The 69,928-nt window shown below is 54.4% G+C and overlaps 2 protein-coding genes across 2 annotated transcripts; both read left to right on the forward strand.

Moving 5' to 3' along the window:
* Positions 1 to 1,747: 1,747 nt before the first annotated feature.
* CTSD (cathepsin D) lies at positions 1,748 to 12,222 on the forward strand. The gene is made up of 9 exons (XM_067037854.1): positions 1,748 to 1,977; positions 4,098 to 4,257; positions 6,210 to 6,333; positions 6,821 to 6,939; positions 8,380 to 8,606; positions 10,366 to 10,488; positions 10,866 to 11,010; positions 11,110 to 11,208; positions 11,280 to 12,222. Exons 1-9 carry the CDS (start codon positions 1,907 to 1,909, stop codon positions 11,445 to 11,447), a joined length of 1,236 nt encoding a protein of 411 aa, XP_066893955.1. The 5' UTR covers positions 1,748 to 1,906; the 3' UTR covers positions 11,448 to 12,222.
* Positions 12,223 to 16,360: 4,138 nt separating this feature from the next.
* IFITM10 (interferon induced transmembrane protein 10) lies at positions 16,361 to 27,976 on the forward strand. The gene is made up of 3 exons (XM_067037855.1): positions 16,361 to 16,523; positions 17,029 to 17,481; positions 27,363 to 27,976. The coding sequence occupies exons 1-3, from the start codon at positions 16,452 to 16,454 to the stop codon at positions 27,510 to 27,512; spliced, it is 675 nt and encodes a 224-aa protein (XP_066893956.1). The 5' UTR covers positions 16,361 to 16,451; the 3' UTR covers positions 27,513 to 27,976.
* The last annotated feature ends 41,952 nt before the right edge of the window (positions 27,977 to 69,928 follow it).

A 69,928-nucleotide genomic window follows, 5' to 3' on the forward strand; every position in this document is an offset into this window, starting at 1 on the left:
GTAATAAATGGACAGATGGCCTCTGCAGGGGGGTGAGGGCCTCTCCACCCTTTGGGCCAGCAGAGGGTCCCTTCTCAGCAGCCCCCTGCCGCCTTCAGGGAAAATCCAAGGATGTCAGCTTGGCTCCCACCAGCTCGGGCCAGACACAACTGGCTGCCGTGTCAAGCTTCTGGTCCCTCTGACCATCCACACTGCCTCCTGCCCAGACCCCCCCTAGGGGCCTCAGAAATGCCTCTGAGGAAGAAGCAGGTAGGACACTCTGAACATGTGTTTTCTCAGATGTCTGCCTCTGAGCACCACAGGTACACACCATCATGTCCCCACCGGACATCAGGACCAGCATGGTGACCCAGGGGACACCAGCTGGGACCCCTTCCACTGTATGCCAGACTCCAGCCCACCCAGGGCCTGGCTGACCTCTCCAAGATACTGGCCTGCCGGGAGGGAGGGGATAACGCCTGGTGCAAGGGTCCCACTTCTGGGCCTGCACGGAGGACAGCCTTGGACCCGAGGGTGTGGGGCCAGATTCCAAGGGCAAGGATGTGTGCCTCCTTTGCTCCCGGCTTTAGCCCTTGTATCTAGAACCACAGCAGGGAACCTAGTATTTATGTGACGGCTGGGTTTGGAGGTAGGGCGAGGCAGGGGTCACTCACCTGTAGCCAACAGACTGACCAGCTTGGAGGCGGTGATGGTGGCCAAGGTCAGGGTTCTGATTTATTTAGTGGTTACAGAACAGACGGGAATTCTAACCCTGCCTCTGTGAGCCACAGAACCTCAGTTTGCCCCCCTTTAAGTGGGGGAGCTGGGAGGACCACTCACAACAAAGTGCCCTGGGCGAGTCCCCTGGTGAGGGTTCCTCACTGTTCACATACTGCACAAGTATCACCTCCTCAGAGAGGCCTGCCCCCCACAGCGATCACTTCCTAGCACATTCTCCTGCTTAATTTCCTTCGTGATATGACCTTCTCTGAAATGACCTGTCCAAATTCCTTTCCTCTATAACGCCCCCCTCCTCTGGCTGGGACTGAGGGTGGAGGGATGGATCTGGCCCTCTCCTTGGGTAGCAGGCTGGGCAGGAAGGAATGGATGCTGACCGGGTCACTGTGGCTTCGGTCAGGGCTGAGCCCTGGCCAGAACAAGGGACACTCTCCTACCCCTGAGGCTCATAAAAAACTGATCAGGAGTGCCTGGAGCTGAGACCTCCTTCCCTTCCCGCCCCCCCGCCCCCCCCCCCCGCAGCATCCTTTGAGATTTGGGGCCTGGTGGGGACGGTGCTGGTGCCAGGTTACACAGGAAGGAGCGCCCAGGGTGACCCGGGCAGGGCCTGGGCAGGTGCTGCTCTGGGGAGGGGTACTGCGGGGTGGGAGGGTTGTGGACACCTGGAGAGGGAGGAAGAGGGTGGCTGGAGCCTCCAGAGGGGGTACCTGGGAGATTCCCAGGGTGAAGGAAGAGTGGGAGAGACAGGGGCGCCCCGGGAGGAGCAGGTGGAGGGGGAGGATGGAGCAGGGAGCCCTGGACAACCGCGCGCCTGGGGCGGGGAAGGAGACGCGGCTCCCGGGACCTCGCCCGGCTAAGGTGTCCGGTGGGGGTGTCCCAGGCCCCGTCCCCTTCTTCCCCGGCCGGGTCCTAGTAATTCTCGGGGGGGTCAGGGCGGGGCCCGAGGGGGACGGGCGGCGAGCGGACCCCAGCCCGCCGTGCGCAGGCCCGAGCCGGAGAGTCCGCACCAGGCCCGGGGTCGCCCCGCCCCGGCCCCGCCCCGGCCCCGCCCCCGCGCCGCCGTCCGCGGCCCACGTGATCAGCCGGGGTGCAAACAAGCAGGTCAGCTGATCCGGCCCGCCTGCGCCGTCATCCCGGCTATAAGCGCGCGACCTCCCGGGCTGTCCGCTCTGACCTGGTCGCCGCCGCCATGCAGACCCCCTGCTTGCTGCTGCTGCTCGCTCTCGGCCTGCTGGCCGCGCCCGCCGCCGCGCTCGTCAGGTGAGCCCCGCAGCTCGCGCGCCCCGGTGACTCCCGGGCACCCCCTGAGCGCCCCGCGGATCCTGCAGGGTCCACCCTCGGGCTGGGCGGGGGGAGCGCTGCAGGTGCGGGTCTCGCCCAGGGCCCCCGCCAGCCCCGCGACCTTTCCTCTCTACCACCGTGGGGTCGGCCTTGGGGGACCGGAGGAAGCAGGAGGGAGGGCGGCTGTGACGGGGAGCCGACCCAGCGTCCGCAGGACAGGTAGGGTGGGAGCCTGGACTCAGGGCCCGCTCTCGTATGGAAGTCGGGAAACCGAGGGGTAGGCCTAGGAGCCCGCCGAGCCTGGGCAAGTCATTTTCCTGACTGGGGTCTCCTCTACTAGATGTGAACTGGTTGTGGTCTCACCTGGTTTGTCCCATGAGATCTTACCACAGGTCCTGGGCCGGCTGGGAGACCCTCTGGACACCAGAAGACCCACGTCCAGGAGTCCAGAGGGAGTCGGCCTAAGGAGTGGGTCTGGGAGAACGGCCCAGCTGGCACCAGGCTGTGGGCGGCTCCCCCCACCCTGGAGCTGGGGCTCTGTCGCAGCAACACCAGCTGCCCCCAGTAAGGACCATGCCCTCCTCAGGCCTGGGGTACTCCTCTGGGCCCAGTGACTCCACGGACTGTCAGGCCTGGTCCAGGGCTGTGCCATGCTGTGTCAGCTAGGCGGAGGGTCCCCCCACTCTCCCGGCTTTGCAAGGCAGCCTGCTCGCCCAGCAGGGGAGGGGTGCGGTGGGCCCACCCCTTCCTGCCCCTGCCCCCACCTTTGCCCCCCCGGGCCTTTGTGCTCTGCCTGGGCAGGCATGCTTCCACTTCTGTTGTGGACCTTTGCCTGTGGGCAGGTGGGTGAGGTCTCAGGGCTGCAGGAGCTGACTGGGGCCAGAGCCGACCGAGCCTTGCCGAAGGGCTGGCTTGTGTGGGCTCTTGAGTGGGCGCCTCTCTGTGCGCTGTGGCCTGGGGGCGACTAGTCCCAGCTGGAGCAGTTGTGGCCGAGCTCCTGCAGGCCTGAGCCTGCCTTGGTCTCACCCCCAGGCCCTCCCCCGGGGGTGGACGGCAGTGGGGAAGGAAGCCTGGGGCCTCTTGGGGCAGGGCAGCTGAACCCGTGCCCTTCCCATGTCCCAATCCTATGGGACCGCTGGCACCTGTTTCCTTAGTTGCTGGAGGGCGTGTCCCTCCCTCCCGTGACCCCCGCTCCCCCACCCCGCCCCTCCCCGCCGGCAAGAACCTCAGGCTGTTCCAGCCTGTCCATTCTTAGGCGAGAGGCCGAAGCCCCATCTTCCTGGAGCACACTCTTGACCTGCTAGGAAGAGCCAGCTATGACCTTGAACTCGAAGATCCCCAGGGCTGGGAACACATTTCATCCAGTAGCTCTGTTTGGTCTGGTGGCTCTCCTCTCCCACCTCCTGGGGCGGGTTCATACCCCTGGGGAGCTGGGGAGCTGGGGATGGAGAAGGGCCCCTCACCTCCCTACTGTCAGAACCCCCTGCTCCCTCCTGCTGGGTGGGCCACCCAGGCTGGCATGTGTGCTGGGGAGGGTGCTCCAGGCGGGGCACTGGGTCTTGCGTGGAGGAAGGCAGGCCTAGAAGCCCCCGCCTCCAGGGTCCAGGTGCCATCCTTGCCCTCTTCGGCCTGTGTGGGGAGAGAGCCGCTGGGCTCAGTGTGGCCTGGGGTGAGGACTGCAAGGCAGCGGGGTCATGTGAGCGGGACTGGGGGGTGGGCAAGGAGGGCTTCTCAGAGGGGGTGGCCTGGAAGTCCCATCTGACAGGCAGGAGGTAGCCACCCCATAAGTCAGATGGGTAAACTGGGACCATCTCAACGTGGGGTCTGCGTGGAGAGTGGCAGGTTTGGCCAGAGGGCCAGGCAAATGGGACTCCACGGAGGGCTTTGGGCAGACGTGACAGGTGACCACCGACATCCTCATAGCCCGCACTTGTCAGAAGAGACCAGAGCGGGCCCAGAGTAGGGACAGTGGGGTGCAGGTGTTCGGGGGGGTGGTTGGAGCAGGTGTGTTGGGCCTCCAGCTTGGATGTGGGTGTGGGAGCCTCCAGGTGGGGTGGCAGCCAGCCGGCCCTGACGAGCCCGGACCCCTGTCTTGACAGGATTCCACTGCACAAGTTCACATCCATCCGCCGGACCATGTCGGAAATGGGGGGCCCCATGGAAGACCTGATTGCCAAGGGCCCCATTTCAAAATACTCCCAGGGGGTGCACACTGTGACCCAGGGGCCCATTCCTGAGATTCTCAAGAACTACATGGACGTAAGTTTTTGGTGGGGGCCGGGGGGGTCGGCCTGGGGCTGGGGGAGTGGCTTGACTGCGAACACAGCTGTCGACAGGGGCTGCCCCTTAAGGCGAGTTCTGTGAGCCAGTGTGGGTTTTGGTGAAATACTCATGTTCGCAGCACCCAGTGGTTTGGGGGCTTCAGCTGCGTGGTATGGAGGAGGGGCTTCTGCTCAGCCATGCCCTTCGCCGCGGGTGCTGCCCACAACCCCCTCCAGACTGAGGGCTCTGACCTCCCGCGTCCTCCCCAGCTCCCCTGACCATCCTGGTCCTCGTCCCGCAGGGGCTGAGAGGGTCGACTGGAGTGGCCCTGATGTCTCCCCCACGTGCCGCCACCCGTCAGCTCAGAGCTGGGCCGGCGGCGTCTTCATCCTGGTGGTCAGCCTGGGGGAGCTGCGTCAGCCTCTACAGATGAGGGCGCTGGGCACGGCACGGAGAAGCCCAGGATCGGGCTCAGGCCTGCCCGAGAGTCTGTGGCTGGGGGCCTGGGGGTCCCTGAGCTTGGATGGCCTGTGCACCCAGGCGGCACTAACTGGCCTGGGGCTTCTGTGCTCTTTCTTGCCTATTCTGCTGGAAGGCCTGGGGCAACCTGTGGCCCAGTCCCTGGGCCCTACCTTCCTCTTCGGTCAGCGACCAGCCCTTAAATGCCCACTGCTTGTTGAGGGGGAAACAGGCTCAGAGGTGGAACATTCTGGAAGCTACACAGCAAACCGGGGCCAGGTCCTGGGCCCCAGCCTGGTACCTCTGGGGCTGCCCAGGGGACATCTCTTTGCACCCCCCGCCCCCGAGGTCTTGGGGAGCCAGCTCCTCGCTGCTCTGGTCCACTGAGGGTTGGGACAGGTGGCCTTGCCTTCTGTCCTGCCTGGCCGGAGCCCCAGCCGGACCAGGAAGCTGTGGCCTCACAGGCATGTGATCAGGCTTGTCAGAGGGGCCATCTGCCTGGGGCCGGGCGGACCAGTTCCTAGTTCTTGTCCCTCAGCACACACACATCCACACACATACATACATACACACAATGGAGATTTGCTGAGTCATTCTCCGACCCCCTGCCCCCCCCTCCCCCAAGTCTGGACACTTCTGTCGGGTCATGAGTCAGCGGCTGCCAAAGTGGCCGGCAAGAGATGACTGGAGCGGTCGGAGCCAGAATCCTGCAGCAACTGGTGGCCCAGCCTCCCTCCCTGGGGAAGGGAGTGCCCGGGAGGCAAGGCCCAGATGACTCCAGACAAAAACGCCCACGTTCTCCGACCGGCCAGAGGGCCAAATACGGGGTTTCCCTTGGAGGCTCCGAGGGTCATGTGCCCCCTTCATGCTCACCTGAGCCCTTGGTCAGCACCTGGGCCTCCCGGAGGGTGGGGGCAGCCTCTGCTGCCCTGCATACAGATGGGAACACTGAGGCCCAGAGCAGTGAGGGCAGCGTGGCTGGCAGTGACTCAGCCTGCGCCCTTGGCCTCTGCTGTGGACCCTCTCCCCTCGGCACCGAGATCCCTCTGTCTGGGGACCCTCCAGGCTTGGCCCCGTGGGGCAAGGGCCCATGGAACCTGAGGCACCAGAGTCGGGCCCTGACGTGACCCTCATGCTGGGAGGAGGTCTTCCCCCCTGGGGCCCTGGACCCGTGAATCTCTGAGGGTCTTCAGGCAGACATTTCAACCCTCTTGCGACACTGACTCCACTGCTGGTTTTGGGTCTTTCACGTGGGGCGGTCATCCCCCAGCTCACATGGTCAGGCCGGGGCCGGGTGGTCCTCAGGGGCCCTGGAACCCAAAGTGCCCATGGGGACCAGGACCGAGGGCACGGGCGGGGCAGGTAGGGGTGGGCAGCTGAGGCAGCAGGTCTGACCCTGGGCCGCTTCCCTGGCCCAGGCCTCCTCTGGGCCCCGTGGGGAGGTGGGGGGCCCCTTGCCCTAGCCCTGACAGACCCTGCCTCCCACCCAGGCCCAGTACTACGGGGAGGTAGGCATCGGGACGCCCCCGCAGTGCTTCACGGTGGTCTTCGACACCGGCTCTTCCAACCTGTGGGTCCCGTCTGTCCACTGCAAGCTGCTGGACATCGCCTGCTGTAAGTCAGCCTGGGCCACGCCTCTCCCTGGTGGCCAGAGGGAGACTGAGGGCCGGGCCCAGCCCCTGCCTGCCCTGGACACGGGAGGGGAGGGGCCCTGGGGAGGGGCATGCAGCCCTCCATCCCCCTCCCGCATGCGCTCTCCCCGCGGGCGCTAGGGGTCAGCTGTCCCGCCTCGGCCCACCTTCTCTAGTCCTGGGGCCTAGTGGTGGGTAGGCGCAGACCTCTGGTGGCCCTGTCCTGGCACCTCTTGGGCAACTCGCAGCTCCCACCTCTTGGCCACGCCAGACGGGCTTCCCTCCCCGGGGTCTCCACCCTTGCTCGCATCTGGGCTGGGACCGTGGGAGCCAAGGATGGAGCGAGTTGTGGGCCAGACCACCCACCCCGGGAGGGTGGCTTGGTGAACGGGCTGCAGCGGGCGGTGGGGGTGCCCAGCGGATCTGGTCGTGGCCCAGCGGGCAGCCTGACGGGCTCCCGGCCGGTGCAGGGACCCACCACAAGTACAACAGTGACAAGTCTAGCACGTACGTGAAGAACGGCACATCCTTCGACATCCACTACGGCTCAGGCAGCCTCTCCGGGTATCTGAGCCAGGACACTGTGTCGGTGAGTCCGTCTCTGGGCCGCTCCCCGTGGAGGGGGTTCGCCCTCCCAACCCCAGGGCAGGGGTCTGTGCCAGCTCCCCAGAGGGGCTCTTTAGTTCAGGAGGCGAGCAGTGGTCACCTGAGCGAGGGGCCTGGGGGTTCAGCTTGAGCAAAGGCCCAAGGTGGGCAGCTCAGTGTGCTTGGTGGTGAGGAAGTGGCAGTGGGACGGGGACGGGGTGGACGTGGTCCCGCATGCGGGCTGGGTGACAGCTGGGAGATTGGAAGGGGAAGTGGGCAGAGAGCCACTGAGGCACAGGTGTAAGAGCGCCGGGCACGGCTCTGGGACCAGGACCTCGTGGGTGATTAGTGGTGAGGCCCCAGGCCACGGAGCCGGGTGGAAGAGCCAGTGGGAAGATGGGGTCCCGTGCTGACGTGTTGGCTTTGAGATGCCGTTGGGTGATGGGGTCGGGCATGGCCGAGGTCCCTACAGCTGGAGCTGCTGGCAGAGGGGCACCTGCAGAGGATGCTGGGTGGGAGCGGGCAGCAGCCCGGTGGGGGCTGGGGGGTAGGGGGCTCCTGCAGGACGTGCCCGCCTCCCCTGGGGAGGGCTGAGGGGCCCTTGTGGGCTCTGCCCGTGCCCCTGCGCCTCTCACGAGCTCTGGGGTGGAGCTGCTGGGGCCGGGCCGCAGGAGGGGCCCGGGTTGGGAGTTGTAGAGAAAGAGGAACAAGGCAGAAGATGGTCCCCTCCCAGCCGCCAGCCCCGGGAAGGCCGCAGAGTGTACATGTGGGACTTGGATGGGGGAATGGCAGAGGCGTGGGGGAGGACCCTTCCTCCAGCTGGCCTGTTTCTTTCTGAGCGTCCTGGCAGTTCAGGGGCACTGTGTTTCCCTGCGGGCCACCCCTCCCCCTCCTTATCTGCCCGCCCAGGTTCATCTGCAGGGGCCCCTCCACCAGGCTCTCCCTGGGCCTGAGATGTCACCCAGCATGTTCCCCTCCTAGGCTCAGCCCCAAACAGCTGTTTCTCCCCACATCCCGTGCTGTCTTCATGTGCAGCTCCTGGTGGCGGGTGGCGGCAGGGGTGTGTGTGTGGGGGGTGTGTGGCCTTGAGTCCTGGGTCGGGTCACGGGTTCCCCGAGGGCAGGAACAGGCCGGAAGGGAGAGCTGTGGGGGGAAAGCCTGAGCTCACAACCCCACCCTTCCTACTCCCTCCGTTTGCATCTGTCCTTGAAACATTCCTGGCAGAGTGCGGGCCCCGCATCCCCGTTGGTCCCCACCTGTGTCCGGCCCGGGGTTGCCAGCCCTTTCTTCTGGGTCCTCTGCCCTTCTTGAGTCTCCTGTGTGCTACGTGACAGGCACCGACTGAGCTGGGTTTTGTAGCCGGGGCTGCCCTCGCAGGGACGGGAGGCGCTGGGCTTGGCGGTCCACGTGGCCCACTGACTCCTCCCCCCGCCGTGGCCCTCAGGTGCCCTGTAAGTCAGGGGTGTCGAGCCAGGGCAGCATCAAGGTGGAGAGGCAGACCTTCGGGGAGGCCACCAAGCAGCCGGGCATCACCTTCATCGCAGCCAAGTTCGATGGCATCCTGGGGATGGCTTACCCCCGCATCTCCGTCAACAACGTGCTCCCCGTCTTTGACAACCTGATGCAGCAGAAGCTGGTGGACAAGAACATCTTCTCCTTCTACCTGAACAGGTGGGGCAGGGCGAGTCTCTGTCATGCCAGCCCTTCCCGTGTCCACCTGCCAGGCACTGGGTCACAGCTCCTGACCTCTGACTGTAGGATGGGTTGGCGCCCTCTCACAGACGGACAGGCAGCCCCTCCAGAAGGCTGTGTCTCGCTGGGGTCTTCAAGTCGGGGGTGCTGGGCCCCCAGGTCTGGGACCTTGGAGAGCCAGATCCGGCCCGGGGTCTTGGCAGGGTTCCCTCCCACGTCAATCTGCCCACCATTCCCGGGCCTAGTGATGGCCAGATGTGGTCTTAGCCCTCGGGTCATTTTTCAGCCCACAGGGGACCGAGCCACGAGCCTCAATCTGTGACAGGAGTTCTGGAGGCAAGAGGGCCAGGGTTTTCTTGCGGGGGTGACCTCGGGGAGGGCTTGGGGCGATGTCACACGGGAGGCCTCCCCAGGGGTGCTGCTACCCTGTAGAAGCAACGCCAGGTGCCTTTCGTGCCGGGGAGGGGGTCCTTAGGAAGGGGTCTCACTCCTCCAGCTCCCGGTCTCTTCCCAGGACGACAGCTGCTGCGGGTCTTGAGAGGGAGCCCCAGGCAGGAGGGGGGATGCGGCTGTGCCGAGGGTGAAGCCGTGGGCAGGGCGTGAGCCGGGCAGCCGCTGCCCTGAGCTGCTCCTGGTCATTGAGCCCTACGTGCCCCCCCGCACAGGGGTCTGACCCCAGGCATTTCTGGCGGAATTCCAGCCCAGAGCCCTCGGCCTGGCCTCTGTGTGGAAACTGCCTTCTGTCCCTTGCTAGGTCAGTGGCAAATACTCAGCAGCTACTTGGGGCCGAGCCGCCTGCTAGATGCTCGGGTGCAGGTGAACAGGTGGGGCCGTTCCCCCTGAGTTCTCAGGTCCAGGGGAGGCAGACGAGGTGCAGCGGACCCAGGAGATCGGCCAGGCCTGGGACTGGGGGCGGGTAGCCCAGCACTGTGACTCCCCAGGTGATGAGCTGAGGCAGGAGGTGGGGGGGCAGATGGCTTGCAAGGGCAGGGCTGAGGGTGAGGAGGGGCACTGGAGGTGTGATCCGCTTTCCACAGAGTGGGTTTTGGAGGTGACAGGAAGTGGAGGACACAGTGGTAGCGGAAGGACAAGTTCAGTAAGGCGTTTCTGAGTGCTGGGGACAGCCAGGCAGACAGTGCTGAGCCCAGACTATTAATAGAAGTGTAAGTAATAGGTGAGGAGAGTCAAAAGCTGAGATCCGAAGGGGGAACGAGTCATGGAAGGATCTGGATGGAGGACATCCTCGGGAGCAGCAGGTGCAAAGGGCCTGGGGCAGGACCAGCTGGCTCAGCTTCTCTTGGGGTTGCCGGCACCTCCTCCTGGAAGCCCTTGGTTTTTCTTCCAGGCAGGTAAGGTCCCTGCTTCTGGAGCTATTAGCTAAGGTCCCTGCTTCTGGAGCTATTAGCGTTCCTGTTCCCAGCTGCCTGCTGGCCTGACCCTGGCCGTCCTCAGCTGGCAGACCAAGAGCCTAGAGGTCCACGCAGGATTTCTTCTGCTCAGGATGGGGCTTGGCCTGCGGTCCACACTGGGTGTGGGATCAGAGCCCCTCCCCCCTTCTGGATCCTTCCACCCCTGCCCACTCAGGAAGATTCCTGCTCTGGGGCACCTTGTGAGATCGGTCCTCCCATCCCTGATTTCTGACCTGGTCCCAACCTGTGCCTATCCACCCAGTCTTCAGGCTGGACACCTGGTGCAGAGGTGGGCAGGGCAGCAGACTCCCTCCTTCCTTCCCCCCCAGGGACCCAAATGCGCAGCCCGGGGGTGAGCTGATGCTGGGCGGCACTGACCCCAAGTACTACAAAGGCTCTCTGATCTACCACAACGTCACACGCATGGCCTACTGGCAGGTCCACATGGACCAGTGAGTACTGGGTGGGGCCCCTCCCTTGGCTCCCCAGGGGGCATGGCTTGTGGGGGGCCTCGCCCCAGGCCTGGCACTCAGCAGGGCCTTGTGGGGGTGGAGGGGGGCCGGGCAGGGTGGGCCTGGACCCTGTGTCCCGCCAGCCCTAGGTGCTCTGGCCACCTTCTGGTGCCCAGCCGAGCTCTCGTACCCAGGCTGCAGCTGGCGTCACCTTGTCCACACGACGCCTAGGGGACTGCCAACCCTGCTCTTGGCTTCTGCAGCCCCCTCCCCTCCCCTCCCCTCCCCTCCCACCCAACTCTGCTCGGGCTGAGTCCTGCTGCGGGGGCGGGGTCTCCAGGTGGCCCTGGGGGGTGCTCACACCACCTCCACTGCAGGGTGGACGTGGGCAGCAGCCTGACCGTGTGTAAGGGGGGCTGTGAGGCCATCGTGGACACAGGCACCTCCCTCATCGTGGGCCCCGTGGAGGAGGTGCGGGAGCTGCAGAAAGCCATCGGGGCCGTGCCGCTGATCCAGGGCGAGGTGAGCGGGCCGGCGGGGCTGGGGTGCGGGGAGGACGGGCACCCCAGGCTGCCGTGTCCCTCCCCCCCGTCCATGCAGCATCTCCTCGTTCCCCCTTAGTACATGATCCCCTGCGAGAAGGTGTCCAGCCTGCCCAAGGTCACCATGAAGCTGGGGGGTAGAGACTACAAGCTGTCCCCAGAGGACTACACACTCAAGGTGAGCTGGGGACGGGGGCGGCGGACGCCCAAGGGTGCGGCCCGGGTGGTGACCTTCGCTGGCTGTCCCAGGTGTCGCAGGCTGGGAGGACCATGTGTCTGAGCGGCTTCATGGGCATGGACATCCCCCCGCCCGGTGGGCCGCTCTGGATCCTGGGTGACGTGTTCATCGGCCGCTACTATGCCGTGTTCGACCGCGACCAGAACCGGGTGGGCTTGGCCGAGGCTGCCAGGCCATAGCTGGCTCCCCGCCCACTGGCAGAGTCCGGAGGAGGGTCGAGGAGGAGGAGGAGGAGGAGGAGGAGGAGGAGGAGGAGGAGGAGGCCACTCCCCTGCCCTCCTGGCCACCCCGCCACACACACACACACACTCACTCACACTTGCACTTGCACTCACAGCACAGCTCTCTGGGGGCCACTCAGCCCGGCGGGCCTGCGGTTCCGTTCTGTGGTTTTCTCCTCCCTGGTTTCGGAAAAGCTGCCTGCTTGTCTGTCTATCTGTCTGCTGGAGGGGCGGGCTGGGGGCAGAGCCAGTGGATGGCTCTGGTGCACATGCTCCTTTCTCTAACTCGGAACCGCTGGGCAGCCGTGCATCCTAGGACCCCCACCCGCGGGGCAGTTCCCTCTCCAGCCTGCGCCTTGGGGGCCTGGCCCCCCAGCACCACCCAGCGCCAGGCTGCCCTCTTAGTCCCCCATCCGAGCAGCTTGGGCCCCGGCGCCCTGCACTGCGGCCCCCACCCATTTGCCCTAAACCCAGCGAGGAAGGGGCCAGCTGAGGCCTGAGGATGAGCTGGAAGGAGCTGGCAGGGGTGGCAGGGGACAAAAGCTAGTCTTCTGAAGCCTGCGGTGGGGTCATCCTGGGGCTTGACTCCATCTTGGAGGACGTTCAGGGCGTTCGCTGGCCTGGGGGTGGGGTAGGAGGGGAGGGGGCTGGTGCCCACCTTCCTTGCAGCTGCCCCCTTCTTGAGTTGCCGGGAGCAAAGTTGGCATGAAAATAAAATTGTCTAGGCCTCTTACTGTGTGTCCACGAGTTTTGTGTTTGGTGGGGAGGGTGCTGGGGAAGGAGCTGGTGTGGCTGGCGCCCTGCTGTCACTTCAGCGGGAGGGCTGACCCAGCTACCCTGGGGCGTACCTCTGGGGTTGCCCCGGGCCTGGCTTACAGACCCAGACCCCAAGACTTTCGCCCCCTGCCCAGCCTCGTGGCCGAGACCCTGCTGGTGGGGGGCTGGCTTGTATGGGGCCCTGGAGCAGTGATCAGCAGGGTGGGGCCCAGCACAGGGCTTCTTATGTGAGTGCCTTCAGGGAGGCATGATTTTCAGGCCCAGGTGAGTGTCCTCCATGTTTCCTTAGAGAATGTTTCACCAGCAGTGGGGCCCTGCAGTGTTCCCTGATCCCCCTGCACACACGATTCGGGCCTAGGAAAGAGGCCTGATGGGGCTGGTGGCACCTGGGCAGCCTGCCTCTCATCTGGGCCTGCTCGCCAGCCCCTAGAAGCTGTATCTCCGTGTGTGAGCCAAGCCGTTGCTGGAGCAGGCCAGCCTGGGGTGCTGGGGTTGCAGGGATCCAAGTTAGGAATTCCCTCAGGCCACAGCGACTTCCTGGCTGCTCTGACCTGTTTGGTGGGGGTGATCAGAAGCAGCTGCACAGCCAGGGGGTTTTGAGGGATGAATAGGAGTTTGTGAACACTTGGTGGTGGAGCATATTCTTCAGGGATGGGTAACTGGATGACTTCTTGGAACCCACCCCTTGCAGGTGTAGGGGTCTGGTTGATGTGACATTTGTCATTATCCTGGTGCCTTGTCAGCCAGCAGGGCTGTGGCTGTCACTGACCTGGCCCCAGGGGGCCGGGGGGCTGCACCCCAGAGCTGAGCCCTAGCAAGCGCCTTCCAGAATTACGAGAGGATCGTGAACACCACGTGCCTGGTGTTCTCTGCATCTGAAATTCGAGCTGGGAGCAGGCAGAGCTCTGCAGGGCTGCAGGATTTCTGGGGAGCCCCATCAACGCTGGTGCCTGGGAGGCCTGCAGGACAGGGCTGCCAGGGAGGACACACCCCTCCCCTCACCCCCTGCCCGTTGGCCATCCCGGGCCTGCTCTCCACTCTCTGTCCCCCTCAGCCTCCCACCCTCCGAGGCCAGCAGGGCCTCACCGACTCACGGGCCCCTGCCTGCTCACCCTCCTCACCGCGGCTCTCGGCTGGAGGGTCCTCTCTTCTGGAACACGGGGGCAAGCGTGGCAGGATGCCCCAGACCCCTGGACACTGTGGGTTAGTGCAGGCTGAGCCCCCAGCCCCTAGTCCAGACCACCAGGGCATTGATGTCCTGCCCAGACTTGGGCCAGTGCAGCTGCCCTGTGCTGCCCCCAGGAGGGCCCGGTTCAGCTGGCCGGGATTCTCCGGACCCTGCAGTCTGCCTCTGGGCTCAGACCTGGCTTCTGTGACCCGATCCTGAGCCTGGAGTCTCTGTCTAGGGAAGGTGGGTGACAACAGGGAACTCCTCACGCCGGGCCTGATGGACACGACGAGGAGCCCAGCACGGGGCCTGGTGTTCGGACGCTCCAAACACTGGCTCTCGTCCTGGCTGGCTCAGCCCTGCTCAGCACCAGCCCAGTGGGCCCCGGTGGGCGTTTCCTGCCTGGAGGACACCCAGCCTCGGGCTGAGCTCTCAGGAGCCCACCTGAGTCCAGCCCCTTCTCAGCGACCTGCAGCAGAGGCTCCTGTGGACCGGGCGCCCTCTCCTCCTGCCTGAGGGCCAGCTGGACGCGGGGGCAGACCAGCCCGTGGGCCCCTTACAGCAGCCTGTACAGCCCTGGGCAGTGCCTAGCCCAGGGGAGCCCAGCTCAGACACCAGGGAGACCGGGTGGCCTAGTTCACAGGCCACTCACAAGCCTGGGAGGGCCCTTTAGGTCAGACTCAGCCTGAGTGGGGTCCGGTGCCCACAGGCCAGGCCCTTGGGAAAGGGGCCGTGGGGTTTGGATGAGGGAGACTGAGCCCTGGTTCCCCGCAGTCCCCACCTGCCCTCAGAGACCTGTGGGCCCTGGGCCTGGGCCCTGCTGAGGGCGTGGTCAGGGCAGGGGCGAGCTTGGCTTGGGAACCCCGCCCAGTTGAAGACGGTTTTATCAACCTCCTTAAAGCCAGCTCTTGCGCTGCGGGGTTCCTGACAAGCCCCGAAAGAGGCTGTACCAGGGTCAGCCGGTGGGGGGGGCGGGGCAGGGGAGGGGCCTGGGGCGGGGGTGGGATGCGTCCAGGGACCCGGGTGCAGAGAAGGGCTCAGGCTCAGAGCGCACAGAGACTGGGGAGAGAGGTGTTCAGAGAGGACCCGGCACAGGCAGGCGAGCGCTCCGAGGAGAAGGGGTCCCTGAGAAGGACCCAGGCTGGGAGGAGAGAGGGTCGTGGAGGGAAGGGAAGCCGGCTGAGAGGGTCAGAGCAGAGCCGGGATTCACGGGAGGAAGGACTCAGAGCACAGCCTGGGGGGAGAACAGGGGTTCGAGGGAGGTGAGGGAGGGAACGGGCTGCCACACAGAAGGGCAGCTTCAGGGCGTGACGGGGTTGGAGGGTCTGGGCTCCACGGGGGCCGGCAGATGGATGAAGAGGACCCAGCTCAGAGAGGGCCACTGCACAGTGAATTGGGGACTCAGGGTGCAGCAGGGGGGCTGGGGTTTCTCCATGGCAGAGGGTATCCTTGGGACTTTTGCAGGAAGGGGAAGCCAGTTGGGAGCAAGTGTCAAAGAGATAAAGCAAGGTGGGGTCGACGGGGGGGGGGCTGGCAGGCTGAGGCCGGGGATGGGGGAGGGACTTGGGGGACAGAACATCCACAGGGTGGGATGGGCCGGGCTTGCAGAGAGGCATGGGCGAGTGGCCTGGACTCCAAGCAGACCAGTGTCATAGGGGCTTGGAGAGGGACACCTGGTCCCAGGGGCAAAGGGTTCCAACAGGTGAGGGGGTCACAGTCTTCAAGACTGGACTTTGGGGGAGAGCCACGTTATCGAGCGTGGGGCTCAGGGGCTCTGAGCTGGGCGTCCCTGAGTCCGATTTGGGGAAAATATGGGGGCAGGAACTCCAACGGGGGTGTGGGCTCAGGAAGGATAGGGATGTGAAGGCAGCCCGGAGGCGGGGCCTCAGCCAGGGATGGGATTGTGCAGAGCTGGGCACTCCAGCGGGGGCCTGGGGAGGTGCACCCTGCTCAGGGAGAGACTGCAGTTGGGGGCCTGGGGGCCGGGAGGGGCCAGAGACTCAAGGAGGACAGAGGCCCTGGAGGGGGCTTGGATAGGGTCTAGGGTCGTGCGGGGACAGGAGAGAAGACAGGGACCGGGCTAGGCGTGCGGACCCGCTTGGTGAGGACAGGCTGGAGGCACCTGGGCTCTGTGGGTGGAGGGGCTTTGGGGAGGCTCAGACACCCACCGGGCCTGGGACTGCGGGGTGGGTGGAGGGCCAGGACTGAGGTGCGGACAGAGCAGGGGGGAGCGGGAAACTCTACAGGCGGAGAAGGGGCAGCTCCCAGGGGGAAGGGGCTCTGCCACGGTCTTGGAAGGGGGTCCTGCGGGGGGGTGCCGCACAGAAGGAGGAAGGGCTCTCCCCTGGGGTGACAGACTCGAGGACTCAGCGAGGGGCTGGGGGCTCAGCAAGGGGGAGGGCGCAGGGGAAGGTGTCCAGGAGACGCGGGTGGCGCGGGCACCGGGGTCTGGCGCTGCAGCGGAACCCATCCCCGGTCGGCTCGGCCACCCCGAGGGTCGCCGCTTCCGGCCGGCGCCCGCTGCCCCCACCCCGCCGGCGGGAGGGGGCGGGGAGGTGGCTGCGCCCGCCGCCGCCGCCGCCGCCGCCGTGAGTCAGGCCTGGGCTGCATCCGCGGCCGGCCTGGCGCTGCGCAGGCAGCGCCGCCAGCCCGCGCCCCTCCCGCCGGCAGCCCGCGCCTTCCCGCGCCGAGGTCGGGCGGCCGGGACGCGGAGCGGCGGGACAGCCAGGCAGGCACCCGCGGGACAGCGGAAGGACGCGCGGAGCGCGGCGCGGAGTCGGGTCGGGCCGGGCCGCCGAGGAGCCGCCAGTAGGTGAGGGCGCGCCGTCCGGGCGGCTGCGGCAGAGCCGGCTCAGGCCGGGGGCCTGCGGGGCGGCGCGGGGCGCGGGGGCCTCGTCGGGGAGTGTTCGTTTCGCAGAGTGTCATTGTGCGTCCGTTCCCGGCACGGGGCGAGTGGCCGCGGCGAGGGCGCGCTCTTGGGGTCCGGGCGCCGCTCGGGGCCGGGCTGTGAGGGAGCGATGCGCGCGGGCTCGGAGCCCCAGCGGCCTCCGTGGTCATCCTCGGGGGACCGTGTCGGGGCCTGTGTCGCGGTGTGTGTGGGTGTCACAGTGCGGGGCTGTTTACCTGGCGGCATCTCTGAGCGCTCGGCGGGTGCCGGGGTCTGGGGAGCCGGGTGGTGGTGCTGGCGTTTGTGTCCGATGTGTCAGCGGGGGCCAGCGCGCAGGTGCCCCGGAGAGCTCTGCCCCTTCCGACAAAGAGTGACCGAGGCTGTGTCATTGTGGGTCTGCGTGCCCCGTGTGCGCCGGGTTGTCTGGGGTGCTGCTTGCTCTGTTTACTGCAAGGGTGTGCCCATCGGGATGCTGGGGGGAGCGCTGCTGTTGTGTCAGTGGGTGACTGTGCGCAGATGTCGAAGTGACGAAAAGCCCCCGACGTCCCTGCCGAGGCTGCCGTGAGGGCTTGGGCATCTGCGGTGGGTGCGGATTGTCCTGAGGGGCTGTTTGTGGGGCCGCAGGGGAGACGCCGCGGGGTGCCAGGGTGGGCCCGATAGATAGGGTGATCGGACCCGGCTCATCCTTCCTCTCCCCCTCCCTGCAGGCCCAGGGCCCCAGCCAGTGCCCAGCCCCGCTGGGAGCCCCGGCCAGCACCACGGACGGCACCCAGGAAGCCCGAGTTCCCCTGGACGGGGCCTTCTGGATCCCGAGGCCCCCGGCAGCTTCGCCCAAGGGCTGCTTCGCCTGCGTGTCCAAGCCCCCCGCCCTGCAGGCTCCAGTGGCCCCCGGGCCTGAGCCCTCAGCCTCACCCCCCATGGCACCCACCCTGTTCCCCATGGAGTCCAAGAGCAGCAAGACAGACAGCGTGCGGGCCACCAGCGCCCCCCAGGCCTGCAAGCACCTGGCAGAGAAGAAGACCACGACGAAGCCCGCGACGGTCATCGAGGTCCTCCCGGACACCGCGGAGGTGAACGATTACTACCTGTGGTCCATCTTCAACTTCGTCTACCTCAACTTCTGCTGCCTGGGCTTCATCGCCCTGGCCTACTCCCTCAAAGTGAGCGGGGGTGCGGGGTGGGGGAGGGGGCGGCGGGAGCAGGAGAAGCGGGTGCTGGCTGCACCTCTCTGCCCCCTCCCTCGCAGAGAAGCCCATGGGTGCGGCAGGTGCAGCGGTGCGGCTGAGGGATAGAAGGATGGCGCGGGACCCAGCGAGACCCGGATGTCAGCCAGCTCCGGGCTGGCAGGGAGAGCCAGCCCAGCCTGTCCTGAGCTGGGGAACCTTCCGGGGTGTCTCGTCAGGGCTCGGGGTCCTCGGGGCCAGGGTCTCCGCACAGCGAGTTTGGTCTGTGGGGTGGGGACCTGGGACTCAGTGTCCTGTCCCCTGGGCGTGGGACGTGGGAATTAGGCCTGGGTGAAGCTGCCCCTAGGCATGGGGATGGAGCCAGCAGGGAGATGAAGAGGCCTTGGAATCCTTCCCCTGTTGACAGGAGGAGGGGTGACATCACTGCTGGAGACCTTCTTGTCCAAGCCCCTTGCAGGGAACCGATGCCAGGCAGGCACTCAGAGGGAGGCCGTGACAGACAGACGGGGGTGCCGACCCCCAGCCACTGCTCCGCCTCCCCTCACACACGGTTTCTAGAGGGTCCGTGCCGGGCATCTTTGTGGGAGCCAGGAGCCCGGGGAGGGGGGAGGCGTGAGGGTGTCCCATACACCCTGACCCCACGCCCTGAGTGTATGCAGCTTCCAGAAGCCCCTTGCTGCTGTGAGAGGAGCTGGCTGGGAGCAGAGCAGAGTCCCAGGCAGACAGGACCCCATCCCCCCCGCCTCCCGGGGTGGGGGCGAAATGGAGAGAAATGGACTGAGATGGCAGGAGGGGAGCTGTGATTGACTCGCACTTGGGGTCGGGAGATCCGTGCAGATATGTAAGGACCCAAGAGCCTGGGGCTGCTGGAGCCCAACCAGCAGGAAGGGAGGGTAGACTCAGGGCCTCGCTCCCTTCCCGCCACCCCAGAAGGGCCTGGCTCATGTCTCGCCAGATCATCACTTTTCCCGAGCCCTGATCTGAGTGTCCAAGGCCAGGCGCGTTTTCACTGATGGCAGCTGCCCAGCGGGACGGGGGCAGAACACGGGGCGGGGGGTGCTGGAGGCTGAGGAGGGGCTGGACCCGAGAGGCTGGCCTGAGGGAAGGTGCTGGGACGGCTCTGCCTCTGTGCGTCTCTGAGCACAGAGCCCCCTGCCCTGGCATCACACGCTCTGGCCACCTGGTCTTCTTGTCCTCCTGACTCATCACTGGAGTCACGATCACCCACCGCCTTCAAATCCAGGCCTGTGTACCCAGCCCTGGGCTCCACCACACGGGAACTGTGTCCATTGAGTGTGCGTGAGTGTGGGCACATGTGTGGGTGTGCACATGTGCATGAGTGTGTGTGCGTATAGGCGTGAGAGTGTTGCATGTGTGTGTCTGCATATAGGTGTGTGCGTGCATGAGTTGTGTAGGTGTGAGAGTGCGTTTGTAACTGTATGTGTGAGTGTGAGCGCACGTGTGTGTAATTATGTGTGCGAGCATGCATATAGGGGTGTGGGTGTGCACGTGTATAACTGTGTGTATTGTGCGTGCATGCATATAGGTGTCAGCATGCATGTGTGTGTAATTGTATGTGTGGGAGTGTGAATGCATGGGTGTGCGTATGTGGGTGTGTGGCACGTGTGTGCATGAGTGTGTGTCTGCATAGAGGTGTGAGCATTTGTGTGTATGTGTGTGCATGAACTGTGTAGGCATAAGAGTGCACTTGTAACTGTGTGTGTGTGAGTGTGCATGTGTGTATAATTGTACGTGTGGGAGTATGCATGCATGAGTGTGCATATGTGTGTTGCATGTGTGTGCGCAGGCATAGGCCTGCATATAGGTGTGAGAACGCATTGTGTATGTGTGTGCACGAGTGTGTGGATGTGAGTGTGTGTGTGTGTAATTGTGTGTATTGTGTGTGAGTACAGGGGTCCCTGGGAATTGGGGGTGAAGCCCCCAGGCCAGCCTCGGCCCTGCCTCCCTGGGCCCTCTCGCCCGGCCCCACGAGTAGCCTGTGGACCTGGGTCCGGCTGCGTGGGCTCCCGTGGGCAGCTGGCTGGCACAGGGCAGGCCCATCTGCTGCGGGTTGTAGGTAGGTCACAGATTTCTGAATGGTTCAGGATCCACTCTGCAGTGCGGGGTGGGAGTTGGTGCTTCTGGAGACAGAAGGGGATTCACTGTGCCTGCAGCCCGGCTGCTCCCTCCTGTCCTTCCTGGGCGTTAGCGAGCGCAGAAAGGCTTGGGGCTTCCCTGGGAGGGGCGAGCAAGGTGAGCTGCCTCTGTCCCGGGCAGAGGGGAGGACAGACCTGGCTGGCACAGGCTCCCACGCCTGGGAATTCGTCCATCTGTCCGTCCAGCTGTACGTCTCCTGGGCTGCTGTACCCTACATTGTTTGCAGCCCGTCCTGGGCACTTCCAAGGGCACCTGATGGCCTTGGAGTCAGGAGGCCTTGGCTAATTCCCCACGTGGCCTCTTAAAAGCAGTGATCTCGCTTAACTGAGCCCATTTCCTCATCCGTTCACAAAACACAGCAAAACCAAACAACATTCAAATAAGCACAGGAGCTGGGCGGAGGCTGGCCTTCGGTGGGTGAGAAAGAAGCACTGTGTCCCTAGCTGTCCCTGTCTGTCCCCACATGCCCCACCCCCAGAGGCACGGGGCCTCGTGGGCTCGGCCTGGTGTCTGGGGATGGCACAGGCACAGAAGGCCAGTTCTCCATCTGTGCTGTCTGCACGAGCTGCTCATGATGACCCCGGCTCCCCTTTCTCGGTCTGGAGAACTCCAGCTTCCTCATCTTGGCATTCAAGGCCCTGCATGACCCACTTTTAACCCCTCCCCTAAGCTCCCCAAATACCCCGGCCCCTGCCATTCCCTGAGCTCCCTGGGCGTCAGGCTGTCCCCAGACTGGGGCCTTTGTGAGGCCCGGGTTGCCCCCACCCTCAAAGGCTCTGCTGCCTCCCTCTGGCCGAAACTTCCTCCCCATCAGAGAGCCCCCGCCCCCGACCACAGCTGCCCACCCCTGACCCAAGACAGGGCTGACCAAGGTGGGGGGCAAAGGATGCTGGAGGAACGGGTGGATGGACAAGGGTACATGGGAAGATGAATACGCTCCAGACGGTTCAGGAGAAGAACACTCCACTCGCAGCTTGGGCGTGAGGTTTGGGGCAGCCCCGGACACTTCTTGGGGAGGCAGCACTTTCCCTGGGCCTTGAAGTGTGGGTGAGGGGACAGGAGATCATAAACCAAGACACGAGGGTCGGGCAGTCGGGAACAGCAGGGCCCCATCCTCTGTGGGGAGCAAAAGATGGTCCAGGAAAGGCAGACTGAGGCCGTGCAGTGAAAGACTTGGAATCCCATGGGAAGGCTATGGGGGACACAGAAGGGAAAGGTGATCAGAGCTGTGAACTCTGCAGCCAGGGTGGAGGGAGGGGACGAGACAAGCCCAGAGGCAGGGAGGATTGCGGGTCCGGTGTGGTGGTCCAGGCGAGAGGGCACATGGCTTGAACCAGGGCAGGGGTGGTGGCAGAGAGGAGAAGCAGATTGCAATGAGGACACGGCAGCCGCTCATTTTGGGCCCAGGAGGCTGTGAGACTTCTCAGTGACAGGGATCTTAGTTCCCCAACCAGGGGTTGAACCCATGCCCCCTGCAGTGGAAGCATGGAGTCCTAACCACTGGACCTCCAGGGAAGTCCCTATGTGACTTACATTTTAAAAGATTGCTCTTGCTACTAGTGAAGAATAGACTAAAAGGATGCAAGGGGTTGGGGAGTTCGGAGGCCAAACCGAAAGCGGTTGACTTAGTCAAGTCTTGTTTCAGACGGTGGGAGTGGAGAGTTAAAACTGGTCCTGTATTTTGAAAGAAAAGTCAACCGAGTATTCTGATGGATTCGACATAAGGTGAGGGAAAATAGAGAAGATCCAAAGATTACTCCAAGGATACTCATCTGAGCAGTTGAAAGAAGGGAGGTGCCATTTATAGATGAGGAAGGAGGCTGTAGGAGGGGCAGGTTTGTGAGGAAAAGACCCTCACTCACCTTGTCCACCCACCAGTGCATGCACTCTTGGTTCCACCCTTTCAGCTACCTACCCATCCACTTTGTCTCCAAAAATTCACCTCTTCATCTTCTTTCCTTCTGGAATTTCACTTCTATACTGTCAACCCTATATCCCTGTATTCACTCTTTCACTTATTTACTGAATTCATGTTTCTACTCATTTCATCATCTGTCTTTTTTTTCTTCCTTTCCTTCCACTGTTTATCCACCAACCTCATCCATTACTCTGATCATCATCTATCCATCCACCCAGCTCTCCATCTAGTCTTTTTTTCTTGCCTGGATTCATCTGTTTCCCCCCTTACTCACTCATAGTAATAGCGAGAGTAGCAACAAGCCAGCAAATAACAATAACCATAAAACAACAACAATTAATTATTGAGCTCTTAATTCATTAATTATTGAATATATTCTAGGCACCTTTCTAAGAACTTCTAATTATTTAATTATATGTAGCATTTTATTTAATGATAACAAAAACCTATGAATAGGTGCAATTGATATCCTTGTTTTACAGATGAGGAAACAGAGGCACAGTGATACAAAGTAACTGCCTTGAGGTCACCATCAAGTTCCTTTCTCGGACCCTTTTTGAATCACTACACCCTTCTGTCTGTTCATCCTCTCATCTCTTCCTCTCTCTCTCCATTTTCCTGCACTTTCTATCCATCTCTTGGTTTATTCATTCATCCACCCAACCATACAGCCTTCCTTTGTACTATTCTCCATTCTTTCTACCAACTCCTTCTATCAATATAGCTAATCGGTCATTCATTAAAACTTCTATTCATCAGCCCTTCTTTTCTCTTTCATTTCTCCTTCTCACAACCATGTATCCACCCATCCACCATCCAGCCAATCATCCGTCAACCATCAGTACATTTCCATCTCTCCATCTTTTCCTTTCATTTATTCCTGCTTCCCCTTCATTCACCTCCAAATTAAGTTGTCCATTCATCCATTTATATATTATCCCTCCTTTTCTTTCCTCTACCCCATTCTTCCAATTATTTATTATATCCATTCATGTAATCAGGTGTTGAGCTGGTATCAGTTCATCTGTACACCCATCGACCCATCCTCCCTCCCTTTCCTTCACATGCTATCCATCTATTATCCCATGAAGATACACATTCATAAAAGAACTGCCCATCCATTTATCCATCTGCACATCCACCCATTTTTCTTCCTTTCCTTTCTTTGACTGACTCATCCAACTATCCAACCATCAGTCTGTTCACTCACCTGCCTTCCTCCTTTTCCTTTTTTTCCACCCAACATCACCCATCCACCTCTTCACCCGCCTGCTCTGCATCCATTTATCCATTCCATTCCCCCATGTTTATTCCTCCCCCTTTCACGTCATTTCACCCACCCACCATCCTTTCCTTCCCTTTGCCTTCCTTCTGCTTTTTAGACGGCTCTTCTCGGCCTCCTTTCCTGGATGCCTCTTGCTCCCCAGATCTGTTGACGTTGGGATGCTCTGCGGCTCATTCCGTGGTCCTCTTCACCTCTTGTCTACTCTCTCCCTTGGTGCTCTCACCCAGCCACATGGCTCTAAGTAGCATCTTTATGCTCCACTCCTCCAATTTGTATCTCTGCCCTAGACCTCATCCCTGAACTCTAGACTCATATAAAACCTACCTGCTCAAAATGTCCAGCTCTATGTCTAGAAGACATTTCTAGCTAAACATTGTCAGAAATCAAACTACTGAACCATGCACAAACTTACTCCTCCTGGCATCTCCTACAGCTCCCTTATTTCAGTAGATCAGATCAGAAAGTCTTGAAATCACCTCAAATTCCTTTCTTTTTTTAATCACACTCCACATCTGATCCCAGTCAATACTGTCAGCTGTATCTTCAAAATGGTTCCAGAAAAAGGTCAATTCTTACCACCTTCACAACCACTGCCCTGATGCAACCCACCCTGACCACTCACCTGGACTGTTAGCCTCTTCTCTGCTTTGTCCAGCCTCTGCCCCGTCAGCCTATTCTCTACACAGCATCCAGAATTACCAGGTTAAAACACGCCAGAGCCTGCCATTGTTTTTTCTGCTAAAAAGCACCTACAAATTCCCATGCAGTCTGCTTCTTGACAGTTTCCTCTCTGACCGCAAGTCTCACTTCACTTCCCCTCTGGGTTCTGCTCTCCCTACACTGGCCTCTGGTTATTCCTCAGAACACAGGTTCATCCCCACCTCAGAGCTTCATGCTCTGAGACATGCTTTCCCTGCAGATAAACGTATGACTGAGTCTGTCACACTCTTCCGGGCTCTACTCAAACGTCCACACTCCATGTGCTCTTTCCTGAGCACCCAGCTAGAATCATACCTCCCACAATGCTCTCCGCTCCCTGTCCTCCTCAGTTTTCTTTTTAGCACATTTAACACACTATATAATTTACTTATTTATTGTGTTTACTTTCCATGTCCTCTGCCTTAAATGTGTCCTTAAATGTAAGCTCCATGAGGACAGGGGATTTTGGTTTTTTTCCCTGCTGTACACTTGGGACCTAGAAGAGCAACTGCACAGAGCAGGCACGGAATATTGCTTGACTGAGTTAATGAACCTATTCACCTACCCTGCATTGTTCTCTACTATAATCTACCCAACAAGCCTCCCTCCTTTCCATTTATCTACCCATCCCGTTCACCCAACACACATTCATATATCCATCTATCCTCCATTCCATCCATTTGACACACTTTTATATGTCCATATATGCACCCTTCCCACCACTTCAGCGCACATTCACACATCCATCTTATCTGCCTACCCCAACAATTCAGCATTTATTTCTAAACCCATCTAGCCCCCTGTCCTACCCATCCAACATATACTCATGTATCCATCTATCCACCTGTCCAGATTATATATTATTATATATTCATAAATTCATCTACCAGCCTGTCCCGCCCATCCAGTATACCTTCCTATAACCACCTAGGTACCTGTTCCCATCATGCAATGTAATTTTGTATATCCACCTGTCTACCTGTCCTGCCCACCTGGCATACCTTTATATGTCCATCTAGACTGTTCCATCCATTCAGCACCCCTTCTCAGATATTGATCTACTTGCCTGTCCTACCTGTTGAGCATGTTTCACGTATCCATCTGTGTACCAGTCCTTCGCTTCTGGCAAACATCCGTGTATCCATCCAACCATCCCTTCCATCCGGCATCCATTCCTATGTCCGTATCTCTGTGTGTCCCATGCATCCAGCATGGGACGTTCATATCTCCCTCCTTCTCATCATCCACCTGCCTTCCCATCATCAAATCACCTGTCCAGTTCTCCTCTTCCCTGATCTCCTTTACAACTGAATGGACGGGTTACTCAGCCATCCACTTTCAGCATCCATCTCTATCATTCCTTTCCTCATTCCAATATCCAACAAGGAAGTCATGATCAATTGTTTATTTTTAAATAAATCAGCCTCGTTTCAACATGAGGGGAAAAAAAATCAATGAATATAATTTACTAGTTAATGAATTAGAGAAAAAATATGTTTATCTCATGGGGATTTTTTAAAATACAGCAATCTACCTCTAATAATACAATGAACATCATTCTTAGTCGTGAGGTTTACGATTAAGACTGAGATTAGGCTGCCTGTTACATCATTGCTAGTCAGTATCGTTCTGAAGTCTTTGCTTCCATTATATAAGAGCTTGATTTGGACCAGACACTATGCTAATGCTTTGTGTCCACCAACTCATTAATTCCTTTCAACAACCCTATGCTGTAGGTACTGTTGTTATCTTCCTGTTACAGATGAGAATACTTGCTAAGATTATGCAGTGATTGGCAAAACTGGGATTCAAATCCAGGCATCTGTACTCTTAACCACTGTGCTACAGAGTCTAAGAATAAAGACTTGAAGGAAGAAATAGAGCTGTTATTTACAGTAGATGTGATTCATTACATAGAAAACTTGGTCTGTTATCATAATTAATATGATAGTTTAGCTGGATACAAAATCAGTCTACAGAAGTTGAACTTTTATACACCAGCAAAAATCAGTTAGCAGTGTAATCTTAGACATGACTTACAATATAATGACAACCAAAATAAACAGACTAAGTCTAACAAAAGATATAATAGCTCTTTCTTCTGGAGAGAATTATAAAATTTGATTTTAATGACGACGTCAAATAAGACTAAATAAGTGGGGGATGCATCATGTTCTCACAATGGAAGATAAAACTCAGTGAAGATGTGGGCTCTCTCCAAAATCACTAGGATAAAAGTTCCACAAGGGCATAGACTTTCTTCTTTTCTCATTCCCTTCCCGAGTTCCTCAGGCCAGCTTCTTTTCCTCCCTCTACCTCTCCATTCTGTACAATCTGCCTTAAGTCACCCAATCTTCCACCCCTTCCCCAGTCCCTCCAACTTGTTCTCCAGCTCCACTCCACTCTATCTCCTCCTTCCCTCTTCCTCACCCCCTACGTCCACTGCCAGACAGTCACCTCTGTCTTCTTTCTTCTCTCCTCTCCCTCTGTTCCTTCCACCATTCGCCTCCTCCATCCATCCACCCACAGGAAAACCAGCCAGCCAGCCACACTCCCACGACATCTGTGTCCCCACCGCGTTAACTACCCATCTATTCTCCCATCCATCTGCGAAACCCACCCTCCGGGCAGCCAAACATCAGTGCCCTCTATCTGCCCAACCCAGCCCCCTGCCTTTTGTCCATACATCCATCCGTACTTCCATCCATCCATCCATTTATCCACCAATCTGCGGATGCAGATACTTTCTCTACCTGCCTCTCTCATCTCTCCGCTTCCTGCTTCTCCTCCTCCTCCCAGGCTTTGCTCTCTGCTTGCAGCATGCTCAGACCTGCACTTCTCTGGACTCTGTGGAAGGAGAGGGGACGGAGGAGAGGGGACTCCTCAGACCTAGCCTGGATGAGGGGACATGCTCCCCAGGGACACCTCTACACAGCCAGAGGATCTTGGAAATGGGTCCACCGCTGTCCACCATCTCCCCAGGACTTACTGGGCTCCAACCGCTCCCTTCACTTTAATATCCCGTTGCAGGGACCCCAGGGCTGCCTCCCGTCCAAGCATAGTGTGTATTCTCAGGGAATCCCAGTTAATTTTAAATGAGGTGGGACCAATCAGATTAGGACACACGTGTATTGCCCCATCGTCCAATCACGTAACTCTCTCTGAGACCGGCTTCCTCTTTTATTTTATTTACTTATTTTCCCAGCGTTATTGAGATATAATCAACCTACGACATTGTATATGCTTAAGGTGCACCACGAAATGATTTCCACAATGGGGTTAGTTAATACTCATCATCTTACATAATTTTCTTTTTTCTTTCTTTTTTTTTTTTTTTGGTGGTAAGAACACTGAAGATCCACTCTCTTAGCAAATTTCAAGTATATAATACAGTATTCACAATCCATTTTATTTTATATAGTTTTAGATTTATAGAAAAGTTGCAAAAAAAAAAGAGAGATACAAAGAATTCCTATACACCCTTCACCCAGACATCCCAATGTTAACAGTTTACCATATTGACCTTTTCTTCTCTCTCTCTATAAATACGTATTTTGTAAACTGTTTGAAAGTAAGTTTCCGACCCGATGCCCCATAATCCAGGGCACGTTTCCACCCAGCGAGGACGTCGTTGTGCAGCAGCCCCACACGGTTGCCGGGAATCAGGAATCGGCAACTGACACCGCCTCGGGGCTGCACTCCCACGGGGCCTCTGCCCTCATGCCCTCCCGCCAGGCCCCTGCCTGTGTCCCCCCCTCAGCGCTGGCTGCTGGTCTCACCTCCTCCTTCTGGCTTCAGGTTCGGGACAAGAAACTCCTCAACGACCTGAACGGAGCCGTGGAGGACGCCAAGACCGCTCGGCTGTTCAACATCACCAGCTCTGCCCTGGCGGCCTCCTGTATCATCCTCGTCTTCATCTTCCTGCGGTACCCGCTCACCGACTACTGAGGCCCCCACAGGCACCACCAGCCTGGAGATGAAGCTCTGAGATGGGTTCATTTTCGTGGCTGACGAAAGCTGGATGCCCTGCGGTTGGGGCGGAGCCGGAGCCCCCCTGAAGCTGTGAACCCGGCAGCGAGGCAAGGGGACAAGTGAGCTTCGTGCCAGCCCACCCTCTCTGCCTCCTGGTCCTCCGCCTGTTTCTGGGGGGCCCGTGGGTTTCTTCCTGTGCTGCTGCACCTTGGCTTCCAGTGGCTGCCCTCCCTACCTGCCTGTGCCCCCCACCCAGGCTCCTGGGGCCCCTCAGACCTGACACCCAGCAAGAAGGGCTTTTGTGGGAGCTTCCCAGGATCAGGTGGCTGCCAGCATCTGGGGACTGACTCTCTCCTCCCTGACACCACCTCCTCCAAGCTGTGACCCTGCTCAGAGCTCTTGTATCTGTGAACTTCCAATAAAATACCTGCCCAACTCTGGCCCAGCCTCCTGTCCCCCGCTTGGGCAGGGCTCGGGGTGAAGGGCGTGCGGGAACCCCATTCAGTCACTGCCTGGGGGTCCAGGGCCCCAAGTGCTGCATCCAGCTGACGTTTCCAGGGAAAGTTTGCTCCGCAACCCAGGTGGTCTTCTGTTCACTGCGCAATACCAGACTGAGGGGGCTTTTGGTGGAATGCGTTCCTAACACGAGTCCCCAGGGGGATCAGGCAGCCTCCTTGGAGAGGAGGGAAGGGGGGCGTGCACCAGGAGGGAGCCCCAGGCAGCTATGGCAGTGCCCTGGCCAATCCCAGTCCATCTTGGGCACCTGGGACCTGGGCAGCTTCCTCCGTTTCCTCATCCGTGAAGTAGGGGAAATGGTTTTCCCACTTCTCAGTGGTGCCACGAGGATCACCAGAGGGGAACGCGAGGCATCAGCTGGAGGTTTTGCTGTTTCAGTATCAAGGTCAGTGCAGGCGGCATGTGCCGGGAACCAGGGCAGCGATGCTCCCACAGAGATGGGTTCTGCTCACAGCCCAGCAGGGCACGTCAGCCTCTGAGAGCAAGTCTGAAGAGTCCTAGGACAGGAGAAGAGCAGGCCCCGTGGGACGTGACGGAGGAGGCCCGGTTCAGCCCAGGAGCTGCAGAGAGGGAGGCAGGTGGAGGAACCCCAGAGCCAGCCGAGGCCTCGCCGTGAGGGATGCAGCTGGGCTGGGAAGCAGAGGAGGTTGTGTGCAGACAGACCTCTACCGTCGCCGGGGCGATGGTTGTGGTCGTGTGGATGTGGGGTCAGGAGTTGGGGGCTCCCCTCGCACCTCCTGGGAGAGAGGGGCCCTCCCCGTGGAGTCCTCCGGGAAGGCAAATATTCGGGCCGGGCCGGGGTTCTCTGGAGAGGCGCGGGCCAGTGGGTTGGGCGGCTGCCCATCTAATGGCCTGAGTCGTGGGCGCAGTGGCCTTCTCACGTGGCACCCAGCTGCACAGACTAGAGAGAAGGAGCCGCCAGGCAGGGGGCTGGGAGGGGTGTCCAGGAGGTGGGTGTTGGAACAGGACTCAGGCTGGTGTTTGGTTGGGGAGGACAGGAGGAGGCTGAGGGGCTCAGGGACTAGAATCCTGGCGGGTCCACTGCCGGGAGGGATGGGGACTCAAGGCGGGGGGCGGCTCACAGGAGAAGCGATTCTGAGTGTTATGACCACTGGGCCTAGAGAAGTGTTTCCCCGGTGAGAATATCGAGAACCTGGGTGTTGCTGCACCCCCGTGGATATGGCCCAGGGCTCGGAGTGGAGACTCGAACTGGGTCTGGAAGCTTCAAGCAAAGTGGGTGCAGCCTGGGTGGATGGGGGCAGAGATGGGATGAGTGAGCGGGACCCCAGCTCAGGAGAGGCAGGAGTGCTGTGGCCCCAGGACGGGGGAGAAGGCAGGGACACGCTGGTGTCCTGGGCAGTGGCGGATTGGGATAGGACGGGCTGTCAGGGGCCCTGCGAGGCCGCAGGGAGATGAATGGCGGCCGGCCCTTGGAGGGGAGCAGCCAGCCTTCCGGGTGGCCTCCGTGTACGTCTGGAGCCGGGAGGGCAGTTGGCGGTGGGGCTGAGCGACCGGACCGGACACCTTGACAGACGACTGCATCTCAGTGGTGGGCGCTCTCAACACTTCCGCAGTCAGGCCCAGGTAGGCGCCCAGCACAGCCCGTGGGTCCCTGAGGGCGTCGGGGACAGGACAAGGAGTGATGGGAGGGGCTGCGGCCGGCGTGGGAGAGAGGCCCCGCCCCGCCCCCCGCCCGGCTCCCCAGGCCCCTGGGGGACACGGGAGCCGCTGTCCGTGAGGTCAGCCTGGGCCACCCTGGCGTCCTAGCGCTTTACGCCTGGCGGGGCCGGTGACAGTGGAGGGGCGCTGTTTCCTTTGCTCACCCTCCTTCCACCTTTGATGCCCGCGGCTGGCCGGCTGCCGGGAACGGGTCCCAGGAGGAAGGGCATCCACATTAAGTCTGCCTCCGCCAGCTTCTCCCTGGCGGTGCCCGTGCAGCGGAGGCGTCGGGCTCTCCTGTTGGAGAAATGGCACAGTCGCCCTGCAGCCAGCGAAGGCGCGCTCGGATCGCGGATGCTCGTGTCCGGTCCTGGGCAGCGTGGGGCACGTGGCCACCCCAGAGGTGGCGGCCTCGCACCGTCAGGCTCCGGAGAGGGGCGGGCATCCCCGGCGCCACGACCGTGGTGGGGCAGGTGGACCCCTCGCCCTCACAGGCAGCAGGCGGCACGGGCTGTGCCTTGGTCTCTGGCTTCCAGGCCTGTGTCTTTGCCTCTCTGGTCTCTTCCTTGACCTTCCTTCCGGCCCTGTGCTCCCCTGCACTACCCCCTCCCCATTTTTGTTTCATTTTCAGTTTGCAGTAAATAATAAATATGTACGAATGAATTGTCCTCGCTCACTCTCTTCCCGTCCCTCCTGGACGTGCCCCCTAGTTTTCTGCATCTTTGGGGGCACCAGGGGACTTTCCCTGCTCTCCCCTCTCCCTCGTGCTGCCCTGGCTGGCCTGGCCACTGTCCTTGTGACCACCGCCCCCCAGCCCAGAGTCCAATCGAAAAGGATCGGGACCGAGTAGCTGAATGGGCAGCGGGTCTAAAGGGCGACACTGGCCGTGTGTGCGTGCATTTGAGTGTGCACATGTGGGCACATTGTATGTGTGAGTGTGTGTGTGTGCCTCTGCCTGCAGGCATGTGTGTGTTGGGTTGGGGTGCCGCTGTGCAGCCAGCCCAGCCCCTTGCCTTGACCACAGCCCCCCAGAATCCCCCAGGGCTCATCCACTTGCAAAGCCACTGCCCACTCCAGCCTGACTCGGCAGACTTTGGAAACCCACAGAATATTCTTTCTCAATCATGTGCTCTCATCTCCCCCACAGGGGTGCAGAGCTCAGGGTGTCGCCCGAGTGCGCTCGCTCCCACAGATCAGTGACCACCGGCTCAGACGGGGGCACGAGGGGAGGAGCAAGTCCCTCACTGCCACAAACCCGAAGCCCACGAGACTTGGTCCCCTGCACATGACCTGTGGGTGGGAGGACAGTGGGGACAGGTATGGGGGGCTTTTCTGAGTCAGAAGAGGCACAGCGTCCCCTCCCCCACCCCCTGCCACCTAATGCCACCTGATGAGGCTGAGACCCCTAAGGGGAGTCTCAAGGCTGATTTCCAGGACAGAAAGATGTGCTCCTGAGAGGGCTGCCAGAGGGGCATGGAGAAAAGAAGATGGAATCAATTAGGCCACAAATTCAAGACCATTAAAGCCCCAATACTGACAAATCCCCACACATCACAGTAGGGGTAGCAAATCAATAAAATAAGAAATGAAAAAGGAAAAGTTATAACCGATACCACAGAAATTCAAAACATCATAAGAGACAGCTAAGAGGAACTATATGCCAGTAAAATGGACAACCTGAAAGATGGACAAATTCTTAGGTACAATCTCCCAAGACCGAACCAGGAAGAAACAGAAAATATGAACAGACCAATCACAAGTACTGAATGGAATCTGTGATTTTAAAACTCCCAATAAACAAAAAGTCCAGGACCTGATAACTTCACAGGCAAATTCTATCAAACATTTAGAGAAGAGTTAACACCTATCCTTCTGAAACTACTCCAAAAACTTGCAAAGGAAGTAACATTCCCAAACTCATTCTATGAGGCCACCATCACCCTGATACCTAAACCAGACAAAGAGATCACACAAAAAAAGAGAAAATTACAGGCCAATATCACGATTAACATAGATACAAAAAAATCCTCAGCAAAATATTAGAAAACTGAATTCAACAATAAGTAAAAGGATCATACACCATAATCAAGTGGGATTTATCCCAGGGATGCAAGGATTTTTCAATATCCTCAAATCAATCAATGTGATACACCACATTAACAGAATGAAGGATAAAAATCATATGATCACCTCAGTAGATGCAGGAAAGGCTTTTGACAAAATTCAACATTCATTTATAATAAAAACTCTCCACAGAGTAGGCATAGAGGGACCATATCTCAACATAATAAAGGTCTTATATAACAAGACCATAGCTAACGTCACATTCAATGGTGAAAAGCTGAAAGCTTTTCCTCTAAGATCAGGAACAAGACAAGGATGCCCATTCTCACCACTTTTATTCAACATAGTATTGGAAGTCTTAGACACAGCAATTGGACAAGAAAAAGAAATTAAAGGAGTCCAAGTTGGAAAGGAAGAAGTAAAACTGTCATTGTCTGCAGATGACATGATGCTATACAGAAAAAATCCTAAAGATGCCACCAGAAAACTGCTAGAGCTCACCAGTGAATTCAGTAAAGTTGCAGGGTACAAAATTAATATAAAGAAATCTGTGGCATTTCTATACACTAACAATGAAAGATCAGAAAGAGAAATTAAGGAAATAATTTGCTTTTGTTTCCCTTGCCTGAGGAGACAGATCCAAAAAAATATTGCTATGATTTATGTCAAAGAATGTTCTGCCTTGTAATTTACTATCACATCAAAAAGAATAAAATACCTAGGAATAAACCTACCTAAGGAAGTAAAAGACCTGTACTCAGAAAACTATAAGACACTGATGACAGAAATTGAAGATGACACAAATAGATGGAAAGATATACCATGCTCATAAATTGTAAGAATTAATACAGTTAAAATGACCATACTACCCAAGGCAATCTACAGACTCAATACAATGGCATTTTTCACAGAACTAGAACAAATAATTTTAAAATTTGTATGGAAACACGAAAGACTCTGAATAGCCAAAACAATCTTGAGAAAGAACAGAGCTGGAGGAATCACACTCCCTGACTTCAGACTATAGTACAAAGCTATAGTCATCAAAACAATGTGGTACTGACACAAAAACAGACACATAAATCAATGGAACAGAATAAAAAACCCCAAATAAACCTACACTTGCATAGTCAACTAATCTATGACAAAGGAGGCAAGAAAAGATAGTCTCTTCAATAAGTGGTGTTGGGAAAACTGGACAGCTTCATGTAAAAGAATGAAATTAGAACATTTTCTCACTCCGTATACAAAAATACATTCAAAATGGATTAAGGACCTAAATGTAAGAACAAAAACCATAAAACATCTAGAAGAAAACATAGGCAGAACACTCTTTGATATAAATTGTAGCAATATTTTTTTGGATCTGTCTCCTCAGGCAAGGGAAACAAAAGCAAAAATAAACAAATGGAACCTAATTAAACATAAGGGCTTTTGTACAATAAAGGAAACCATTGACAAAACAAAAAGACGACCTACAGACTAGGAAAAAACATTTACAAATGATGTAGCCAACTAGGGGTTAATATCCAAAATATATAAACACAACTCAATATCAAAAAAAACCCAAAAACAAAACAAAACAATCCAATCAAAAAATGGGCAGAAGACTTGATAGACATTTTTCCAAAGAAGATACAGATGGCCAGCAGGCACATAAAAAGATGCTCAACATTATTAATTATTAGAGAAATGCAAATTAAAACCACAATCAGACATCACCTCACACCTGTCAGTATGGCCATCATCAAAAAGTCTACAAATAACAAGTGTTGGTGAGGATGTGGAGAAAAGGGAAACTTTATACACTGCTGGTGGGAACATAAACTGGTGCAGTCACTGTGGAAAACGGTTATGGCGTTATATGTAATGGAATTTTACTCAGCCATAAAAAAGAATAAAATCTTGCCATTTGTGACAGCATGGATGGACCTAGAGGGCATTATGCCAAGTGAAATAAGTCAGACAGAGAAAGACAAATACCATAGGACTTCACTTACATGTGGAACCTAAAAAAAAAAAGAAAATGAACAAGCATAACAAAACAGAAACAGAGTCATAGATACAGAGAACAAACAGGTGTTAGCCAGAGGTGGGAGAGGAGACAAATAGGTGAGGGACCTTAAGAGGTACAAACTTTTAGTTACAAAATAAATGTCATGGGTACAAAAAGTACAGTGTGGGGAATATAGTCAATAATTATGTAATATCTTTGTATCTTATCATGTGATCATTGTGAAGTGTACAGTAACATCAAATCACTATGTTGTGTATCAAGAACTAATATAGTGGAGAAAAGGGAACCCTCTTGTACTGTTGGTGGGAATGTACACTGATACAGCCACTATGGAGAACAGTATGGAGGTTCCTTAAAAAACTAAAAATAGAACTACCATACGACCCAGTAATCCCACTACTGGGCATATACCCTGAGAAAACCATAATTCAAAAAGAGTCATGTACCAAAGTATTCAATGCAGCTCTATTTACAATAGCCAGGACATGGAAGCAACCTAAGTGTCCATCAACAGATGAATGGATAAAGATGTGGCACATATATACAATGGAATATTACTCAGCCATAAAAAGAAACGAAATTGAGTTATTTGTAGTGAGGTGGATGGACTTAGACTCTGTCATACAGAGTGAAGTAAGAAAGAAAAAAACAAATACCGTATGCTAACACACATATATGGAATATAAAAAAAAAAAGTTCTGAAGAACCTAGGGACAAGACGGGAATAAAGACACAGACCTACTAGAGAATGGACTTGAGGATACAGGGAAGGGGAAGGGGAAGCTGGGACAAAGTGAGAGAGTGGGATGGACATATATACACTGCCAAACGTAAAACAGATAGCTAGTGGGAAGCAGCCGCATAGCACAAGGAGATCAGCTCGGTGCTTTGTGACCACCTAGAGGGGTGGGATACGGAGGGTGGGAGGGAGGGAGACACAAGAAGGAAGAGATATGGGGACATATGTATATGTATAACTGATTCACTTTGTTATAAAGCAGATGTATATGTATAAGTGATTCACCTTGTTATAAAGCAGAAACTGACACACCATTGTAAAGCAATTAAACTCCAATAAAGATGTTAAAAAAAGAACTAATAGAGTGTTGTAAAGCAATTTTACTTCAAAAACAAACTCATAGAAAAAGAGATCAGATATTGGCTACCAGAGGCAGGGGAAGGGGGAGGGGAATTGGATGCTGGCGATCAAAAGGTACAAACTTCCAGTGATAAAACAGATACGTCCTAGGGACGTAATGTACATGATAAAGATAATGAACACTGCTGTACTTTATATACAAAAGTAAAGAAGTAAATCCTAAGAGTTCTCATCACAAGGAAAAATTTCTTTTTCTATTTCTTTAATGCTGTATCTACATGAGATGATAGATGTTGACTAAACTTTTGTGGTCATCATTTCATGATGTATTTAAGTCAAATCATTACAGTGTCCCATCTTAAAATTATAGAGTGCTGTATGCAATTATGTGTCAATAAAACTGGAAAAAAACCACTTTGGTACATGTGACAAGTCAAGGCACACATGGGTGACATCTGCGTGCTGATAACGTTCTATTTCTTGATGCTGGTGGTGGGTACACAAGTATATGCTTTATAAAAGATTGTACAACTATGCCTTATGAAGTTTTCTGTATGATATATATACTTATAAGTATACATAAATTTTTTTCTGTATAAATATTTATACATATATATGTGTTTATACCATTGTATATTTATAGCAGTATTATTCATAAATGTCATCAGTGGGAAATAAATGTGTATTAACATATATTTTCATACACATATGAAAATAAAAAGCATAAATGTGCACAGCTTTGTTTGGACTCAAGTAATTCCCCTGGGGAGTTTATCCTTATATTTATTCATAAATAACCACAATGCATAGAATAGAGTGTCTCTGGAAGGAAAATGATAGTGGGAAGGGAAACAGGTGAGCAGGAGATTGTTTATTTTTACTGTGAATGAAAACACACAGAGAGAAGTAGGAGGGGCACCCAGGTGTGGGATGCTGGGGAGAAGGGGGGCCGGCTCCAAGGCGGGTGAGGAAGGGACCACGTGGGGGCTTGAGAAGGGCATCTTCGTGGGGAGGGACAGTAGTGATGACAGGAGGTTGGTGACAGACAAGGGAACTGGTCAAATTAGCAAATATATCACAGCTGACCGGAGTCAGGTGTGGGTGAGGAGGGTGGGAAATGTGGAAAGGGATAAAATGGGGGTGCACCTGGGGTGCTCGGTGCCACTGGAGGAGGATGTGTGTCCTCTGGCTCTCTCCGCTGAGAAGGTCTGCAACATCCTAACAGCAAAAGCTCATCCAGTGCCCAGTGACAGCTCACCACCTACAACAGGGGTCCCCAACCCCTGGGCCAAAGACTGGTACCAGTTTGTGGCCTGTTAGGAACCAGGCCTCACAGCAGGCGAGCGAAGCTCCGTCTGTATTTACAGCCACTCCCCATCGCTCACGTTACCGCCTGAGCTCCGCCTCGCGTCAGATCAGTGGTGGCATTAGATTCTCATAGGAACGCGAACCCTACTGTGAACTGTGCACGCGAGGGATCTAGGTTGCATGTTCCTTGTGAGAATCTAATGCCTGATGATCTGAGGTGGAGCTGAGGCGGTGAGGCTGGCGCTGGGGAGCGGCTGCAGATACAGGTGATCATTAGCAGAGAGGTGTGACTGCACAGAGACCGTCATAAATCATTTGCTTGCAGACTCATATCAAAACCCTATCTGTGAGCGGCAAGTGAAAACAAGCTCAGGGCTCCCGCTGATTCTGCGTTATGGTGAGTTATATAATTATTTCATTATATATTACAATGTAACAATAATAGAAATAAAGTGCACAATAAATGTAATGTGCTTGAATCAACCCGAAAACACCTCCACCCCCAGTCCGTGGAAAAATTGTCTGCCACGAAACCAGTCCCTGGTGCCAAAAAGGTTGGCGACCGCTGACCTACAAGACCCAGGTCTCCCTGGGAAACGGCTGATTCCAGGGAACGCCCAGGGCTGACCTGGATCAGCTTGCACCAGGAAGCAAGAAGGGCTAAAGGATCGAGGAGGATGTGTCCAAAATGTGCAGGACCCCCTCCCAAATCCAGGACAATTTGAGGATCAAAGTAGACAATATTAGTAACAATTATAATCCTTTGAATAAAATAGGAAACCATGAGTCCATACTGAGATTAGTAAATAAATCAGCTGGGGGTTTAATGGACCCTGGGATCTTTGGTTTCAAAGAACCATCCTGAAGAATAATTATAATTACAGAGGGAAAACTGAGTAATGTCACGGCTGGAGAGCTCTGCAGGTCCTATTCGATCTAATGGCCCGGTGAACATCATTGGGAAGGGGTATATCAGAATTGTCTACCACCCGAGAGGATGCACCAAGAACAGCGTAACTCAGCCTCACTCGTGTGTATCCCTCCTGCTGTGGACTGTCTGTGCCTGTGCCTCCCAAATTCAAATGTCCCAACGTGATGAGTGTCAGATGAGGTCCCCAGGGTGGCACCCCGTGGGGGACTAGTGCCCTTATGAGAAAAGGAAGAGAGCAGGGCCCCCCTCCTCCGTGTGAGGACACACAGCGGGACAGGGTGTCATCAGGAACCAAACTGGCGGCACCTTGATCCCAGACCACCAGCCTCCAGAACCGTGAGAATAATTGTCCGCTGTTTAAGCTGCCCAGTCTGCAGTGTTCTTCTACTGCAGCCTGGAAAGAAAACCTGCACTTGTCCTGTGAGTCCCCTTTGCTTTCATACGATTCCCATACTCCCAACACTCCTAGCATGGGATGTGTGGGCAATTTTCCCACATGAAGCAATTGCACGGCACCGGCTGGGGGTCCGACACTTCAACTCACTTCTGACACTGTCTGCACCGATCCCACGGATGAAGGGCTCAGTCCCACAGGACTGTCCCACTTCAGACACCCATGGCAAACTCCAGTTGTCATCTCTGCCTCTGACCGACTGGCTACAGATCAGAGGTTCCCATGACCCCCCTCCTTGGGTTCGGTTAGTTTGCTAGAGCGGCTCACATAACCAAGAAACCAGTTTTCTGCTTGCCTGTTTATTATGAAAGGGTGTGATAAAGGATACAGGCGAACCTCCTCGTGGAGGGCTGCGCGAGGCAAGGTGTGTGGGGAAGAGTCGTGGAGCCCCCATGCCCTCTGTGTGCACCACCCAGCAAAGCACCTCCACCTGTTCACCAGCCCAGCAGCTCTCCAAACCTCATACTTCTGGGATTTTAGGGAGGCTTCACCACGTGCCATGATCAATCATTAACTCAGCCTCCAGACTGCTCCCCTCTTAAAACTCCAAGCTTCTAATCACTGCTTGGTCTTTTGGTGACCAGTGCCACCCAGGAGCCCACCCAGAGTCACCTGTTACAGCAAAGGACACTCCTATCGCCCCAGGAAATCCCAAGGGATTTACAAGCTTGGTAATGGGGTCAAAAACAAATATGAGCACAAAAGAAGCTCCTGGGCTTGTATCTCTTAAGAAATCACAAGGGCTTCAGAAGCTCTGGGCCAGCCTGAGCTGACTGAAACACCGCCAGAAACACATAGCCAAGCACCAGGCAGATCCAGATTGAGGGACATTAAAAATGTAGCCGTGGGCTTCCCTGGTGGCGCAGTGGTTGAGAGTCCGCCTGCCGATGCAGGGGACACGGGTTCATGCCCCGGTCAGGGAAGATCCCACATGCCGCGGAGCGGCTGGGCCCGTGAGCCATGGCCGCTGAGCCTGCACGTCCGGAGCCTGTGCTCCGCAACGGGAGAGGACACAACAGCGAGAGGCCCGCGTACCGAAAAAAAAAAAAAAAAAAAAAAAAAAAAGGTAGCTGTCCTGTGACCTTCAGAAGTATCAAGGTCATGGGAGTAACAGAAGTCTGAGGAAAGGTTCCAAACACAGGAGCCACGAGAAGGAAGGAACAGATACAAATATTCGCACTTTGCCGCTTGCCTTGTCAATCTCTGAACGTTATCTTTGATAAAACTAAGTTATTATTTTTCAAGTCCCATTTATAATTTTTTCCTTGTAGGATTAATGTGTCACTGTGATGAATGACCTGCTGATTTTTAACTTTTTCTTCACTCCAAAGTCCTGAAGTTTTTCGCTTTATTTTGCTGTAATAGCTTCTTGTTCTTCTTTTGCTTGTGGGTCTAGGATCCATCTTGAAATAATCTCTGTGGACAGTGTGAGGCTGGGGTCATGGGACTCCCTGGAGGTCCTCCCCTGACCCCCGAGCATTTCTTCCCATACAGAGAGAATGTCCTTTTTTCTGGCTACATTTAAGGTTCTGGTTTCCAGCAGTTTGACCCTGAGGCTCTGGCTGTCAGAGGTGCTGCTGCCGTGGCTCTAAATTCGTGGTGTCGGTTCCCTCTTGGGTCTCGACACTGTGGTTTGAGGTCTTTCATCCATTTTGGAAAAGACCCACCACCTTCTCTCCATCTCGCCTCTGCCCCAATCTCACTCCCCTCTGTTCTGGGACTTCGATCTTGTGCATGTTAAACATTGGATTTCTTCCCATTTCTACAGCCTGCAATTTTTTGACTTTTACATTTTTCTCTTGGTGCCTTGTTTTTCTATATTCTATTCACCTTTTTGGAATTCACGAATTCTGTCTTCTGTTGTGTCCAGGCTGCGATTCAGCACATATGATGCATTTTTTTTGGTTTCAGTTATAGTATTTTCAGTTCAAGAAGGCTCATTGGATTTTTTGTAGATTCCAGTTTTCTGGAGAGATTCTTTGTCTTCTCGTCCATTTCATCATCTCCTCCTCTGTTCTCTCTCACATGTTTACAGCAGTTGTTTTAATACGTGTCTGCGATCCCACCTAGTTCATTCCCAGTGCCTTGGCTTCGGTGCCTGGCCCGTCATCGCTTGATTTGGGGGCACATTTGCTCCTTGTTGTTTTTTTTAAATATATTTATTTATTTATATTTGGCTGCGTTGGGTCCTCGTTGCTGCACGCGGGCTTTCCTTCTCTAGTGGCGGCGAGCGGGGGCTGCTCTTCGTTGCGGTGCACGGGCTTCTTATCGTGGTGGCTTCTCTTGCTGTGGAGCACGGGCTCTAGGCACACGGGCTTCAGTAGTTGTGGCTCGCGGGCTCTAGAGCGCAGGCTCAGTAGTTGTGGCACGTGGGCTTAGTTGCTCTGAGGCATGTGGGATCTTCCCGGACCAGGGCTCGAACCTGTGTCCCCTGCATTGGCAGGCAGACTCTTAACCACTGCACCACCAGGGAAGCCTCCAACTCCATAGTTTTCTGTGTAGAGGTCTTACACAGAATTTGTTAGATTTATTTCCAGATAATTGATTTTTGTTGTATATGTTACAGTTTGAAATAGTTTCTTTTCTAAGTGTTTATTGCTGATGTAAAGAAATGCAGCTGACTTTTGGTTTTTGTGTTTTTGTTTTTGCAATTAACTTTTAAAGTGTTAAGTGTTTTTATTTTCCTGATATTTTTGTAAGTTCTGGATTTTCCACATATACAATCATAGCATGTGATCATTTGAATAATTACAGTTTTAATTCTTCCTTTCTAATCTGCATACATTTTATTTGTTTTTCTTGACTTACTACATTTTTCTGGAACTTCAATTACAAGGTGAAATAGAGGTTTTGAGGGCAGGATTTCCTCCTGTAATCCTTATCTCAAAGATAAATCTTTCCAGCTGTATAATTTTGGATGATATTTGCTCTCAGTATTTGTAGAAATCTTTTATTAGTTTAAGGAACTTCCTTGTGATTCATAATATGCTAATATTGACATTTTTGCCATAATGCCATAAATATGAACAAGCCCTCTGCAAAAGCAAATTTTTTAGAATAACCGAGCCAACAGGAAAGTGGATTCTGGGGTCAGACAATTCAAAACCTATGGGGCCTCGTAACCCAAGCAAAGACTGAATGACACGAAGCCCAGGGCCCACCATCATTGTCACCCAGCACCTCAGCTGCTTATCCCCTGGAAGCCGTCAGCTCTGGCCCAGTATTCTTAGTTCAACAACTGGGTCCTTAAAGGCATTCACTCCAGATCTCACCAAATTCTAACACCTGGCCCAAAGCAGACATTTTCAGCCTTTTTTCAACACAGGGGAAAGCATCCTCCCAGATTTTTCATTTGTGCTTTGGCTTCTCCGGACAATTTAACACCGTGGATGCTGCGCTGGCTGTCGGCAGCCAGCTCCTGTGTTAGGAGAATCTCCTCCAGGGCTGTCAGCTTTTCCTTCAGGCCCTCATATTTCCCAAGACTTCCTCTATGATTGTGAAAATGAGACGAGCTGGGACCTGGGACCATTTGCTGCAGCGCTGGCACCTGAACAAATGTCTCCTTGAGCAACAAAATACAAAGAAACTATAAGAGACTAAAAATAACTGCGTGCATGCACAACTGGGGCATATTCTGGACAACAAGATACAAAAAGACCAAAGGCCCCAACTGCCGCTTCTGAACAGCCCGGAGCAAAAGCAGGGCACTGCGCATGCCCGCTGCACATGGCACCACCAAAGGGCTGGGCGAACCCCGTAAGTCACCCCTCCAGCCCGACCCCAGGACACACCCCTCCCCGCCCGCCATATGAGGAGCCAGCTCGCCCCACCTAGGGGAGTGAGCCAGCAAGGGAAGCTGTTACTTGTTTTCTCTCCCCGCTGCGCAGGGGCCCCAATAAAGACTTGCCTGAATTTCTTGTCTGGCCTCTGATCAGTTTCTATTGATTAAGGAGGCCAAGAACCTTCCTTGGTCAGTAACAAAAATGCCCACCTCAATCATTTAAAATCATTACTATGCTGGGGAAAATGGGTCTAAATAAGCATTATTCTTGTGCCACACGGACATTTCTTTATTTACTAATTGCTTTTGAGCTAATTTGCATTTTATGAACCCACATTGTAACAGAAATGGCTCGAATTTATTACATTGTTATTGAATGTTATTGAGTAATGTTCTCCTTTGATTTTTTTATTTTGGCTGCGTTGGGTCTTCGTTGCTGCGCCCCGGGCTTTCTCTAGTTGCAGCAAGCAGGGGGATACTCTTCGTTGCAGTGCGTGGGTTTCTCATTGCGGTGGCTTCTCTTGTTGCGAAGCACGGGCTCTAGGAGCACAGGCTTCCGTAGTTGTGGCTCGCGGACTCTAGAGCACAGGCTCAGTAGTTGTGGCACGTGGGCTTAGTTGCTCTGAGGCATGTGGGATTTTCCCGGACCAGGGCTCGAACCTGTGTCCCCTGCATCGGCAGGCGGATTCTTAACCACTGCGCCACCGGGGAAGCCCTCCCCTCTGATTTGATTATGTGATTTTCCTCCTTTAATACCTTAATGTTGCAAATTACTTTATTTGATGTTCCCCCCAATAGTAAAGCAGGCTTGCCTGCCTGGAATAAATCTAAGATGTCCATTCTGTGTTATTACTTTGAAATGCTGCTTTGCTTGTCGTGATTTGTTTCTTTGCCTTTATATTCAGGAGGGTGACAGACTTGCAAGTCCTTCTCACACCATCCTTGTTAGGTTTGAATGGCAAAGCTCTGTTAGTCTTGAATTATTTCAAGGTTTTTTTAAATTTGTGTCATCTTTGTGGCACGGCAGCTGGTGAAGCCACATGGCCCTAGAGTTTTTTAAGTAGGAAGGCTTCGTTTCAATTCCTTTAATAGCTATTATTTTATTTGTTGTCATATTTATTTGTTCCTATCTCCAATATCTCACACTAAATGCTTAACTTGTTAATTTTAGTTTAAAATTTTTTTATTGAAGTATAGTTGATTTGCAATGTTGTGCTAGTTTCAGATGCACAGCAAAGTGATTCAGTGACATATATACATATATTCTTTTTCAAATTCTTTTCCATTATAGGCTATTATAAGTACTGAATATAGTTCCCTGTGCTATACAGTAGGTCCTCTTTATCTATTTTACATACAGTAATGTGTATCTGTTAATCTCAAACTCCTAATTAATCCTTCTCCCCCTTCTCCCCTTTGGGAACCATAAGTTTGTTTCTGTGACTGTGTTAACTTGTTAATTTTTAACTTTTCTCATTTTCTTTTTTATTATTATTATTTTATCTTTTCTCGTTTTCAAATGCATATGTAACCACTGTTCAGTTTATGATGCTTTTTTGCCATAAAGGCTATTGAGAGTTTGTACGACCTTTAGAACAACCTTTTCTTTTCATTCAGTGTAGTGACTTCTTCTTCCCCAGATATGTTAAATAAGTAAATAGAAGAAGTGATATTTCATCATTATGGTTTCACATGAAGGCACTTTTTTTAACTCTCACACACAGCGTGAATCCGAGAATATCGCCGTACAATTTGAAGCGTGTGCCGCATTTGGATGAACCCACGATGTTCTGTTTAGTTCTGTTTTGTGCACAAATCACCAGGCAGGAGGGAGGCGCAGGGTAGGGTGCAGGCTCTATACCTCTCGCATCTATTATATACGTGTTCAAAGATACTCTCATGTTTAGCGCCTATTTTGCCCTTCAGCTGTCTTCCTGGGCTATCATTTTATTTTTAATAGCAGTTTGAGTGCAGGATAACTGGGACAAATGGGTTGAAAAATTGCTGAAGAAAACGGCGCAGAAAAAATACGGGAAAACACGAAGCTTCGTCACATTTCATGCACAAACTGAATGCATTTCCAATTGCTTTCATTGTTCAGTTAAACCAAGTTTCCTAAAGTAGTTTTGGCATCTTGGGTGATGACACCACACCCAAACACATCATAGTTTTTCTCATTAGAGTTAATGGAAACATCTTGTCTACTGATTTTTCACAAATGGCAGAATTTTCAGGAAAAAATTCCTTGGGTCGGGTACTCTTGCATTTAAATCATACTTTCTTTTTCTTTCAGTGCTTTACTGATCAGTCTCCTTGTCTTGTTTTCATTTTATTTCACTGAACCATTTGAAATTGCTGCTTTCATGGTAAAAGCAGCTAAATATTAGCAATTTCCTACTTTCAGCCTACGAACGGATTAGTAACATTATTAGCTTCAGGTAAAAATACTTCCCCTATGACATTGTATTTTTATCCACCATAGTATATTTATAATACGTTTCTCAACATCCTATCAGGGAATATTCTAATTAAATTTTTTTCATGGAGTTCTAGCATAATTGAACTGTGGGCAGAGAATATTCTGTATATGATTTCAATCTTTGGAAGTGTTTACATACTTACTTCATGGTCAATCTTTTGTTAATGTATCTTGTGTCCTTGAAAAAATATTTATTTTACAGTGTCGGTGTCGGGCTCTGTATATGACTTGTAGGTAAAATTTCTTCATCGTGATGTCAAATCCTGTGTGTCCTTGCCGGCCTCGTTTGGGGGACTGTAATTGATCAAAGGCCCCAGCAGCTGTGCTCTGAAATCCAACACCCCATTTGCCCTGAAGCTGCAGGCTGCCTTCAGGCATGACTGGGATTCCCAGGCAGGCTAGGTCCTGGGAGGCCTGGCTCTCCTCCCACCAAAGAAGGCAGCAGAAGGGGATCCCCCAAGGCCTGGCCCAACCTAGTCCTGTTGGGACACAGGCGGCCCAAGGCAGGAAAGTCACTGCACAGCTACAGAACTGCAAGAACCGGCTGGCAGGTCCTGGCAGGAGCCAGGGGAGTGCCCTTGGGATTGGACTTCTTTTTCCCTAGTAACAAAAGATTGAGGTATAAGAAAGATGCAGTGAAGTTCACAGCTTTTTGAATTTTGACAAATGTATAGTCATATAACCTCCACCAAGATCAAGATATAGAACAGTTCCACCATCACAATAAAATTCCCCCATGGGATTTTGCAATCAAACTCTCTCTTCACCCCGCGAGCCCCGGCAACCACTGATCTTTTTTCTGTTCCCATGATATTGCTATTTCTAGAACGCCACATAAATGGAATCATATAACATGTATGCTTTCAAGTCTACCTTCTTTCAGTGGTAATGATGCATCTGAGATTCATTCACACTGTTCCACGTATGGGAGTTTGCGTCTTTGTATTGTTAAGCAGTGTTCCAATATGTAGATATACCCATTTGCCCATTCCCAAGATGAGGGTCAGTTTAGGCTGTTTCTGGCTTTTCATGATTACAAAAAAACATTTAGGGAATTCCCTGGCTGTCCAGTGGTTAGCGCTCGGCACTTTCATTGCCGGGGCCCAGGTTCAATCCCTGGTTGTGGAACTAAGATCCCACAAGCCGCGTGGCCAGGTAAACCAAAAAAACAAAAACATTTACCTACAGGTTTCTGTGTGAACACAGATTTTTAATTTCACTTGAGTAGATGACTTTGAGTAGAATTGCTGAGTTGTATGGTAAGTTCATGCTTAATTTATAAGAAATCACCACGGACTTCCCTGGTGGCGCAGTGGTTAAGAATCCACCTGCCAATGCAGGGACACGGGTTCGAGCCCTGGTCCAGGAAGATCCCACCTGCCGCAGAGCAACTAAGCCCGTGCGCCACAACTACTGAGCCTGCACTCTGGAGCCCACAAGCCACAACTACTGAGCCCACGTGCCACAACTTCTGAAGCCCGCACACCTAGAGCCCGTGCTCCACAACAAGAGAAGCCACCGCAATGAGAAGTCCGCACACCGCAATGAAGAGTAGCCCCCACTCGCTGCAACTAGAGAAAGCCTGCGCGCAGCAACAAAGACCCAACACGGCCAAAAATAAATAAATTTTTTAAAAAAGAACTCACCCAACTCAATGGGGCCTGCCCCATTGTGCATTGCAGCCAGTAGTGTATAAGCTTCCGCTGCTACCATCTTTGTCAGCACCTGAGGTGGTCCGTTATTTTTTTTATTCTAGCCACTCTGAAAAGTACGTAGTGTTACCTCACTGAGGTTTTAATTTGCACTTCCCTGATGACGTGTGATGTGCCACATCTTTTCATGTGCTTACCTGCTGTCTGTATATATCTTTTGGTGAAGTGTCTGTTTCAATCTTTTGTCCATTTCTGATATTTAGTTCTTTCCTCAGCTTAGAGAATTCTGGATACATTCTGGATACTAGTCATTGATCAGACATGTGCGTTCAAATATTTTCTTCCCATCCTTGGATTATCTTCTCATTTATTCTCTTAACAATGACTTTCTGAATACAGAATCTCTTAATTTTGAGGAAATCCAACTTATCCATTTTTTTCTTTTATTGATGTCATATCTAAGACATTTTTGTCCAACCCAAAGTCACAAAGATTTTTGCTTATATCTTACATTTAGATCTAAGATTCATTTGGAAGTAATTTGCTGTGTCTGGTGAATCACAGTAATTGCTGTGTGAAGTATGAATCAAGACCCCTGCTTCGGTGAGGCTATCCAGCCATTCCATCTGTTGAGAAGATAAGATTAGTTGTCCACTTGTATGTGGGTCTATTTCTAGACTCTCTACTTTGTTCCCCTGATTTATTTATCAATCTCACCGTTTCTCAGCCTTGACACTGTTATCATTTGGGGCCAGACAATTCTTTGTCATGGGGGCTCCCTGCGCATTGTAAAGTGTTAGCCTCAATCTCCTTCAGACCACCGGGTGCCAAAGACCCGCATCCGCACCCACACCCCCATGTAACAACCAAAAGCATCTTGAGACATTGCTGTCTTCATTTTCTAGGGCCGGCATAACAAAGGCCCACAGACCAGGGGGCTTAAACAGCAGACAGTCACTGTCTCCAGTCCTGGAGGCTGGAATCCGAGGTCCAGGTGTGGGCAGGGCTGGTCCTCCTGAGGCCTCTCTCCTCGGCCTGTAGACGGCCGTCTCCTCCCTGTGTCCTCACAGGGTCGTCCTTCCGTGTGTGTCTGTGTCCTGATCTTCTCCTACCATAAGGACGCCAGTCGTATGGGATTAGGGCCCCACCCTAGTGGCTCATTTTACCTTCACTGCCTCTTTAAAGGCCCCACCTCCAAACGCAGCCACATTCTGGGGTCCTGGGGGTCAGGACTCTAACACAGGGATTTGGGACACAGTTCAGCCAAATGCAAATGCCCCTCCTGAACACATCATGTGCAGCAGAGAACCACAGGTTTATCGTGATTTCTGTAGATTTATAATAAGCCTTGAAGTCAGGTGGTGTAAGTCCTCTTCTTTTCCTAAGTTGTTTTATTTAATCTAGGTCTTTTTCATTTCTGTGTATATTTTAGTATTTCCTTCCTCTTCAGTTTTCTGGAAGTATTTGTGTAGAATTCGTATTAGTTCTTTTTTGTGTGTTTGGTAAAATTCACCCATGAAGCCATCTGGGCCTGGAGTTTTCTCTGTGGGAAGTTTTTTGTTTTGATTCCTTTTGTTTTGTTTTTAAGCCAAAATTTAACTTCTTTAATAAATACAAAGGTATTTAATTCTCTATTTCTTCTTGAGTGAGCTGTGGAAGGTTGTGTAATTCATAGATTTTGTCCATTTTATCTAAATTATCAAATGTATTGACATAGGGCTTCCCTGGTGGCACAGTGGTTGAGAGTCCGCCTGCCGATGCAGGGGACACAGGTTCGTGCCCCGGTCTGGGAGGATCCCACGTGCCGCGGAGCGGCTGGGCCCGTGAGCCATGGCCGCTGAGCCTGCGCGTCCGGAGCCTGTGCTCCGCAACGGGAGAGGCCACAGCAGTGAGAGGCCCACTTACTGAAAAAAAAAAAAAAAAAAGTATTGACATAAAGCTGTTCATATTATTCCCTTCCAGTTCTTTTAATATCTGTGGAATATGTAGTGATTATGGTTTTGTCATGTGTGATCCTGGTAATTTCTGTCTTCTCTCTTTTTCTTGTCAGTCTGGCTAAATGTTTGTCAATTCTACTCCTCTTCTCAAAGAACCATCTTTTGTTCTCACTGATTTTCCCTATTGCTTTTCTATCTTCTATTTCATTGATTTCCACTCTGATCTTTTACATTTTTCTTCTGTTTTTAACTCCTTCTTCCTCTAATTACTTAAGGTGGACGCTGAGGTCCTTCACTGAGAACTTCTTGTCTAATATGGACATTACTGTTCTAAATTGTGAAAACACAAATTCAGAAAGTGACATGCTTCACTTTCTTTCTTTGGAAATAACTTCTAATTTACCTTCCAACTTCCCTTTTGATCTGTGGATTGTTTAGCAGTTTCGTATTTTGTTTCCAAATCCATGGGTATATTATAAAGATTTCTTTCTACTATTAATATCTAATTTAATTCCATCTGGTGAGATAACATACTTTGTATGACTTGAAACGTTAAAAATTGGTTGAGACTTGTTTTCTGGCCCAGAAAGTGGTCTTGGTTAGTCAACGGTCCATGTGTACTTGAAACGAATGTGTATCTGTCATGGGCGGAGGTGCTGTGGGTGCCCTTGTACCCTAAGTCTTCTACATCCTTCCTTAGTTTCTGTCCATGTCCTATCAGTCACCAAGGGAAGATGCTTAGTGCAGGACTGATTATTCTCCGCTGCTGGGATAGGTGTCTGAGATTTGTTCTGACCCCAGGAAGGCTCCTAACGGCTGCCTCTCTTTCTGGATCTCTTATCCTAGGTCTCTAAAGAATCTATCAGTCTCCTCCCAGTTGCTGCCACTGGTCCTGAGAGCACCCTTGGGCTTGACTTCACTCTGCTGCAAATGAAGTCAGTTCCTTTGCAGAAGGATTTGCAGCCCTGGGTTCTACAGCCTGCTTCTCCCCCAGGAAAGCTCTCTGAGCCACAGTTCTGATGCTGGAGGCAGGAACCAGGGCTCGCAGCATCTCAGCCCCACTTTAGAAGATGAGTGATTTGTGGGTTGGGGGACAGCAGCTCCGGGTCTCTGCATGGACCACCCCACCTGCCACAAGCCAGAGCAAGGGTAACAGGGAACCAGCATCCTCAGTGTTCTAAGCCCAATGTGCAGGCTGCTCCCACGAGGGGGTTTGAGCCAGAGAAGGGAGCCCCCACCTCTCAGCCACACTCACTCAGGATTTAGCCCCAAACACAGATCTCTGGGGAGCAGGATGAGAAACGCTGACACGCTGCCCTCCTGGGAAGATAGCCCGGCAGCTGGATGCTGGGAGTGGGGGTCCCTGTGTGCATGGCTCCCCAGCCTGGGGTGGGCTTCTGCCCTACTGAGCCAGAGCGGGGAAGGAGGGCACACACCTTTGTTCAAAGACCACAGACGCTGATAGTTCTTACCTAGTTCTGGTAGATTCTACGGAATAAATGTTTCTTCAGTGAAATGGCTCAGGATCATTTCCAGAGAACGGCTATTTGCAGTTTTTAAAAACTCATTTTCTCCAGCTTCACATTTGAGTGGATCTGCAGAGCTCCCTTGGCTGTCATGCTGAGAGCAGGATGTCCCTGTCGCTTTATAATGCAGTGAAATTTGAATTAAGATTATCATGAGCCCCCCAAAGGCTAAACACTTGATGAAAAATGGTGCAAGAAAAAAAAAATGTCCCTTCCAAAGGGACCCTCCACTTGCTTCTCCTCCACCGACCACTACCCACTGTCAAGCTTTCCCTTCTTCCTTGGCAAGTATAACAGGATTTTATTACCTTACCCTGCACATCCAAACTGTAATAAGTACATTATTATTTACCTCTAACATACACTTGTTTGTATTACTCAAGGTCACAGAGACTTTCTCCTATGCTTTATTCTAAATGTTTTGTAGCTTCATATTTTGCATTTTGATTTGTGATTGATCCAGAGTTAATTTTGTACAAAGTATGAGGATTAGGTGAAAGTTCTTTTTTTTTTTTTTAACTATGGCTATTCAATTGTTCCAAAACCATTTGTTGAAAAATAAATAAAATATTTTATTTGTGGATGTTTAAATAGTGTCTTTGAATTTTGGTGATTTTTGAAGTTTTGGTGATTTTAAAAGACTGTCCCTTGTCTAGTTAGTTACCTTTGCACCTTCCTGGAAATCAGTTGGTCTCATTTGTATTCACCTATGTCCAGAGGCAGTGCTTTTCCACGGAACTACATGTCTGCCCTCTGCTGACAACACACTGTCCAGACGACAAGAGCCTTCCAATAAGTCTTTTTTTTTTTTTTAAGTTCTTTTTATTGTGGTAAAAGTCACATAATATGCCAATAAGTCTTCAAGTCAGGGAATACCATGCCTCCAACTTTATTTCTCTTTTTCAAATTTGTTTCCTCAATTTTAATTTTTTTTGCCTTTCCAATTTCACAAACAGACAAAATTTCATTTTGTCTCTGTCTATCAAAAAATCCTGCTAAGATTTTTAATGGAATCCCATTAAATTTGCAAATGAGTCTGGGGAGAGTTGATGTCTTTGCTATTTTGACTCTTCAATCCATGAGTGGCCTCTCTGCGTTTCTTGAGCCCTCCTTGGTTTCCTTCATCAGTGCTTTGGCACACAGGTTCCATATGCGTTTTATTCAACTTATTCCTAAACGTTTCATTTTCTGAGGCTATTTTTTTTAAATAGCCTTGATTGATTTATTTATTTTAAAATAGACTTTATTTTTCTGAGCAGTTTTAGGTTCACAGCAAAACTGGGGGGAAAGTGCAGAGATTCCCCATAGACCCTCTCCCCCGGTGCGTACAGGCACCCACTACTGACACCCTCACCGGACGGTGTGTTTGTTACAACTGATGGACCTTCACCCACATGGCATCATGACCCGAGGTCCGCGGTGTACATTATAATGGGTTCACTCTTGGTGTTGTATGTTTTGTTTTTGGTTATGTTTTCTGAAAAAAAAAAAAAAAGTAGCTTTTAATTGTAACTGACAAAACCCCATCCAAGAATGTTTCCAAACAACCGACCAAAAGAAACAGGATAAAATTCTCCTGTTGAAAGAACTAGGTTTTCACCAGCCCCGGCGCTTCTGAGGGTCGGGCCAGGAGCAGCCCATTCCCAAGGATGGTTCTGTCCCCCATGCCAGCTTCTCATCCCAGGAGGAAGATTCAGGGTGGGCAGGGGCCTGTCCCCTCCTCCCAGCATGCGGGGAGCTCTTAGGAAGTCACTGGTGGGGTGCGTTCCCCACCCCGGCCCCCCCCGCACTCCTGTCCTGAGGGACATGAGCACCCTCGGGGCGCCATCCCGAAAGCCAGGGAACAAAGCAAGGCAGCGCCGGTGCCTCTTGGATTTTCCCCCAAAGCTTCACTCCAGTCCGATTGCTGGTGTTGCCAGTGCCCGGCGTGGGCATGAAACAAAATGTGCATTAGAGAAAAACCTCAAAATGCCCCACAATCTCCACAAGGTGAGTCACATAGCAGAAGAAAAAGTGGAACAGTGGCCCTAAGGAAGAGGGATGGTGGCCGGCCCTCAGACGCCACCTGGTGGGCAGTGGTGGGACTGCGGCTCTGGTTGGTGGGCCGTGGGGCGGGCGGGCTGCCCTGGAGTGGGGGCACCTGGAGGCGATGCCCACGGCCGGTGGGAGGTAGATGACTGACAGGTAGACAGGTGTAGCTGGAGGACGGACCGACAGATAGATACGCAGGTACGCGGATATAGATGGATGAGAGATATGAAGTGTATGTTTGACACATCAATGTATTTATATGTTAGATTTTAAATATTATACATAACATATATTTTATATATATATTCGAAAGGGATTCCCTGTATTTAATCTTAAAGTATATGTTTTATACATAAATATATTTGTATATTTTAAATATTATACATTATATATATTTTTATATATATGTATGTATGTGTATATATATATATATTTGAAGGGGATTCTTGTATTTACTCTTTAACTCAGTTTCTATGAAAACCTCTACTTCCCTCTCTCAGTTCTACCACAAAACACACACACCAACTTACATATATTTATGTTTATAATATATATAATTATATATAGTGTCTAACATTATATAAAACATATACTTACATATATATTTATATATATAAATCAGCTGGATTTGGTGCGCTAATACTTGGTTGAGTTTGAGGTGATGAACGCAGGTCTGTGGTTTTCTTCCTGAAAAGTGTTTTGGTATCAGTAGAATACCGGTCCCCCAAAAGAGTTGGGAAGTGCCCTGTCCTCTTATATTTTTTGGAAACTAGTGTATGAAATTTGCACCATTTCTCCCTTCAAGCTTTTGTCTCATTCACCAGTAACGCCACATGGAGTGGAGTATTTTCGTGTGTGAGGGCAGGGTTTTTTGCACTATGATTTCAATTTCTTTGATAAATGTAAGACTATTCAGATGATCTGTTTCTTCCCCAGTGAGCTTGGTGGTTCACCCATCCAGAAACGGGTCCACTTCATCTTAGCTGTTGAAGGTACGTGTGGGCAGAGAGGCAGCTGTGTTGCCGGGTTTACCTGAAACCCTGAGGGAAGGAAGCGCCCTCCCTGGCAGGAAGGCCTGTGGGCAAAGCCAACGTGCGAGAGATGTTCCAGCGGTGTTTTCTCTTGGGACCTCCTGGGAGTCTCCGTGGTGCCTTCTTCCTCGCGCGTGTTTTGGTTTTCTGCCGTGGACTGGGGCCACCCAGACTCTGACAGGAATCCCGAAGGCCCGGAAGAGGCAGCGTCCTCTTTGAAGTCTCGCTTTGCCTCTGCCTGGCTCTCCCCCATCCAAGGCCACTCCACATGACTTTCTCAGCCCGTGGTTTTCTGGACCATAAAATTAATGTCAATTTGAGCTTCAAATTCTGTAAGGGGTGGGGGAGACTGGATTGTCACTTCTCGGGGGAGACATTCTCTTTTTTTTTCTGGCCTCACCGTGTGGCATGTGGAACTTCGCTGACCAGGGATCGAACCGGCACCCTCTGCGGTGGGAGTGCAGAGTCCTAACCACTGGACAGCCAGGGAATTCCAGGGGAGACATTCTAATAACCCACTGCTCAGACTCAGGAAGAATGTTTCCTTGCTCCCCCCCTTCAGACGATGGGGAGGCTTCCCTAGGGCCCCCTCACTGAGGGGATGCAGCCTTTAGGAGTCTCAGCTCTGACCACCCACCATGCGGCCCCACCTCCCACTTAGCTCGTAGAACCAAAGACCCAGAATGTACGAGGACACGGTGGTACGTCCACCCAATGGGAAACGGTGTGGCGGAGCCGTGAGTGGACCCCAGTCACCCGCACAGTGTGGGTGGAACCCACCAACACCCTTGGATGGAAAGGACCCTGGAGCAAAAGGACACAAGAGCTACATAGTGTGTGATGGCATTTGTGTGACCCTTGGTCACAGGACTCATTCGGTTGGAGAATGGAGGAGCGTGGGGCCTCAGGGGCGGCGAGGGACAGCAGCTAGAAGTGGGCATTCCTCAGGTGCCGGAATGTTCTGTCTCCATCAGAGGGCTGGTTGTAGCACGGTGGTCAGCTTGTGCTGTTACTGAGGTCTGTGTGCACGTGTGTCCCCTTTCCTGCGGTTCTCTTTCAGTGCGACGTGTCCCGGGAAGGAGAAGCAGCCGCTGGGAGTCTGGGGGCGACAGCGGGGCAGCCCTGACCACTGACCTTCACAGCCGTCTCCAGGGCCCCCTCGCTAGTCCCGTGACAGCCAGCCTGGTGTTTGCTAGTCAGCTACAGATTGAAAATGACTTTCCTTCTTTTACCCAATAATTCCGTTTCTTTTCAGCCGGAGGAATTTTCTGGGTCATGTACCTCCTTGCGTGTCTGGAGCTGGAAGGCCTCCAAGGATGAATTCAAGGTCAGAAACCACACATCTCATCAGGTGAGAGCCGGCAGGGGCCGCCCCCTCGGACTTCACAGGACTGGCTCCCGGCCAGGTCAGCGCGTGCAGTAACCAGGAGTCTCAAGGCCGGGGGCCCTCACCCTCTCCCACCCACCCCGCCCCATCCTGCCCTTTCATGTTGGGTGGCGGGCAGCGTCTCACGTGGATTTTCTACTGTTTTATGGCATCTATTACTCCCCCCACCCCCCCACCCCCCAGGTTGGGCAGCCTGGTCCTCACAGAAGGAAACCGACACACACGCAGCAACATGCTTGGCCGGCTCGGACCCCGGCATGGGGCCAGGACGTGTGTGGACTTGCTTGGGTTCAATGCTGGAGCCTTTCTGATGGCGAGGTATCTTCCCAGGATGGCTTAATTGAGGTCTTCTCTGCATTCTGGGCTCTGTTGTCCTAAATGGCATGATGTGGAGGGGCTCGGCAGGGCCGGGAACTACCAGGCGTGGGCGAGCCTCTGCGGGCAGCGTCCCCGCAGCTGGCGGGCAGCGTGCTGGTCAGCTTCTCCGGAGCGACAGAACCGACAGCATCTGCATCTGCAGAGAGACGCTCACTTTAAGGCATTGACTCGGGCCATCATGGAGGCTTAGCACGTCCAGAATCGAATGGGGACAGCGGGCGCAGAGACTCAGGACAGGGCTGCAGTTTGAGTTTGAAGTCAGTCTGCTGGCAAACCAGCAGGAGCCAGTGCTGCAGACAGACTCCAAAGACCATCCGTACGCCAGCAGAATTTCCTCTTGCTCGTGGGGAGGTCGGTCTTTTGTTTTGCTCAGGTCTTCAACTGATTGGATGAGGTCCACCCACATCATGGGCCGCCATCTGCTTCACTCAAAATCTACCAAGTTAAATGCAAATCGCATCCACAGATGCCCTCACAGAAACATCCAGAATAACGTTTGCCCAAATACCCGGGTGCCGTGGCCCAGCCACGCTGACGAGGATGTGATGAGCCCTCTACCCTTGCTTCACACAGGACCAGCCACGCTTTCCCTGAACGTGAACTTCACGTTTGCTGACCGTGTGTGAATTGCTTGAGCTTGTAGACTTGGTGTGCAGAGTTTCCCAATCAGGTCTGAGAACTGATCCCTTGAGTCTCACCGAGGCAGCCGCGGGGACCCTCTGCCCCGGAGGGCAGCTTCTATCCCGGAGCCCATCACCCCACATAAGTCTTCCCTCTGCAGAGGACAGGGGTGCTTCTGCAAAGTACTCTGCTCCCTCCCCGAGGTGACAAGGCCTGTGAGGCCCCTCTTTCCCTTTTTGCAAGGAGCTGGGGGGCTCACAGCAAAAGCTGGGCTCCCAGGCTCCCATATTCCTGGACCTGGATGCAGGGGTGTCACTGTGCTTCTACTTTCCTTCCTTTGGGAGGTCGTACTCTTGCTGAACTTTTGCTGTAAAATAATCTGTGCCCTCTGGGTAAGTCAACAGCATGCAAGGGAACAGGGCAGCATCAGAGGCCTTGGGAACAAAGTGACACTGGTTAGACCCTGGTTCTGGATTTACTGGCTCCGTGGCCTGGGGCAAATTCCTTTACCTCTTGGTCCCCTGTTTTTTAATTATACATTTAGGATAGAGTATATAAAGCGTTTAACTTGGTTAACATTTAAGCTGGCACATGAGGGTATATAAAATGTTTAACTCAGTTAACATTTAACGTGGCACATGACACTCAGGAGAAGTTAGCTATTATTATTATTTTTCAATCATGTTTTCATGTTAAGGGAAGCACTAAATTAGATTTAGTGCCCTGAAAGGAGTGGACACCCCCAGCTGGCAGGGAGAATTCCTGGCCAAGGACAGCAGGCCAAAAGATGCCAGGCCCTCCTGGTGCCCAAGGCTTGTCCCCGGGGACGTGGAACCACTGACCCCTGGGGGTCAGGGACGGCCTGGGGAGGAGGTGCCACTGGCCAGCCGAGGTCCTCGCTGGGGCCCGTGGGGGCCCGTCCCAGCCTCGCCTGCCCTTTGCTGGGCCTGGGGTCGGAGAGAAGAAGCCGTGACCAGGAGGGGTCTGGGATGACACAGGTCTTTCTCCCGGTGATCCCAGGGCTGAACGGGGCCCTGAGAGGAGAGGGGGGCTCTGGGTAAACACGGGGAAGGCAGCCGGGCCAGACGAGTGGGGACACGGGAGGACAGCCTCACAGTCCTCTGCGCCCTCTGGTACCACCTCCTCATGGGGCGGCTGAGATTGGCAGTGGCTTTGGTAGGCCTGAAGTCCAGCCCGGGGCTCCCCGCAAGCCGCTGGCATCTGGCCCGGTGAGTGGCCAAGGAGCCCCACAGCCCTGGCGATGCCAGCCTTTCTTTCCTGTGGCATGGCCCTCCCAAGGCCTCGGAAACCTCCCTGAGCGTGAGGGGCAGGAAGGGGAGCCCTGCAGCCAGCCCGGGAGAGGCGCGGGGGCTCCACGCCCAGGTCTGATGGTCACCGGGGGCCTGACCTTTCCCACACCTGGAGGCCGTGGGGGCCCAGGAAGGAAGAGCCTCCGGCCGAGCCCAGCCTGTACGTCCTGTGGGCCCAGGAGGGACACGAGCCCCAGGCAGGCGCCCCGTGCTGCCACCTCCCCGCCATCTAGGTCCCCAAAAGGAGAGACGTCCAGGGTATGTGTGAGCTGTCACCTCCCCCTGCCCAGAGCAGAGGGCATGCATGTCCCCCAGGCCCCTGCCCCTCTTCTGCCCTCCCGGCGTCTCTTATAAGCCGAGGCCCTCGGCGCTGGCTGGGTGTTCTGTCGTGGTCACGGGCAGGACAGACGGGAGGACAGAGGGGTCACGGTCCCACCTGCTCCACCTGTGCCTGGGGCCTCAGCCTGGTGTGCCCGCTCAGCGCCTGGGGCTCAGCCGCCCGGAAATGCAGACGCCACGGGGCCAAGCTCAAGGGCGGCTGCTGCCGGACTGGAGGAACCCACCCCCCCAGATGCCGACCCCCAGGCAAGGGTCTTTATCCTCCTTACTGGTGTCCCCAGGGAGAAGCAGGGGGCCCGAGACGCCGTGGCTGCTCAGGAAACGTGAAGACAGAATGGTGCGTGAGCTGCATCTAATGACAAAAACCTCAGCCCCGGAACCAGCGAGGACAAGGCTGGGGCTGGAGAATGCGTTTAATCAAAGAGATCAAAGGGCCTGCTGGACACGAAGCCTCAGCTGTAGCTCTTTCCCGCCCAGTTCTGATCTCAGCTGCAAGGCTGGCTCAGACAGGGAGTGTGGAGGAAAAGGGGCAAGAGGGGGGGTCCCACTAGGGCTGGACCTGGCAGCGGGCTTGTTGGAGATTTCAGGGCTCTGGGAGCTTCGAAGCTGTTGGGTACCCAGGTCAGGGGAGAAGGAGACTCCTTGTGGTGACGGCAGAGGGGTCACAGGACACGCCAAGGACGTGACAGGGTCATTCCATTCCTTGGGACTCAGGAAACGCTAAGTACTCCTGGGTCTGGGAGACAGCCCAGAACTGAGATGGGGCTCTGGCCACGTCCCGGGGAGAGCAGACTCTCCTGAGGTCTGAGCCTCAGATCTTGCACTGGCGGCAGCAGGTGGGGACACAGCAGCTGGAGCCCCAGCAGCCCATGTTCTGGTGGGTATAGAGGGTGGAGTAGGTCAGAGGAGCAGGTGGGGAGAGAGGGCAGGTGCTCGGGTGTGGAGCCTCCTGGGCCAGGAGCCCCTGTATACCTGCCAGGGACAGGTGCTGGGTGCATGGTCACTTCCTTGTGACTGTTTGTGCCTTTTCTCTGGGGTAATTGTCTTTGTTTGTTTGCTTGTTTAATCTCAAAATAACCTCAATGGTGTTGTGGTTTTGCACTTTTTCTTTAGTTCATGACTTTCTGTCACACGCTCCCTGAGAAACAGCAGAGTCCCCATTTCTGTGTCAGCTGGACATGATGGGCAGGGTCCTTGGCCCGACACTGCCCATCTCTGCTGCCTCTATTAGCTTTCCGGGGCCACCGGAGCAAATGACCATACCTGGGAGGTTTACCCTCTGCCGGCTCTGGCGGCCAGCATCCGCACCAAGGTGCCGCAGGGCTGTGCCCCCCGAAGGCTCTGGGGGGCTCCGCATTGCCTCCTCCAGCTTCCGGGGATCTCTGTCTTCACAGGGCTTTTCTCCCCTGTGCTGTGTGTCTGCACCTCAAGTCTTCACTTCTCTTCTGAGAACACCAGCTGTCTGATCAAGGACCATCCTAATCCAGTGCAACCGCATCTTAAGTAGATTACATCCACCTCCTACCACCCCCCCCCACCCCCAGTGAAGGCGGCCTGCAAGCTCTGCCCCCACAGGCAACGCTGAGCACCACGCCTCTCGCGCAGAGCGTCTCAGCATGGGCGGGGCTGCAGGACAAGCCTGGGGGGTGACAGACACATGGCTGCCAAGTCCAGTCCCCTGGAACCATTGCCTGGGTGCAAGCCCCACCCCTCCTCCCCACCAGTCCTGTGACCTCAGGCAGTCAGGCAGCCTCCCTGGCCCTCAGTTTACCCATCTATAAAGTGGGGTCAGCAGTGACTGCTTTAAGGCCGCTCAGTAAGAGTGGATAAAAAGCCACCGGCCCCTTCGCAGGTCCCCCGAGGGCACAGAGACCATGTCATTCTTGCTCCCTATCACCTCCTGGGCCCCGAGCTCTCAGCGCAGCCTCCCTCCTCATGCCCTTCTGCAGCCCCCCCGCACCCGCCCCACCCCGGTCATGGCCCTGGGCCTCGGGGTTGAGGGGACCTGTCTTTGAGAAGCAGAAAAAGAACGGGGTGAGCGAGCAGAGGCTGCTGCGAAGTCCGTGGGCGCCCCCTGGTGCCGTGAGCTCCGCATCTGCGGGCAGTCAGGGAGGGACCCAGGGCTCTGAGCAGGGACAGTCCGGCACTGGCCATCCGGCCCGGCTGGTCTCCTGGGCTGGGAGCTCAGAGCAGCCGGTACCACGGCCCCTTCCTCCCGGCAGCAGACCCCTGGCACTGAGGCGACCCACGTCCTCCTCTGGCCCCTTCCCTCCTTGTGTACCTCACTGATCTGTCCCAGAGCTGGGAGGGACCGGGCAGGGGAGTGGGACCAAAGCAAGCCCCTCGCCTCGGTCAGGAGGCCTACAGGCTCTTCGTCCTGTGCCCCGACCGTCGGGAGGGTCTGCGCCCTCAGACCCCTGCACCTGCCTGTTCCTCCACGGCTCGGGCCGGCCCCCTGGGCACCGGGTCCACCTGGTGCAAGCCCACGAGGACGTGGCTCTGCCTTTGCTGGCCCGTGGGTGCCCCTGACCCTGTCCCCTCATCCAAGCCCCATCCCCATCACCCAGGGGTTGTCTGTGTCCTGGGTAGACTCTGGTCCTCGCTGTTACTGTGGCCGAGTTGCTTCTGCTTCCTGAACCTCCTTTTCTCAGCTCTGAAATTGCCATGGTAACAGTAGGGACCGTCCCCACTAATGAGAAAATCAAGTGGGAAGAGGCTCGGCGGGGCCTCCTCAGGTGCGGCGGGGAGTGAGAGGGCGCCACCTGGTGGCAGAAGATGCACATGGCGGGGGACCTGCCAGTGGAAACAGAGCTGTGGGCCTGGACACCTTCTGTGCAGGGGGAGTGGCCAGCTGGCCTCCAGGGTCTGGGGTCTGCGGGAGTCTGCTGAGGTCTCAAGAGGCTGTGTCCCCAGCCGGTCAGGAACCCGCATGTCCACGGAAACACCTGGAGGTTCTGATGAGATCACAGCCTGGGCCACCCAGATACAAAAGTGTGGAACCAAACCAAGTCCAGCGGGACCAGGCCAACAGGTGGCCGTTGTCAGGAGTCTGGAAGGCAGTTATTTTGCTTGTATCTTTTATCTAATTTTCATCATAAAGTAACCCTTAAATTCAGTCTCTGTCTAATCAACAGAAGAGTTACAGGTACAGCCTAAGAGCCCTTCACCTGCCTCCAAATGCCAGCACACCATAACGTAACTGGGAGCATCCCAGAGAGGATTTTGAAAAAGGGCTATGATACGAGGTGGACTTGGATGGAGGTTCGCAGGGAGAAGACTGGCCCTGGGGGGACGCAGACGTGTGGGAGGGAAGGGCTTCAGAGACAGGCCAGCGCTGGCCCCTGTGACGCCAGGGAACAGGGTTCCTGCAGATGATGGGGGAGGGAGAGTCCAGGTGAGCAGCCAGTGCTGCAGGCCTTTGACAGCTAAACAGCTGCCTGGTGCCCAGAGGAGAGGGAAACTCAGCCAGGACAGGCTCAGAGCTGCTGGAGAGGGAGGTGGGGGCTCCTGCCTTCCCGGAGCCCCGCGGGGTGCTTTACAGGAGCCCCAGATCCGTCACCTGTATCCCCCAAGGAGGCCGTAGTCTCCCCCGAGACAGCAGCTGCACCCACCCTGCACTGTGGGCACCCTCTGGCTGCAGGCATCACCCAGGCAGCTGCCGCCTCCCACAAAGAGGAGCTGCCCCAAGCCAGGCTCCATCCACCCTGGGTCACAGACAGAGGCCTCAGGACTCCCAGCACGGCAGGCAGTGTGGACATCAGCACACTTGCATGGGTTCCCTCCCACCCTGAATGCCCAGCAGAGATGGAGATGCATAATGAGCACGGGCCCAGGTGACACTTGCATGGCCAGCAATATCCTAGCCAGCAGCAAACACGGCAGCAAGCAGTAAGTATTGCCACAAGTAGCAAACATTGTAGCAAGCGGCAAACCGTGCAGGGCGCCCCCACCACCCACAACGCCCCCCACCCCCGCCCCGTGCAAGCTCAGCCCCCGCCCCTGGGAGCAGCTGCAGGGTGGTCACCCTGCGGGCACCTTCACCCGCGTCGTTGCCTCAGTGGCCGGCTATAGGGAGGGCCCAGCAGGGGGTGAGGGTGCTGATCCGGAGCGCACAGGGAGCCGGGCCCAGGATGCTGGGGCCTTGCTCACGTCCCTCCCGCACCAAACAAGGCTGCGGGACCCGAACAGAAACAAGCGGAGCAGGAACATCCCTGTTGTCCTTCTCTGAGCCGCAGGTGTGCTGGGACCCGCTGCCCTGCAGGTGGCAGGAGCGGGCGCTGGACTGGGGCCTGGAGGCTCATCCCTGCTCCAGGGCAGGGCTGGGCGGGGCTGCAGGGGGAGGGGGAGGAGCCGGGCCCCCCTGACGGGGTGGCTGCTTCCCCTGTACAGGCCAGGGCCACACGACCTCCATCCTGCCCATTAATTTCCTGCCCCAAACCTTCCTCTGGGATAAAGCCCTCTGCCTTGGCACCAATAGCCGTGGTCTGACCAAGGGCCACTGGTAACAGCCCTTCATTCCCTGCTGTCCGAGGTCTATGACCAGCCCTTCTGTGTGAGCCGAAAGGAAGGGCTCCGTGAACAGATTCCTCTTCGGTAAAGATGGAGAGGTTTCTGTGTCAGCCAGGACGGGGCGGGGTGAGGGATGGGAATTACATAATTAAGTCACTACGTGGATATGCAGGACCTTAGCTCCGCATCAGCAGCAGTGACTAGTAAGTGTTTGTCATCTCCGCAATCCACACTTCAAGTGAGAAAAGTCACCGAATTTGCCCATCTTATTCTATCCACTGAAGCACTGTTGGTCCTCCTTATTCTGGCCTCGTCCCTTTGTCATTAAAAAGCCCACAAATACAGGTATCTTTAGAGAACCAAATTAAACCGATAGCCAAACAAATTCAGAGTGCAGTCAAACACTCGCTAAATAGAATGACAAAGGTTGTTACCATTAATGTCTAGAGGATTTAAAAATTGAAGGATACACCAAAACCCACATAAAATGGGCAAGCTAAGATGTTAGCCACATGTATGAAAAATGTTCACCATTTTGTTAAGAAAAAAAAAAAGAAAGAAAGAAACAAAAGAAAAGAAAAAACTGGGAAAGGAAAGAGAGGCGCCCTTTCTCTCCCCAAGGGCAGCCTGGGAAGATGTTATCAGCCTCAGCTTTTGCTCTAAGGCCAACTGACTGCTGAGCCCCATGCCTGCGCCTGCAGAGGGAGGTCCTAAAGCATTTCTGGAAGCAGCCTGGCAGAATGTACCACAACCTCAAACTCTCCCTGTGCTTGGAAACAGCAATTTCGCTGCTGCAATTTTATCTACGGGAGCACTAACAGCCTGACGCTTAAAAGTGGCGCTGCTTAAAGATTTCTAACATTTGAATGGAAGAGGGGCAGCCCCCCTCCAAATAATGTTAAGCCATTAAGGTCCTGGACGTAAAAGAGATTCATGTGCTGGGGAATACACAGCTAGACAGCTCCATTTGCATAATCACACACATTTGCAAGGAAGACATTGGGGCACATGGAGCAAAACCGGGAGCACTCCCCATGAAGTGCTAAGTCTGCACACGTCTGCGCGGTGAGAGTTGGTCAACTTTGCTTTATGTTTCATTCTTTTCTATAATAAAAAAAATTACTCCAATTTGTCCAAAATCTAGTGTTATTTTTCAAGACACAGTGCATTACAGGGAACTCACAGTAACAATGGCCTAAACAAGAGAGGATTTTAAGCCTCCATCATAGTTTTAAAGTCTAGACATCCAATGAGGCTCTTTGCGAAGAGGCACCCACAGACACTCAGGTATTCAAGCGCCTTCCGTTTTTCTGCTCCACACTCCTAGCAGGAGGACTCCATCCTTCATGTTTTAAGATGGCTGCTGGAGCACCCGCCATTGCATCAGCATTCTGAAAAGCAGAAGGGAGCACAGAGGGAGAGACCAAAGAGTGTACTGGCCAGCAGAGTGTGTTGCTTTTGGGAAAGAGAGTTGAACATAGAATTACCAAATGACCCAGTCACACGCCCCCCTCCACCTCTTAGGTGTAGACCCAAAGAACTGAAAGCAGAGATTCACATAGATATTTGCACACCCATGTCCACAGCAGTGTTATTCACAATAGCCTAAATGCGGAAACAACCCAATCTCCATCAACAGCTGAGTAGATACACAAAATGTGGTCCATCTATACAGTGAAATAGTACTCAGCCCAAATTTAAGAAGGAAGGGGATTCTGACACAGGCTACAAACGTGGATGAGCCTTGGGGACACGATGCTCAGGGAAAGAAGCCAGACTCGAGAGGGTAAATCCTGTGTGATTCCACTCCCATGAGGTCTCCAGAGTCACCACATCCACAGAGACGGGAAGCAGGACGGTGGGGCCGGGGCTGGGGGAGGGGAGGGGAGGGAGTGGGATGGCGGCAGTGTCGGGGGAAGATGGGAGGTGCTGGCGATGAAGGTGTGATGGTGACACAACCACGTGAACGTGCACTGAAAACTGGTTAAGATGCCAAAGTCTGCGCTGTATACGTTTTACCACGATTGGAGAAAACAGAGGGAACAAAGCAAAACAAGAAGGATAAAGAAGGCTCCTGCCCGCCAGGATGTTTGACGACATGTTAGCATCCTTTCTGGGCATCCGGGATGAGGGCGCGTGGCCACAGCTGGTGCGAGCGAGGCCCGGACACCCGCGGCGGCAGCGCAGGGCGCCATCCTGGGGGGAGGGCGTGGGGGCGGGCAGCCTGGCACGTCCGGAGCGGGAGCCGGCGGGAAGGCCCGGGGCCGAGCAGGTGGGCAAGGAGGCACCAGGGCTCTGTCTCCGGAGGAAAAGGGGTCCAGAGCCATGTGCTGTCTGCTGTCCCTGCCGGCTGAGGAGCCGGGGTTTCCTGAAAGCAGTGGGAAGCTGCTGAGGGTATTCAACCAGGGGCGCGGGGGGCTGCAGGCCCGGGGGGATGCGGGGCGGCCCCGCAACAGGGCTGGCCGGTGGGATTGAGGTGGGGGCCTTGGGGCCAAAACCCAGAGACGGGCCGGTCCGGGCCGCCTGACAGCTGCTCCGAGGAGGGGTCTGCGGCCTGAGCGAGGACAAGGCCTGGCGACCGCAGGGTCTCTGACCTGCATGCACGGGTTGGCGACGCCCTTCACTTGAAGGATCACCCGGGGGACTGGGTCTGTGGGGAGGGCGGGGACTGCGGTCCTGCAACCGGGGGCCCGAGGCTGGTGCCCGGAGGAGCCGCCCGGGGTCTGCAGAGGAGCTGGCGGCGTCCCGTGTGCCTGGGCCACTCGGGCGGGGCCGGCACAGCCAGAAGAGGGACACCAGGGCGTGGCTGGAGGTGAGAGCAGGGCTGCAGCCCCCAGAGCGGGGGGAGCAGGGGGAGCGGGTCAGGGGGCAGGTGGAGGGGAAGGGGCCAGGGCCAGACCCCTGTGCCAGGCGCCCTCTGACCCCCGCTGTGGCTCTGCCCTTCCAGGAGCCCTGTCTGTGACCCCCACCTCCTCCTGGGCTGCTACTGACCCCCCACCGGGGCCCTGGGCTCTGGGGTGTGCACGCTGGGTCCCTGTGACGCGGGGCCCCTCAGAGTCCGGGGACAATGACAGAGAGCCCGGGGCCGACCCGCAGCCCCAGCTCCCAGACCACCCCAGGGGGTCTGGCATCCTGCCCCCTGGGCCTGCGAGGACCGGGGGATGGAGAAGCCCCCTGCCCTCCCCCTAAGGCCTTTGCCCAGGCTGATCGCCCGTCCGTCTCCCACCCGGGGGTCCCTGGACCCTCCCCGTCGGCACTGCCGGCCCAGAGCCCGGCTGACCGCCCGGGTGGCCAGGCCGGGAGCCGACGCGTCTCCCCCGTGGGGCCGTCCGGAGATGGTGTGACTCGCGTGGTGTCACAGATACTCCCACAGGGACCCCGGAGAGACCTGCAGAACGTTACAGCCAAATGAAAGCGAAGCCGAGGGGGAGGCACATGTGGCCACTGTAAACAGTCTGGTTTCTGAATGTGAACCAGGCTCTGGCCCAGGACTTCAGGTAAACATCTGTGTCAGCGCCCAGCCCCACCTCCGGGGAGGCCCGGGGGTCTGCAGCGCCTGCTCTGGGACACGCCAGAGTGACCGCCAAGACGCTTCGTAATTAGGCGAAATTGGTCTTGCATTCCTTCACTAAATCCCCGAGATCGCTGCAATTTTAGGTCTTCTCCAAAATGAAAGCACTTGGTAATTAAACGATACAAGTGAAAAAAAGCATAGAATGTTCTGTCGACTGGAAAATACCAATCAAGGAAGCAGTTCTGCCTTTCCGCCCACCTTGGGCTGAGCTGGGCGCTTATCTGGCTGTGAGGACTCTAGCGGGAGAAGGGTCTGGGGCGGCGCCCCTCCCTGGAGACCCCGCCCCCCGGGGGAGGACGGAGGGGCCGGGGGCCTGGCCGGGAAGGGCCGGCCGCTGGGAGGGGCTGGGGAGGGGGCCGGCTGACCCCCGGCTCTGGGACACGGGGATTTGGGGCTGGGAGGCCCCAATACTGCTTCCAGCTGTGTGGCAGCACCAAGGACAGTGGCCTTGCTGGCAAATGTCAGTGCTTGTTTCCCTGCTGGCTGGCTGGGTCCCCTGCCCTGCCCTTCACTTTGGGAGGAGGACGTCGCTGGATTGTGTTGGGCAGGGGAGGCGTGTGCATCGACCCGGCTTTGCCCCACTTCCTTGCCTGGTTGCTTCCTTCCCTATTTGCCCTGCTCAGCACCTCCCCCATGGGGGCTGGTCTGGGTCGGTTCTCTAAGGGTGGAGCTCAGTTTGTGTTTGTGGACCTCAGGTTCTCCCCTCATTTCTCGACAGACAGAGATTCCCCTCCCACCTGCATGCTCAGAAGCCCTCAAACATCGGTGGGAAAAGCGTCACCCCTGCCATGCCCAACCCGAGGTGGCTTTGAGACCACGGCCCCGTGCAGCCCACACGCTAAGAATGGGATTTATGTCTTTGAATAGTTGGATAAAAATTGAAAGAATAATGCTTTGTGACACATGAAAATTGCATGAGGTTCACATTTCAGAGGAGAGGCAGCGGTTCACACGCATTCTGTCTCAGAGCACAGCTGCCCCATCCATTTGCAGACTTTCTGTGGCCACTTTCTTGCTTAGATGGCAGAGCTGAGTTGCTGCTACAGAGCCCACGTGCCTGCAAAACCTACACTATTTATTGTCTGGCCCCTGTGTAAACTGTCTGCAGACTCTGCCCTACATCCCCACGCAGACATCGTCCTAGTTCAGGAGAGAATTGGTCCCAGGCTCAGGTCTCCGTCCCTCGGCCTTTTGCGTGGAGCGGGTAGGGCTTTAGAAAGAGCTTCAGCTGAATGTTTGTATGCTGTCTCAAGATCCCTGGGCTTCCAGAAATTCTAGTCAATACATGTACATATTTCTAGAACACTAACTAGCAATGGGCAAGGAGGGTGGAAACCAGGGGACTGAGAAGAGGTCCTGGTTCTCAAAGGTGTCTGATCAACCCATAAAGACACAAAAGTAACATCATGTGGTACCTCGGGCTGAGCGTGGGCCCAGCTGGGTCCGCCTGGGGGACCAGAGCTCCAGCCTGCAGAGGGATAAGGCTGAACTCGACTCTCCGCCTCTCTGAGTTGGGTCCCATCTTTCCAATGGTGGGATGATGAACCAGTGGGCGTGTGTCATGTGTCTGCTTTTCTGGGAGAACATAATTGCTAGGTCCAAAGCAACGATGATTGCAGTGCATATAATTACACACACCCGGGTCTGTACACACACCTGCAGCTGCAGCATGACCGATGGCGTGGTTTTGGATGAAAGTGCTGCTGAATCAGAAACAGGGGCTTCTGTGGTCACTCTGAAGTGGATCATCCTGTGAAGGGCACGGCACGTTCTCAGTGCTTTGCGTGGGAGAAGCATTTCCTGAGATGCTAAAATAGCAATTTTTATAGCTTGGTGGTAGAAGAGTAATTTTTAAGAAGACAGATGGCCTGGCTGCTTCTCCTGATAAGACAGCACCCCATTGCTCTAGGTGAAGCGTGGATTGTTAGCTCACAGGGGACTTGGGGCACCAGGGGCCGCTGACATGGAGCATCAATGTCCCCTCCCTCGGGGCTTTGTGCCTTTGTGACCAGATGCTGCAGCACCACCAGGGGGGTGTGCTGTTCCTATCAAACCCCTGCTCGCCCGGGGCAGGACCCTTGACACATCCAGCAGGCGAGGGCGGCATCCTTGGCCTTCGTGCTGTAGTTTGCAGCAGAAGGGAGGGGAGAGGAAAGCGACGGTTCACCTGTGAGCTGTGAGGACCAGGACGCCTCACGCCCGCATTGCCAGTCCCGTCCCCAGTTCACACTGAGGAACTAAGGCCGGAGAAATGAAGTAGCTCTCTCAGGGTCACACACATTGAGGGCCCAGCACCCCGAAAAGCTTTGGTTGCATCAGATGTTGTGCGTGACCATCCGTAAAGAGTCCGAATGATGTAACCTCCCTCAGAGCCAAAAACGTTTTCTTCTGGCAGCAGGAAAAGTACAGCAGGTCACGGTGATTCAGGCAAGGCAGTCTCTTGTTGCCCTCGTTCTGGGTCTCAGCTGACAGTCCGGGGCCCCTCGCCATGGCGGACCTTGCGCTGCTGTCACGACCCCCTCCCGATGCCACAAGGTTGCTGGAGACCCTACCTGAATTCGGGCTTAGCGCAGCTGTTTCCTGCCTGGCTTCTCACTCCACGTGGGCACAGTTGAGGTGTCAGAAGTCCCTCGAGGGAAAGCCCCGTGCTGAATGCCATGACCCTGTGGTTCCCTTTGCCCTGGTATCGTGGACCCTCAAGTCCTGCCTTCCTTGGGAGTCATAGCAGGGCCCTCAGAGACAGAATGACAAATGTACATACATGTATGTGTATGTCTATGGAGAGATTCATTATCAAGAATCGGCTCGTGTGATTACAGAGGCTGGTGAGTCCAAAATCTGCAGCGCAGGCTGGTGGGCTGGAGACCCAGGAGAGCCCAGGGCGCAGATCAAGTCGAAGGCCACCGGCTAGAGAACGCCCTCCTGCTTGGCGAGATGGTCTTTTGTCCTAGTCAGGCCTTCAACTGATTAGATGAGGCCCTCCACACTATGGAGGACAATCTGCTTCCTGAAATTCTAAAGGCTGTTTAAATGCTAACCTCATCACCAAACTCCCTCAAAGCTCCTCACGCCTTTGTAACCCCTCCCCCCAATGACTGCCTGACCCACCCCAGCCCCACATGACCCCTGATCTTTCTGTCACTGCGTATTAATTTGAACTTTTTATAGAAGTGGAATGATAACATGTGTGCCCTTTGGGGCTGGCTTTACCACTCAGCACAGTAATTTTGAGGCTCGTACATGTTCCCGCTGGCTAGGGTCCAGTTTTCCAATGTGCATCCTCGTTCAGGATGGCATCTGATGCGTAACAAAATCACACCGTGGTTTTACTTTCTTTTCTCCAGTGACTAAGAATGGTGAGCACTTTTTCATGTGCTTAGTTTCCATGTGTATGTTTCAGTGAAATGACCACCGCATTTCTGCCCACGTTTGAATTGGCTTGTTTGTTTTCTGATGGTTGAGACTTGAGAGTTATTTCTACATTCTTGCCCTTTATCAGATATGTGGTTTGCAAACATTTTATTCCAGTCTGTGCATGTCTTTCACTTCCTTTCTCTGTGTCTTTTTTGTTTGTTTGTTTCGTTTGTTTGTTTGTTTTTGTGGTACGCGGGCCTCTCACCGTTGCGGTCTCTCCCGTTGCGGAGCACAGGCTCCGGACGCGCAGGCTCAGTGGCCATGGCTCACGGGCCCAGCCACTCCGCGGCATGTGGGATGTTCCCAGACCGGGGCACGAACACGCATCCCCTGTATCGGCAAGCAGACTCTCAACCACTGCGCCACCAGGGAAGCCCAAAGGCCTCTTATTTAGAATCTATAAAGAACTCTCAAACCTCGACCATAAAGAGATTAACAAAATGGACCACAGACACGAAGGGTCACATCACAGAAGAGGAGACACACATGGCAGACAAGCCACGCAGAGGTGTCCAACTCAGCGAGCGGTTAGGGAAACGTGAGTAAGGGCTACAAGGAGATACTTCTGCACACCTGTTAAAACAGCTGAAATAAAAAACGCTGACAGTCCCACAGGCTGGAGATCACACTCCCAGCTGTGGGATGTAGAAGGGGGCATCCACTCTTGAAAACAGTTTGACAGTTTCTAAAAAAAACTACGCATACACTTTACCCTAGGACTTAGCAATCACACTCCCAGGCATTCATCCCAGAGAAGAGGAAACTTATGTCCACACACACACACACACACACACACACACACACACAAATGCATACGACTGTTCACAGGAGTGTGATTTGTAATAGCGAAAACTGGAAACTAAAATATCCTTCAAACATTAGTCTGAGGATCCCATGGGAGACTGCTGATCAATAAAAGAAATAAACTATTCACACGTGCAATAGCATAGATGGTCCCAAGGGAAAAAAGCCAACCTCAAACGATCACATACTGTGCGATTCCATATATGTATCATTTTGAAAGAGATAAAATAGCCACAGAAGACAGGCAGGTGGTAGCTGAGGGTTAGGGCTTGGGTGGGGTCTGTGACCGTCAAGGGCATGGCTACGGGATGGATGGGAATGTCACACTGTCCCTCCCAACCAGACCACACGGAGCGACAGCGGGTCCTTGGGCCACGTGTGCTATAGTTAAGGGGAGGGACACTGGGGAACCGGTGAGGTGTCCATGGGACTCTAGGTTCTATTTTTGAAAATTCCTGTGTGTCTATAACTATTTCCAAATAAAAAGTATGTTTGAAAAAGACATAATAAGCTTTAAAAAAAAGGAGCATGTATTGTATGCAACCTTGTGTGTAAGAAACAAGAGGGAATAGAAAACATGCACATAGCTAGTTACTCTTGCAGACAAAGCCCACAGGAAAGGTAAACCAGAAAGGAGAGCGAGCAGGAAATTGGAACTTCTGGAACCAGTTAAAGGTTTTATGGTATCAAACAGGTAACATTAAATAAGATTTAAAAAAAAAGAATGGAAAAAAAATAAAATGGAATAAAACCGGAATCTACAAGAATTTTACATGAATAACTGTCAGTGAGGGCCGAATGCACACGCCTCCCCTGCCCAACACAATCCAGCGACGTCCTCCTCCCAAAGTGAAGGGCAGGGCAGGGGACCCAGCCAGCCAGCAGGGAAACAAACGAAGCACTGACATTTGCCAGCAAGGCCACTGTCCTTGGTGCTGCCACACAGCTGGAAGCAGTATTGGGGCCTCCCAGCCCCAAATCCCCGTGTCCCAGAGCCGGGGGTCAGCCGGCCCCCTCCCCAGCCCCTCCCAGCGGCCGGCCCTTCCCGGCCAGGCCCCCCGGCCCCTCCGTCCTCCGCTGGGAGGCGGGGTCTCCAGGGAGGGGCGCCGCCCCAGACCCTTCTCCCGGTAGAGTCCTCACAGCCAGATAAGCGCCCAGCTCAGCCCAAGGTGGGCGGAAAGGCAGAACTGCTTCCTTGATTGGTATTTTCCAGTCGACAGAACATTCTATGCTTTTTTTCACTTGTATCGTTTAATTACCAAGTGCTTTCATTTTGGAGAAGACCTAAAATTGCAGCGATCTCGGGGATTTAGTGAAGGAATGCAAGACCAATTTCGCCTAATTACGAAGCGTCTTGGCGGTCACTCTGGCGTGTCCCAGAGCAGGCGCTGCAGACCCCCGGGCCTCCCCGGAGGTGGGGCTGGGCGCTGACACAGATGTTTACCTGAAGTCCTGGGCCAGAGCCTGGTTCACATTCAGAAACCAGACTGTTTACAGTGGCCACATGTGCCTCCCCCTCGGCTTCGCTTTCATTTGGCTGTAACGTTCTGCAGGTCTCTCCGGGGTCCCTG

Source organism: Kogia breviceps, chromosome 7, assembly GCF_026419965.1.
Source record: "Kogia breviceps isolate mKogBre1 chromosome 7, mKogBre1 haplotype 1, whole genome shotgun sequence".
Taxonomy (NCBI): Eukaryota; Metazoa; Chordata; class Mammalia; order Artiodactyla; family Physeteridae; genus Kogia; species Kogia breviceps.

Excerpts from the sequence above, each read along its gene's own strand:
- CTSD (XM_067037854.1), top strand. The coding sequence starts at position 1,907 with ATGCAGACCCCCTGCTTGCTGCTGCTGCTCGCTCTCGGCCTGCTGGCC. Across the intron at positions 1,978-4,097 it reads CCCGCCGCCGCGCTCGTCAG|GATTCCACTGCACAAGTTCA; the intron begins GTGAGCCCCGCA and ends CTGTCTTGACAG. Across the intron at positions 4,258-6,209 it reads TTCTCAAGAACTACATGGAC|GCCCAGTACTACGGGGAGGT; the intron begins GTAAGTTTTTGG and ends CCTCCCACCCAG.
- IFITM10 (XM_067037855.1), top strand. The coding sequence starts at position 16,452 with ATGCGCGCGGGCTCGGAGCCCCAGCGGCCTCCGTGGTCATCCTCGGGG. Across the intron at positions 16,524-17,028 it reads GTGTCGGGGCCTGTGTCGCG|GCCCAGGGCCCCAGCCAGTG; the intron begins GTGTGTGTGGGT and ends CCCTCCCTGCAG. Across the intron at positions 17,482-27,362 it reads CCCTGGCCTACTCCCTCAAA|GTTCGGGACAAGAAACTCCT; the intron begins GTGAGCGGGGGT and ends TTCTGGCTTCAG.